The 72,089-nt window shown below is 42.6% G+C and overlaps 2 protein-coding genes and 5 pseudogenes across 2 annotated transcripts; all 7 read left to right on the top strand.

Moving 5' to 3' along the window:
* The first annotated feature begins 1,496 nt into the window (after nt 1–1,496).
* On the top strand, nt 1,497–2,937 carry LOC133048733 (interferon tau-2-like; annotated as a pseudogene).
* Nucleotides 2,938–17,649: 14,712 nt separating this feature from the next.
* Nucleotides 17,650–18,123, top strand: LOC133048920 (interferon omega-1-like). The gene has a single exon (XM_061132860.1). It carries the CDS (start codon nt 17,650–17,652, stop codon nt 18,121–18,123), a length of 474 nt encoding a protein of 157 aa, XP_060988843.1.
* An 8,835-nt stretch (nt 18,124–26,958) lies between these two features.
* Nucleotides 26,959–27,633, top strand: LOC133048732 (interferon omega-1-like; annotated as a pseudogene).
* Nucleotides 27,634–37,719: 10,086 nt separating this feature from the next.
* On the top strand, nt 37,720–38,302 carry LOC133048881 (interferon omega-1-like; annotated as a pseudogene).
* Nucleotides 38,303–52,405: 14,103 nt separating this feature from the next.
* Nucleotides 52,406–52,988, top strand: LOC133048730 (interferon omega-1-like; annotated as a pseudogene).
* An 8,540-nt stretch (nt 52,989–61,528) lies between these two features.
* Nucleotides 61,529–62,023, top strand: LOC133048729 (interferon alpha-7-like; annotated as a pseudogene).
* Nucleotides 62,024–67,572: 5,549 nt separating this feature from the next.
* LOC133048626 (interferon alpha-1-like) lies at nt 67,573–68,142 on the top strand. The gene has a single exon (XM_061132372.1). It carries the CDS (start codon nt 67,573–67,575, stop codon nt 68,140–68,142), a length of 570 nt encoding a protein of 189 aa, XP_060988355.1.
* Nucleotides 68,143–72,089: the final 3,947 nt, after the last annotated feature.

Below are 72,089 nucleotides of genomic sequence, written 5' to 3'. Positions count from 1 at the left end.
GCCTGCAGGGCTCTTAACACTGTCAAGGATCTGCATGTTGAATCCCTAAGTGTTAATTCCAGGAGAGGGACTGCCTGCAGGACTTTGAAGGGGCCCAGGAGCCCACGTTTCCTTCCTTTAATCAGTGCCTCGTACGGTATGGAGAGAAATCCCACAGTACTTTAAGTTCTTTGCAGTGAACCAGATTTTAGGCAGTTGTCTAATACAACACCATTGCTCTGTTAATAAATGAGAGAAAAGAAGCAGTCCCTTTCTTCAACCTCAGTAAGTTTTAGACCACCTCTGATACTACTTTTTAAGATACAGATTGTGTTATACTTCAAAATAATACTGAGAGAAAAAGAAACCAAATTTGTAGTTAGTTAAATGAAATTTTTTTTCTAAAAGAAAAAAAAATGACTTAAAAAAAATAAAACATGTGGAGAGAAGGAAATTGGCTAAAATGCTGTGTTTTGAGGCCCACCAAAACCAAAGTCTAGGAGAGGGGACTGCCCAAAAGATTCTGAAGGAGCAGATCCCAAGATTCCACGCTTACAGCAGTCCTGGAACATTATGAAAACAAATCTTACAGCACTTGAATCCTTTTGCTTGGGGCCAGCATCTTGAAAAATTGTCTTACAAAATAATAGCTGCTCTGTGAAGAGTACAAATGAGGTAAACATTTCCTAACATCATCCTCAGTTAGTCTTAGACCATCTCTGGTGACATTATTTTAAGACATAGATTTTTTTTTTTAATGGTTAAAGAGACCAGGAAATCGGTTATAAAATGTGACAGAGGGGAGGAGGACAAGAAATGGGACATTCGTATACTTTCCCTGCCACCAGGGAAGCTGGCAACAGTACTTCTGAAGCTATTTCTTGGGTTAGTATTGGGGAAAAGTAAGAAAGGACTTCTCTTGAGTATGAAATGTTAAAAGGCACCAAGTCTAAGACATCAAGATAAATAACATTGTAACTCAATATTAAAAAAATGAAAATACCAAAATATATGCACTAAACAAAACATCAAAATGTTCAAGAAAGACAAGAAATGCCCTTTCATTTGCAAGACCATATGTGTCTTACGAAGAAAGGCTTCTCACTGCCAATGAAATCTGGGCAATTTTCATTTCACTTACAAAATTCTTCCCAAAGAAAATGAAAAGATCAGACCTGGTAAATGCCCTCAACGCTTTGTACAGGACACTGCCTCTTCTTCCTTTCGTTCCTCTCTCTCTCTCTCTCTCTCTCTTCCATCCATCTTCCTTTCTTTTTGACTGCACAGTACTGCATGTGGGATGTTAGTTCCCAGCCACACATCAGATTTGCACCTCCTGCATTGAAAGCACAGTCTTAATCATTGGACCAGGGACATCTGCACTAATTCCTTTTGCTACACTACACTCAAGGTGGAGTGCTGGCAGCGGTGTTTCAGAAACTCGAGTTACATAATAATTATTTAAGACTGTCACAGACGCACAAGAAATTGTCAAAGAAGTGATCTGGAATATATTAATGAGTTGGCTTCCATTAAACCAATAAAGTAAAATCATATTAAATTCTTGTTTCAGTATAAACCATAGCTTAAAAAGAATTTAATAAAATACTAATAAATATTAATATCATTTAATACTCATATTTTAATATATTATCTAACAAATATTTTCGTAAATGAATAAATATTTCAATACTCACATATTTTAATATCATATATAATATTTTAAATGTTTTCATAAAATATTTCAAAAATAAAAAATGTGAAATATTTAATGAGACAAATATAATTAAATCCAAATTTAAACGCATAAAAATACAGTGCTGTGAGTTTTCGAATATTCCTACTTTTCAGTTGTTCAATACTTATTCCCCCACTTCAGGGCCAATTCCTTGAACGACACCCTGAAAGTCCCCGGTCCTCGGGTGGGGACCGCGCCCCGACACCCGCAGGGCGTCCCCAACATCGTCCCGTCGTCCCGTCGCCGCCGCCAGCTCCCCTTTCCGTGAGCGGTCCCTTCATTGCGACAGAAAGGAGCCCGAATCTGTAAAATCGGCCCCCAAGTCGCTCTGATTCTCCGCCTCAAACGCCTCCCTAAACGCATTTTCTTTCTAAAAGTGGCGTCGCTAAATCTCTGTGCGAGAAGAAAGCACGACACTCAGGGGAAAGCAGAAAACGCAAGGTTCCGGGCTTGCCACCACACAAAACGTCTCTGGCGAGGGCTCGGATTGAAGATTTCTGAGTGCACTACTCAAGGAGTACTAACCTGGCCTCTGACAGCGACGCCTTTCCTGCAGAAAAGGCTGCCAAACCCGGTGAAATGAAGTCTTAGAACTCGGAAACTCACTATAAAACCTGTAAGAAGACATCCTCCGCCCTCCTGTGAAAGCCCAGGGAAGCGCGCTGTGCCAGGACCGGGGGAAGAAACCTTTCGCTCTTTGATTAGTGGTGTCCGCGCGCCCCCTGGTGGCCGCCCAGTGACTCACGGAAACTCTGTGGCCAAGATCTATCTGCTAGTGGCAGGAGTCAAGCTCTGCTCAATCCCTGCTTGTCCCCTTGACAACATTCTTCATACATTTGAGACAGATGAAAACGATCCCCTCTCAGTCATGCCTAGAGCACAGACACGACTTCAAGTGTCCTTGGAGAAGAGAGAATATCACCCCAATCCAGATGACTCAAGGCACCTGTTATCACCAACTGATGCTCCAGCAGATCTTCAACCTCTTCACCAGGGAGAGCAGCTGAGCTGCTTGGAACAGCGCCCTCCTCAAAAACCACTCCAGCCTGGGTCAGAGCTTGGAACAGCGGGAAGAAGTGACTCTGGATTGTCCCGATTTGGGAATTGCTGTCCGGAAGTATTTCCAAGGAATCCATCTCTACTAGAAGGGAAAGGAATACAGCCCCTGTGCCTGGGAGGTTGTCAGAGTGGAAATTGAAAAGTGCCTTTCCCTCATGTAAGAATCTTCAAGAAAAGTCAACAGATAAAATGAAAATTATACTTGTGACACTCTCCACTCAATCAGACTGTTGTTTGCTTAAGCCTCCAAAGTGATCATCTGTTTGCTCACAAGCTTAAAAATGTCTGAAATGAAAATCACAATTTTACAAAAATATTTAGACAGAGAAACACAATCTCTTTTCTTAAATAAATAATATTAGAACATAATTTAGAAGATTTTTCTATGTGTTTTGACGGTATATGCTGTTTTCAACATATGAAATTTATTTGTTTGTGGAAAAGCTTTTAAGAGAGTATGGTGTTAAAGGTATTTGTCAGTTCACCTAATGCTTAGCTTCTTTAACAGGTAAACAGCAAAGTGTCAGGCATTTGATTCCAGTGGACACTTTTCTTTCCTTCTATGAAGAGCATAATGCAGGCGTTCTTGATCAGGTGAATCTTCTAGCTTGCTCTCCTCCAAAGAGTGAGTTGAGAACATTGGTGCCATTGTTTTGAGATATTTTTTTCCATCATCAACCGGAGACTTCAAATTTGACTGTAGTACTTGAGTCTATTCTCCTTGAGGCAAAGAGAAAAGTCTGGTTGATCACATGGGGTGCTTCCAGGGACCAGGACTAGATGGGGTAATAGCACTTCTTCTCACATTACTTGGCCTGGACTTATCCTCATGGGAGTCTCATGGCAAGGAAGTTGGAAAATAATTGGATGATTCAGAGAGAGGACAAGTTCAGTGCACAAGACTATTTTTTCATTTTTGCACTATTTGTCCTAATCGGCTCTGCATGGGTGTGCAAGGGGAAATCCATTGTTCTTGCTTGCACACTCTCTCAAAAAACTCTTATGTCACAGTTTCAGCTGGGGAAGATGACAGAGATGTCACTCAGAGTTCAGAGCATCATAGACAATTTGAAGGAAGTATACAGATTGACTCTCAAGGCACAGGCTAATGAGAAAATCATCTACACGTGTAGACAAAGTGTTTCCTTATTACCTGAGGGAGACAACGAAAGAATGATCAGGCAGCTCCTTGCAAGTACTTGAGAATCACTGAACTAAAAGTGGACAGTGGGCCTTCCACTCACCACACCTTCCAAATATTGAAAATGCAAACTTGAAGAAAATATTTCTGCAAATGATCTTTAAAAATCATCTCACACATTATTTCATCATAGCCTCCCTTGTAGAACCATGAAGAATATTTAAATTATTGTGTTATCACATCATATCTATTAAGAGATGTTGGTATTTTTTCTCCTATCATTACCATCCTTGTGAATTGATGTTACATGAATATTGATTGACCTCATGAAATGTTATGGCCCAGATGACATGTCTAGGTAACAGAGTTGAGGAAGTTGATTTCTCCTTTCAGGTATTTTACAGACTCCTGCAGGTATTCTTAGGATAAAACAGGGCATGATATATCTTATTGTTCAAGCTTCTTCAATAAAATAGCATAGACTGGGTAGTTTACAAAGACCAGAAATGTATTGCTGCAAGTTAGTTCTCGAGTCTGGATATCTGAGAACTGGATGTCAGCTTGTTCCAGTTGTGGTGAGAGCCTGCTTCAGGTCTGACACTGCAGAGTCCGTGTGGGACTAGTTTATATCCACCTCTTTGATAAGGGCATTATTTCCTTTTGTGAGGTCTCCATCCTGACACCCTAAGCATATCCCAAAATGTCTATCAGCTGATATCATGATTTTGGGCTTTAGGACTTCAAGATATGAATTTTGTGGGGTCCTAACCACTCAGAACATAAAGGGCTTTAAGGTCTACATGCTTCTAAGAATATAGTCTCACTGAGCAAAAAAATAAAAGAAAGAAAAAGCAGGTTAGCAGGCTGAAATAGGAGATCAGGGATTCATACCCAAACTCTAGCGTTTCAACCTGTCATAAGGCTTTAATTATTATGTGTCAAATTCTGGAAGTCATCCTGAAATGGAACTCAACAGCCGATGCAGTGGAATAAAATGGAGCATGAAAATGACCATTCATCATTCCTTGTGAGGATTCTCTGAAGTATCTGCATCAATGTAGTGGTGATTGCCATGTCGGTAAAGATCCACCAAAGAGTGTTGTGGTAAACTGCCTGGTTGCTGTGAGCTGTGAGCATCAGGGAGAGTCTGAGTTCAGATACATGGCTCTGTGTATGACACCAGCATGTTCCTTCTCTCATGACCTCAGGTGAATTCAGTCCTTCAGTCGTGTCCAACTCTTTGTGACCCCATGCAGTCAGCCTGCCAGGCTTCCCAGCCCATCACCAACTCCCAGAACTTGTTCAAACTCATGTCCATGGAGTCAGTGATGCCATGCAATCATCTCATCCTCTGTCGTCCCCTTCTTCTCCTGCTTTCAATCATTCCCAGCATCAGGGACTTTTCTAATAAGTTGGCTCTTCACATCACGTGGCCAAAGTATTGGAGTTTTAGCTTCAGCATCAGTCTTTCCAATGAATATTCAGGACTGATTTCCTTTAGGATGGACTGGTTGGATCTCCTTGCAGTCCAAGGCATTCTCAAGGGTCTTCTACAACACCACAGTTCAGAAGCATCAATTCTTAGGCGTTCAGCTTTTTTACAGTCCAAGTCTCACATCCATACATGACTACTAGAAAAACTATGGCTTTGACCAGATGGACCTTTGTCAGGAAAGTAACATCTCTGCTTTTTAATATGCTGTCTAGGTTTGTGATAACTTTTCTTTCAAGGAGCAAGTGTCTTTTAATTTCCTGGCTGCAGTCACCATCTGCAGTGATTTTGGAGCCCAAGAAAATAAAGTCTGTTTCTCTTTGCATTGTTTCCCCATGTATTTTCCATGAAGTGATGGGACCGGATACCATGATCTTTGTTTTCTGAATGTTTTAACTTTTAAACCAGCTTTTTCACTCTCCTCTTTCACTTTCATCTTTACTGAAAGTGTTCCTTTGGCTCCTCTTTGCTTTCTGCCATAAGGGTGGTGTCATTTGCATGTCTGAGGTTATTGCTATTTCTCCCAGCAATCTTGATTCCAGCTTGTGCTTCATCCAGCCTGTCATTTCACATGATGTACGCTGGATATAAGTTGAATAAGCAGGGTGACAATATACAGTCTTGATGTACCCTTTCCCCAGTTTGGAACCAGTCCATTGTTCCATGTCCAGTTCTCACTGTTGCTTCTTGACCTGCATACAGATTTCTCAGGAGGCAGGTAAGATATTCTGGTATTCCATTCTCTTGAAGCATTTTCCACAGTCTCTTGTGATCCACAAAGTCAAAGGCTTTAGCCTAGTCAATGCAGTAGAAGTAGATGTTTTCTGGAATCATGACCTAGTTGAGGACCATTAGGGGTGAGGCGTCCTCTTGAGTTTAATATAGTGCTGGGCAAAAGCTGAAAAGTGTGTTGCACTTGCTACCTGAATCCCCAGACCATGTATGCCTTTAAGGTAGGAGACACTAGTGGTTTTAGCAACAAACTCGGTATGACTGCCACCAGCAGGAATAGAGTGGAAATACCAGCCACTGTCTATTATAATTCCAGGAAATGGAGCCCAGATGAAGCAAAATCGCTTGGTCATTTGTAAATGCCTTCCAGTAGTAGGAGGAAATCTGAGAAACTGCTTTGGCTAAAATGACTTGTTGAGGACTTCCCTGGTGGTGCAGTGAATAAGAAGCTTTCCTCAGGAGAGACAGGTTTGATCCCTGGTCCAGGAAGTGTCCACCTGCCACAGAACAACTAAGACAGTGCTCCACTGTTCCTGAGACCCTGCTCTAGAGCCCACGTGCTGCAGCTGCTGAAGCCTGCATGCTGGAGCCCGAAGAAGGCTCACAGGAAGGAAACCAGGAGCTGCGAGGAAGAGTCAGCCCCACTGGCCACAACTAGAGAAAGTCCCAGCAATGCACTGAGGACCCAGGGTAGCCAAAAGTGGATAAATAAATAAATAACAAAAAATACCCAGGATCTAGTGGGGCTGCTGAAACAGGAGTCCTCTGCTTTTTTTCTTGCAGACAGGACGTAGCTAAAGGGAATGGAGAGGGACTTCTGAGGTGCCCAGTGGTTAAGACTCCACCTGCCGATGCAGGGGACATGGGTTCCATCCCTGTTCCAGAAAGTAGGATCCCACCTGCCTTGGCGCAACTAAGGCCGTGCACCATAACTACTGAAGCCCATGTGCCCTAGAGCCTGTTCTGTAACAAGAAAAGCCACCACAATGAGTAACCCATGCACCACAACTAGATAAAGACTGCACACAGCAATGAAGAGCCAAAGATAAATAAATACTTTAAAAAACAAGCAATTTAAAAAAAGAGAGAAATAAAAGGAAAGGAGAGCCCTAAAAGACCTCAGCAAAACTGCAGGGGAAGGGGAATAAAGCGTGTACCCACACTCAGGGAAGAAATCTCCACATATCTTCAAATTAACATGCACATTGCTCTCCAGTCATGAGAAGGGGACTGGATTCAAAGCCAGGGACCTGAAGATGGACCCATGAGCTGGGTCATCCCTCCTGCTGACCTCCAGGCAGCCAAGCTCTGAAGGGGTTCAGAAGCAGGAGAACTTCTCTCTTAAAAGTGGCTTTTTAAGATGTCAGAATGTTAGAAAAGTATCCACTGTGTAGTGGATGCAGAACTGAGTGAGAACTGGGTGGAGGATGGGAATGCTGCCATGCTTGGAGACTGAGATGGACGTGCTGAGGCCTAATAAAATGATACGTGCTACTTGAAGATCTACTATAGCTGCGATATTCATCTGTTTTGACAAAAACTTTGAACTCAAATAAACTCTCCCACTGGCTGGTGACCTTGCCCAAGGATTTAACGCCTCACTGAGACTGCACGTGGCCTGACTTGACAACATCAATGCAAGGCATAGGGGTCAAACAGCCATCAGTGATGGAAATGTTCACAGCGCAGCCACACAGGGCCTGCAGGAAAATGAAGAGAGAATGAGGAAAGGGTTAGGGATTGAGTGGGTGGGAAGAAGGGAAACTAACAAAGTGGGAAAGAAGATCCCTTGGGTGGGGAGGAACAGGAGTATCCCTATAACTTATCACTAATCAAGACTGGCGTGCTGCAGTCCATGGGGTCGCAAAGAGTTGGACAGGACTGAGCGACTGAACTGAACTGAATCAAATTCTCCCACTCCCTGACTCCCTTCCCAACCATCTGGTTCTGGCGCCACCTGCTCGTGACTGACTAGGACACTGACAAAGTGATGGACTTGGCGCCATCCTGACAAGTGTGTGAGTGTAGCCTGGGGACAGATAGTGGAAGAGGGAAAGCTAGCCTTTGAGCACAATCAGGGATGTTCTGAGGCATCCCAAACTCCTTTTTGGCCTTCCTTACAGCCATTCTTTCTGATATCGTGCAGGATCGTGTACTCAATGCCAACACCTGGCCGATCAGGGGTGAGGTGTCCTCTGTGGGCTTCCCAGGTGGCATTAGTGGTAAAGAACCCACCTGCCAATGCAGGAGACATAAGACACCTGGGTTCACTCCACTATTCTTGCCTTGAGAATCCCATGGCCAGAGGCGCCTGACAGGCTACAGTCCATAGGGTTGCAGAGTCAGACATGACTGAAGCGACTTAGCACGCATAGCTGGGATCGTTAGTTATAAGCTTGATACAGTCATGGGAAATCTTCTCCAGGACACAGAAAGCACATGCACCACAGGTGGTTCTGTGATTTATCACAAGAGTGCAATCTTTCTGGGCTTACCTTGGACTGCTACTCAACCAACTGAAGCCAAGGTGACCAAAGATTCTAAAGACTCTCCACATCCCTCTCTAACAATACGACCTGGGTTAACACCATTGAAGGGCAGAGTGGCGTGATGGCTGAAAAAGAAGAGCCACAAAGAAGTGGAGTCACCTCAAAGGAGGAGTCCCCATGAAATTAAAAACAGAGCCACTGAGCTACCTGTGTTGCCATTTCCACCTGGAGGAGAAAGGAGGTCGGGGTCACTGTAACCACACCAGTCTCTTCAGCTGCCTTGGTGCCCATATCTGCGCCATGAGAATCAGCCTTTATCGCCTACAGATAAGTTCATACAGAGCAAGTAAAGCCTGGGGAGAATTACTACCTGCTTTTTTATTGTACAATGAATAACTCTTCTCACTCATTCAAAAACAGTCTGATTCTTCTAACTTGAAGTTTAGACAGGATGAGTAACCACACATGCAGAAGACCCAGGACTAGGGAACCTGGAGGAGGAGTGTCTCAGGACAGTGACCTTCGTTTTGCTCCCGTTGACGAAGACTACTCACCAGGAGAGGCAGTGGCTTGGAGTGCCCATGACTGGCCATGGGTCACATGACAAGTTACACCTGACTCACAGATCTTTGCTTTTCCATAGGAGCTGGTCTACAATCTGAAGTCATACACTAATACAGCCTAGCATCCCACCCTCTAACCTCCACCTTCAATTTCTCCAAATTGTCTAAATTGCCCTCCAGCCACCAATTAGTCAAGGAATTACAGTCTGTGGGTCCTTAGTTTCTTCTTCTCCATCACTAGCCTCTGATCTGTTCTCTCTCTCCACGTAGATGTTATTGGCTGAAATGTGTACTCCATACAAATTTGTTTATTAAAATCTCAACATCCAGTACCTAAGAATGCAATGGGATTTGGAGGTAAGGCCTTTAAAGAGGTGATTAAGTTAAAATGAGACCCTTAGGGTGGGGTCCTAATCTGACTAGTATCTCCCCACCTTCCTCCCAACCCTGCTGGATCTTAGTTCCCCTACCAGGGATTGAACCCATGCCCCTTGAAGTGGATGTGCAGAGTCCTAACCACTGGGCCACCTGGCGTCTCACTGGTGTCCTCATAAAAGGAAGAGATACCAGGGATGGGCACACACAGAGAAAAGGCCGTGTGAGGACACAGCAAGAAGGCAGCCATCTGCAAGCCAAGGAGAGAGGCCTCTGGAGAAACCAAATCTGCCTACGCCTCAATCTTGGATTTCTAGCCTCCAGAACTTTGAGAAAATAATTCTCTGTTGTCTAAGCCACCCAGTCTGCGGCATTTTGTTATGGCAGCTCCTGGAAACTAACAGAGCGGACTTCCTGGTCCATCAGTTGAGCCACATTTCTCATGCCCTCCCGTCACTCTTGTGTCATCACTCCTGTCTGGCAGAAGTCAAACCCTCGGCCTCTTCCACACCTGACCTCAGGTACGTGGTGGAGACCTATTAGATAAAATCACCACAAACGGATATATCGTACTACCGTAGTTCTATGGTCTACGACTAATGGGCCTCTCCAGTACTACATGGAATTCATAATTTCATTCACCCTATATCTTTGGTAAGTTTCTTCTGTGTGCACTGAAGGCTTCCCAGGTGCTGTAGTGGTGAAGAATCCACCCGCCAATGCAGAAGATGTGGGTTCCATCCCCGGGTCGGGAAGACCCCCTGGAGAAGCAACATACTCCAGTACTCTTGCCTGCAAAATCCCATGGACAGAGGAGCCTGGTGGGCTACAGTCCACGGGGTCACAGAGAGTGAGGCACACACACACAGGTGCACCTAGGATACATAAGTGAACAAAGTCATAAAGCTCCCTGGTTTCTTGGAGCTTATATCACTGGTTCCACCATCAACTCTCTTATTCTTCACAAATGATTTCAAACATTCTCCTCTTTGACAAACTTCCGTCCCCTCAGCCTCAGATGTGCTGGATGCCACTTCATAAAGGAAGTAAAAGCCACTAGAAGAGAACTTTTTTGTCACCAAAGGATAAAACATTTTCCACCTTTCTTCTTCCTCCTTCCTGTTAGAGTGATAAGTTTCCCAGACGGTAGTCCTTCTTTGAGTTTTCCAGCTGGGAAAGGTGCTTTTATTGCCCCAGGCATGTACATTTCAGTCTATGTTGTGACTTCTGGCTGACTTCTCTATTTTCTTCCAGAACAGGCATCATGGCTCTATTACTAGTCTCAGGTGCTTAGGATTTTCTTGGTACTCAAAAGCCATTTGGGAAATGAATGAGGAATGAGGGGGCTGGCTGGAGAGAGGGCCCCCACAGCATGTCCTGGGACAGAGCCCCCAGAAAGGACCAGACTCTGAGGGATGCTCCCGCAGGCTGTCTAGCAGAGGCCACCACAGCTTTCTCCTCAGGAACTGTGCTCTGCCTCTGTGGCTTCTGGAAGACAAGTGCTGGAGACTCAGCCTTATAGACGAGGCTCGGGCACAGCTTTCTGGACTCGGGGGGAAGCCTGCGGTGCCCCCATCAGAGGGCTGCTGCTCTCAGTTCCTCTCCCAGGGTTCTGCAGCCAGGGCTCAGCTCCGTGGCCTCTGAAGCCACTCCACCCAGGGGAAGCCGTGGAACCTCAGCACCCCTGTGCTCAGCCTCAGCCTCAAGCAGCCTTCTTTAAAGGGCTGCTTGTGGTCTGGGCCTGCTGGAGCAGGCACCTCCCTTCTCTGCTGCAGGTCCACGGAGATAACCATGGTAATGATATTTAACACAGAAAACTGCATATAACCCCCAAATCTCATCTACTAACTGGAGAATATTCATATATCCTAATAATATAGTTGTGAGGAACAGAATAAATAGGCAAGCACTTTAGACAAATTTAAGGCCTGGCCTGGTTAGAGTTGCCACATAGACTTGGCAAATAACACTGTCCAGAGCCCACCCAGCCCATGCCCCCGAGTCCTAGACCCATGGCAATATCAAGACTGGCCCAGGGAGACCTCAACAAGGCCCCTAGCCACTAAAGTTGAGGGGTTGGCATCTCAAACTGTCTCTAGAGGATCAATATTCTTTTTGGGTATGCTTTTATATAATTATACCAAAGGTATCACTGTACAGTTAATTTCTATATATTTATCATGGAAATCTTTCCAGGGAAGTTCACCTAGATTGTCCTAATTTTGTGTTTGGGGTGTGATATACTTGATGTTTTTTTCAGATGTTTTTAAACTTAAGGATCAGAGAAGTTAGCATGTCCCAAATGGGGGCTCCTGGACAAAGGGATGTCTGCAGGCATGTGAAGGAGCAGTGCCCAGGCTCCGATGCTAAGACTGTGTCTAGCACAGAGGAGAAATCACACAGCATGCTTGAAGCTCTTTCTGGAGCCCCTAAATCTTAGCAAGTTGTTTGGCAGATCAAAACTACTTTGTGAAAAGTATAAATAAATGATACAAATAATCTCAATGTTCATTTCACTAATTTCAAACTACCTCTGGTGACAGTATAGGCAAAACAATGTTATAAAGACAAAGATAACTTATAAGGAAAAAAATACAGTAAGGGATGGGAGAAGGGGATGTTTCCAGATTTTCAGACATAATTTTCACAATGCTTCACGTCAAAAATTCTTCCCAGTGTTGGGATTAGGGTTAGGCAAGTTAGAAAGTTGCCTCAAATGCAGAGAGGGGGTGACAAGTGACTTAGTAATGTGGGGAAAATGTAAATTACTGCAATATTTTAAAAAAGTAAAATTAATGGTAAAAAGTCTTGATGAACAATATATAAAAATTATACAAGACAAGATCTGGCCCCACAACTTAAAAAGTCTAAGAGGTGTACAAGTTGGGGGGGCTGGGAGGGGCTTGTGGCACAAAGTTAAACTGTGACAAATTTCATGCATTCTTTATATTACTCACCGAAGAAACCTAAATGTACTTGCTTGTTAAATATCTGGACACTTCTCACATAACATTGGTAAAAAGTGGTGTGATGTGTTTACCTGAGATACTGAAGCTTTTATAATGAAAAGTTTTGGTCACTTTTCATTCTCGATACATAGAGAAGAACTTGATGAAAATTTTGATCCTGTCAAAAGAGAAAGAGCCCCATAAAGATGTGGCAACAGGATGGTTATCACTGTTGTCAAAGAAAGCTATCAAAACATTGGACTGCCATAGAATTGTAATTTCAACTAGCGGACAAGAAAAATATGTCCTATAATTTGGAAATGCATCATGGATGAGATGGAGAATAGAATTAATATGAATCAGAAATTCATATGCTGTCTCTCCAAAACTTTCAGCAAGCTAAAATTAAATTAATTCTCTCCATTGAAAATGAGATAAGCAAAGAAGTAATTCTGACAAAATTATTGTTCAATTTGTCTTCAAAATATCAGTAAATTATAAAAAATTCTGGTTTTGGTATAAATAAAATGTTTAAAGTTAAAATAATCTGAATTTTAATACACCCACGTTTCAATACTTTTTAACTACTATAAGGCTGTTGAAGGATTCTTTATGAGTTACCAGGGAAGCCTGAAAGTGAAAGTGTTAGTCTCTCAGTCCTGTCCAACTGTTTGTGACCCCGTGGACCGCAGCCCACCAGACTCCTCTGTCCATGGCATTGTCCAGTCAAGAATACTGGAGCGGGTAGCCATTCCCTCCTCCAGGGAACTTTCCAACCCAGAGATAGAACCCGGGTATTCTGCATTGCAGGCAGACTCTTAACCGCTGAGCCACCAGGGAAGCCAAATTAATCATTATTTCAGTTCAGTCGCTCAGCCGTGTCTGACTCTTTGTGACCCCATGAACCGCAGCACGCCAGGCCTCTGTCCATCACCAACTCCCGGAGTCCACCCAAACCCATGTCCATCGAGTCGATGATGCCATCCAACCATCTCATCCTCTGTCGTCCCCTTCTCCTCCTACCCTCCATCTTTCCCAGCATCAGGGTCTTTTCCAATGAGTCAGCTCTTCGCATCAGGTGACCAAAGTATTGGAGTTTCAGCTTCAACATCAGTCCTTCCAATGAACACCTAGCACTGATCTCCTTGCAGTCCAAGGGACTCTCAAGCGTCTTCTCCAACGCCACAGTTCAAAAGCATCAATTCTTCGGCGCTCAGCTTTCTTTATAGTCCAACTCTCACATCCGTAAAATTTAATAAAATCATTGTAATAATCTTCGTCTCCGGATTGGAGATGCCTTTCCCCCTTCCCCCGGAAATAATCCTGAATCTGAAAACACATCACAACATGCTCTGATTTCCAGCGGTCAATCACAGCTTAAAAGGGCACCGGTGTCAACCGCTCTGGCCAAAATCTCCTCCCAGGAAAGGGAGGGTGGACGCAGAGGCAGGTGCAGAAAATGCGAGGCTCTGAGCGAAGCCGCGGCAAGGTTCCCCTGGGCAGTCGTGTTGGAAAAGGAAGTTTACTCACGGCTCCCGCGTTCCCACGCGCTCCCTGAACCCCGGCGGCGCCTCGCCCGGGCTCCCGGGATCTCCCGGTGGATCCAGCGCTCGAGTTCGCGGCGCTGGAGGCGGGTCGCGCTGGGCGGGCGGTGTGGTCAGCGCGCTATGGCGAGTTCGGGCGCCCCCTCCCGGCCGCTGGGGCGCAGCGAGGGCAGCTTGGAGAGCCTTGAGTTGTATGCCTGAGACTCAGTCTCACTAAAGCGCTGAGTTTGGGGACTCCTGGTCTCTCAGAGGATGGCAATGGTAATCACCATTCTCCAGGACTGGAGAACATCATTCTTGTTGTCATCAGTGAAGGAGCTGGCAGGCCCCCGCCCTCCCCCCCGGGGCGGAGGGTAGTTGATTATGCTGCATATTTATCCAGCTGCTCTGAGGACCTTCCTGCAAATGAGATGCTTAATTAGGCCAGAATTGTCATTTTCAGCACTTTTCTCATTTTAGTTTCCACCTAAAAACTTTCCCTGTCTATTTCCGGCATCAGAGAATGTCACAGCTTTGATGCTTCTTTTGTGTAATTACACTGGAAATGAAATACACTCATGGAAAAGTCTCAGTCCAATAGGATGTATTCATCTAAATGAGTCACCTCAGGTTGAAATAAAACACAAAGCTCAATCTAACTCTCTTCTTTAAGTCTAATAAGAAAACTTAAGAGGTGTGACCCAATACTCTATTTTGACAGTTTTTAAACTGCACCAAAATATATCTAGCCACAACTCTCTGTATTTCCTTTTTAAGATCTAATACATAAGGTTTGAATTCTCCCACAATGATTTACAGGACCATAGCTCTCATTTTCTGATGGTCTACAGTTAATAGTAGCATAATATTGAACATGGATTAATTCATACAGTTCTCTTCATTCTGTCACCAAAGTGTGCTGACTGCATAAATAGTGACAATGTGCTTGGTGATGTGGATTCCAGGACAGTCAGGCAGGGATGGTGGCTGCCCTCCTGGGAGCAGGGGCGAGGACCTCGGAGGCAGGATGAGAGGAAGGAGGCAGCAGGAGGTCAGAGCAGCTGAGGGCCTGTACTCAGAGCTGAGGAAGAGGAGGGACTGGGAGCAGCAGAAAGCTCTACTTCCAGACAGTCTGGGGCTCCTGAGTGTAACTGACACCAGAATTTGATTTCCCTTCTAAAAAACCAAGACAACTTCAGTTGTGGTCACAGAGGATATCATGTTCATCAAATATAAAGTTTGCAAATTACAGGCTGAGAATCTGAACTTAATGAATGATAGTAGCCTTTCCTATCAATATAACCAATAGTAATGTCTTTAGTCCATTCTCAGTTCAACCAGGAGAAGCTTTGACTGTAAGGCCCTTAACACTGTCAGGGGTCTGTATGTTGAGGCCCCCAGTGCAAACTCTAGGAGAGGGGGCTGCCCATAGGATTGTGAAGAAGCAGAGCACAAGATTCCAGTCTTAGAGAAGTGCCTGGAACATTCTGGAAAAAAAAAATCTTACAGCACTTGAATCCTTTTGCAGAGAACCAGCACCTCAGAAAATTGTCCCAAAAACCAAACCAAACCAAAACAAAAACATGGCTGCTCTGTGAAAAATACAAATGAGATAAACTGTCCCTTACCTCATCCTCAGTTAGTCTCAGACCACCTCTGGTAAGATTATTTTAAGACAAAGATTTTTTTAAGGGTTAAAGAGACCAGGAAATCAGTTATACAACGAGATAGGGGAGAGGATGGCAAGAAATGGGACATTCCTATACTTTCATCCAGGGAAGATGGCAACAGTACTTCTAAAGCTATTTCTTGGGTTAGTATTGGGGTAAAATAAGAAAGGACTTTTCTTAAGTATGAAATGTAAAAGGCACCAAATCTAAGATGTCAAGATAGATAATATTGTAATTCAATGTTAAAAAAAAGAAAATGCCAAAAACACACATTGAACGAAACATCAAAATTTTAAATAAAGACAAGAAATGACTCTGCATTTGCAGGGTCATGTCTTACAAGGGACGGTTTCACGTCAATGAACTCTGGGAAATTTACGTTGAGTCTATAAAATTCTTACCAAAGAAAAGGAAAAGATGGACCGGGTAAACTTCCTCAATGCTTCGTACAAGACATTGCCTCTTTTTCCTTCCCTGCTTCCTCCCTCCCTCTCTCCCTTCCATTCTTCTTTCCTTTCTTTTTGGCTGCACAGCACTGCATGTGGGATCTTAGCTCCCTAACCAGGGATCAAACTGGCACCTTCTGCACTGAAAACTCAGTCTTAATCCTTGGACCACCAGGGATATTTCCACTAACTCTTCTTTCCATACGACACTCAGGTGGGGTCCTGGCAGTAGTGTTTCAGAAACCCAGGTTAAAAAAAAATTAAGACTGTTACAGAGTCACAAAAAATTGTCAAGCAAGAACAGAAATGATCTTGAATATATGAATGAGTTTGCTTCCACTACAGCAAAGAAAGCAAAATTAAATTCTTGTTGTAATATAAAGAACTGTAGTTTAAATAGAATTTAATAAAATGCTGTTTAATACTCATATGCATTTTAATACCATATAGCAAATAGTTAAATATTTTCATTAAAATATTTCAAAGTATAAACATTTTAAACAGGTTAAATATGATCAATATTAATTGTATTTAAATATTAATAAATTCATACATATAAAAATACAGTGCTATGAGTGTTTTAATATTCCTACTTCTCAGTTAATTAATGCTTACTCCCCCACTTCAAGGCCGATACCTTAAAAGACACCCTGAAAGTCCCAGAGCATCTCCAGGGGCGCACAGCTCCCCCGTCCTCGGCCGGGGTGGGGACCGCGCTCCGATTCACCCCCAGGAAGTCCCCAACACCGTCCAGTCGTCCCATCGCCGCGGCCAAGTTCGCTCTTCCCTGAGCTGTCCTTTCATCGCGTCAGAAACGAGCCCGAATCTGTAAAATAGGCCCCAGCTCGCTCTGATTCTCTTTCTCAAACCCCTTGGTAAACGTATTTTCTTTGTAAAGACATGCCAAGCCGCTCAGTTCTGTCCGACTTTTTGAGACCTCCATGGATTGTAGCCCACCAGGCTCCTCTGTCCATGGGATTCTCCAGGCAAGAATACTGGAGTGGGTGCTATTTCCTGCTCCAGGGGACCTTCCCAACCCAGGGGTCGAACCCAGGTCTCCCTCATGGCGGGCGAATTCTTTACCGTCTGAGTCACCATGAAAGACCTTTGTAAAAATGGCCTCGCTCAAGTTTCTGGGCGAAAAGAAAGCACCAAACTCAGGGGAAAGCAGAAAACGCAAGGTTCCGGGCTTGCCACCACACGAAAATGTCTCTGGCGAGGGCTCGGAAATGAAAGTTTCTTCGTGCACTATTAAAGCCGCACCAACTTGGTCTCTGAGCAGCGACGGTTTCCTCTCTGGCTGCCAAACCCGCTGAAACGAAGTCTCAGAACTCGCAAAGAGTCTAAGAAAACCGATAAAAAGACATCCTGAGCCTTCCTGCGGACTGCTAGAAAACCGCGCTGTGACAGGACTGGGCGGAGAAACCTTTCGCTCATTGATTAGTGGTGCCGCGCGCCCCCTAGTGGCCCTCCAGTGAATCACGGAAACTCTCTATGGCCAAGACCTATCTGCTAGTGGCAGGAGTCATGCTCTGCTCCATCCCTGCTTGTTCTCTTGACAACAAAGAAATCTCCAGACATTTGAGACAGATGAAAACGATCCCCTCTCAGTCATGCCTAGAGCACAGACACGACTTCAAGTTTCCTTGGAGAAGAGAGAATATCACCTCAATCCAGATGACTCAAGGCACCTGTTATCACCAACTGATGCTCCAGCAGATCTTCAACCTCTTCACCACGGAGAGCAGCTGGGGTGCTTGGAACAGCGCCCTCCTGGACAAACTACTCTCCAGCCTGTGTCAGAGCCTGGAAAAGCTGGGAGAAGTGACTCTGGATTGTCCCGATTTGGCAATTGCTGTCCGGAAGTATTTCCAAGGAATCCATCTCTACTTGAAGGGAAAGGCATACAGCTCCTGTGCCTGGGAGGTTGCCAGGGTGGAAATTGAAAAGTGCCTTTCCCTCATGTAAGAATCCTCAAGAAAAGTCAACAGATAAAATGAAAATTATACTTGTGTCAACTCTCTACTCAATCAGATTGTTGTTTTCTCAACTCTCCAAAGTGAGCTGGACTTCTGTTTGCTTACAAGCTGAAAAATAACTGAAATAAAAATCGTAGTTTTACAAAAAATAGAAAAACAAAGTCTCTTTTCTTAAATAAACAATTTTATAACACAATGTAAAAGATCTTTATGTATTTGGGGGTATTTACTATCTTCAACATCTGAAGTTTACTTTTTTATGGGAGTTTTTAGGAGAATATGTTGTTATTAAAGGTATTTCTCAGTTAACCTAATGTTTAACCTCTGTAACAGGTAAACAGAAAAATGTCAGGAATTTTATTCTAATGGACACTTTCCTTTCCTTCTTTGAAGAGCACAATGCAGGCCTTCTTGATCAGGTGAATCTTCTAGTTTGCTCTTCTCCAGAAAGTGAGTCAGGGAAATGGGTCCCCTTGTTTTTCAATTTTTCCATTATTAACATGTGACTTCAATTTTATCTGTAGTACTTGAGTCTATTCTCCTTGAAGGCAAAGGGAAAAGATTAGTGGATCACATGAGATGTTTCCAAGGGCCAGGACTACACGGGGGTAGTAGCACTTCTGCTCACATTACCCGGCCCGGACTTATCCCCATTGGAGTCTCATTGCAAGGAAGTTTGGAAATAATTGGATGATTAGGACAAAAGGAGACAAGTTCAGTGCACAAGACCATTTTTTCATTTTTTCACTATTTGTCCTAATGGAGCTCTGGGTGGGTGTGCAAGGGGAAAACCAATATCTTGCTTGCACACACTCTGATTTAAACTCTTATTTCATAGTTTCAGCTTGGGGAAGATGACAGAGATGTCACTCGGAGTTCAGAGCATCATAGACTATTTGAAAGAAGCACTCAGATTGACTCCAAAAGGCATAGGCTAATGAGGAAAACATCTACAAGTGTAGACAATGTGTTTCCTTACTACCTGAGGGAGGCAAGGAAAGAATGATCAGGCGGCTCCTTGCAAGAACTTGAGAATCACTGAACTAAAAGTGGACAGTGAGTCTTCCACTCACCATACATTCCAAATATTGAAAATGCAAACTTTAATAAAATATTTCTGCAGATGATCTTTAAAAAGTATCTCACACAATATTTCATCATATCTTCCCTTGTAGAAGCATGAAGAATCTTTAAATTATTGTGTTCTCACATCACACACACACACACACACACATATATATATATATATAATAGATATTGGATTATTGTTTCTCCTATCATTATCATCCTTGTGAATTGATGTTACTTGAATATTGATTGAGCTCAAGAAATGTTTCGGCCCAGACTAGATGTCTAGGAAACAGAGTTCAGTAATATAATTTCTTTCCCTTCAGAAATTTTACAGACTCCAGAGGTATTCTGAGGATAAAACAGGGCATGTAATATCTTCCTATTCAAGCTTCTTCAACAAAATAGCATAGACTGGGTAGTTTGCAAAGACCAGAAATGTATTGCTCAAAGGTAGTTCTCAAGTCTGGATATCTGAGAACTGTGTGTCAGTTTGGTCCAGTTGTGGTGAGAGCCTGCTTCAGGTCTCACACTGCAGAGTTCTCCTTGTATCATCACAGGGAAGCAGAGGGAGTGGTTTATATCCACCTCTTTTATAAGGGCATTATTTATGTGAGGAAATAATCCTCACACCCTAATCATGTCCCAAAAGGTCTGTCACCTATATCATTACTTTGGGGTTTATGACCTTGTGATACGACCTTGGTGGGGTCCTAACCATTCAGAACATAAAGGTCTTTAAAGTCTACATGCTTGACATGCAGAAGTAGGAAAATAGTCACACTGAATTAAAAAGAATGAGCAGGTTAATAGGCAAAATAAGGAAACCAGGGATTCAGATCCAAACTCTAGATTTTCAACCTGTTGTAAGGCTTTAATTATTACATGTCAAAAACTGGAAGCCAAACTAAAATAAAGCTTACCAGACATGCAATGGAATAAAATAGAGCATGGAAATGATCATTCATCATTCCTTGTGAGGAGTCTCTGAAGCATCTCAGGATCAGTGTAGTAGTAATTGCCATGTTGGTAAAGATCCACCAGAGAGTATTGTGGTAAACTGCCTGCTTCTTGCTGTGAGCTGTGAGCATCAAGGAGAGTTTGAGTTCAGATCCATAGCTCTGCCAGCTTTTTCACCATATTTCAAAAGCATCAATTCTTTGGCACTCAGCTTTATGGTCCAGCTCTCACATCCATACATGACTACTGGAAAAACCATAGCTTTGACCATACGGACCTTTGTGGCCAAAGTAATGTCTCTGCCTTTTAATATGCTGTCTAGATTGGTCATAGCTTTTCCTCCAAGGAGTAAGTGTCTTTTAATTTCATGTCTGCGGTTACCATCTGCAGTGATTTTGGAGCCCAGGAAAATAAAGTCTGTCACTCTATCCTTTGTTTCCCCATCTATTTGCCATGAAGCAATGGTACTGGAAACCATGTTCTTAATTTTTGAATGTTTTCAGTTTTCAGCCAGCTTTTTCACTCTCCTCTTTCACTTTCATCAAGAGGCTCTTTAGTTCCTCTTTCCTTTCTGCCTAAAGGGTGGTGTCATCTGCATAATTGATAATTCTCCTGGCAATCTTGACTCCAGCTTCTGCTTCATCCAGCCCAGCATCTCACATGATGCACTCTGGATATAAGTTGAATAAGCAGGGTGACAGTATACAGTCTTGATGTACTCTTTTCCCAGTTTGGAACCAGTCCACTGTTCCATGTCCAGTTTTAACTGTTGCTTCTTGACCTGCATACAGATTTCTCAGGAGGCAGGTAAGATGGTCTGGTATTTCTTTCTCTTGAAGCATTTTCCACAGTCTGTTGTGATCCACAAAGTCAAAGGCTTTAGCCTAGTCAATGCAGTATAAGCAGATGTTTTCTGGAATCATGACCTAGATGAGGACAATTAGGGGTGAGGCATCCTCTTGAGTTTAATATAGTGCTGGGCAGAGGCTGAAAAGTGTGTTGCACTTGCTACTTGAATCCCCAGACCACGTGTGCCTTCAAGGAAGGAGACTCCTAGTGGTTTTAGCAACAAACTCAGTATGACTGGCACCAGCAAGAATAGAGTAGAAATACCAGCCACTGTCTATTATAATTCCGGGAAATGGGGCCCAGATGAAGCAAAATCGCTTGGTCATTTGTAAATGCCTTCCAGTAGTAGGAGGAAATCTGAGAAACTGCTTTAGCCAAAATGACTTGTTGAAGACTTCTCTGGTGGTGAAGTGAATAAGAATCTTTCCTCAGGAGAGACAGGTTCGATCCCTGGTCCAGGAAGTGTCCACCTGCCACAGAACAACTAAGACAGCGCTCCACTGATCCTGAGACCCTGCTCTAGAGTCCACGTGCTGCAGCTGCTGAAGCCTGCATGCTGGAGCCCGAAGAAGGCTCACAGGAAGGAAACCAGGAGGTGTGAGGAAGAGTGAGCCCCACTGGCCACAACTAGAGAAAGCCCAGGGCTCCCCTGCTCAAGGGGGACTCCAGCCTGGCTCTGAGGAAATACTTCCACAGAGTCACTCTCTATCTGCAAGAGAACGGACACAGCCCTTGTGCCTGGGAGGTTGTCAGAGCAGAAGTCATGAGAGCTTTCTCTTCCTCAACAAACTTGCAGGAGATTCCGGAGGAAGGACTGACACACACCTGGTTCAACACGGAAATGATCCTCACAGACCAACAAGACCACATGCCTCCTGCGCGGCCTCGGGGAAGACTCTCATTTCTGCTGTCATTGAGCCCTGAAATGAATCAGGTTGTCAAGTGTTTTCTGGAATATTAAGTAACATCATGTTCTACTCTATACACACTGGTTCCTCACAGATGCCAAAGCTGATCTATCTATGTATTTAACTACCTGGACATTTGTTTATCTATTTTAATATTTATTTAACTATTTATAAATATTTACATTATTTTGTTGATAAAATACTAGGTATGTATACTTATGGGAAAATGGATATTTTGTATTTAGTCTGTTTATGATTTTTCTTCCTTTATTAAATTCTTACTCTAAAAGACTTAATTTTTTTTCATTAAAACAGATACACGAATCCTGAATGGCAACCTGATTAAAAAAATGCATTTTACAATTCCTTGAGCCCTCTTTAGGATTTGCACGCTAGAAGTGAAAATATTCTACCTTTAGCTATGTTGTTTGTTGCCCTGAGGAACTTGAAGTGAACATAACCACTCCAATGCTTTTTGTAACTCTGATTTTTTTTAAAAATAAGTAACCTAAAAGCAGTGATGCAAAAAAAATCCATGCTTCAGGATTTCATGAATTCTTGGGAAGGATTTTCTGCCTGTTGTTGGTTGTGGAATTTTTCCCCCCGGAAAACAATTGGAGAGATGCTTGAAGACGTGATATTCCGTTGGCGAGAGGTCAGGTGAATATCTTATCCTCACACTCAAATATCACAATCATTCACTTCCTCCCAGTGTAGAAATCCCTATTTCTCTCCTCATTCACTCTGCATGAAGGTGTCCTCTCCATTCAGACAGCTGTGTCCTTCTCCATTATGGTTTCTGGTTGTCAATTTCCCCTTAAGCCTGCAAACCACCAACTAAAAGCAGAACCTGAGAGAAAGTTCTAGATCTGTCAGAGACTCTCCTATGACTTCACCTGCTCTGCCTGCCAAGCACTGCAGGTCCAGACTGCCCAGGCTCCCAGGGAAACACAGTACATAGAGGGAACCCCGCCCCCCAGTGAACAATGGTGGAGACTCCAGGGGCTCCTCTGAGCCTCTACCTGGGCGAGATTGCACTAGGAGGAGCTCACCTCATTCAGGAATCTCACTTGCTCAAAAGCCCAAAGCACCAGAAACTTGGAGTTGAAAGTCAGCAGCAGCTTGAGAACTTGGAAGGAGAACAAAGATGTTTAATTGTTCACTGGAGCAGCAGTGGGTCCTCAGGACACGGAACAACACAGATGAAACACACTGAGGCAAGTGCTTCTCCACAGCACTCCTTTTCAGAGAATGAGAAGACTGACGTGGACGCTGAGGGCACGGAGACAGAGCACGATGCCTGGCCTCTAGCTGTGTCCCCAGCACGGGTGACGTTCACACCACAGCAGCCTGCAGAGTCCTGGAAGGCACGAGGGTCACTCCCTCATGCAGATTGCTTCTTCCTTAGGATCCAGCAAGTTATCACAGAGCAGGGCAAGAGGCGCCTGGGGACAGTGCAATCCAAGGAAGTTCTTAAATTCCATCATGGTGTCTTTGCATCTTTGAGAGACAAAATCAAACAAGACTGAATAGAAGGGACACAGGCAGGACTTTTAATACATTTAGCAACAGTGGGTCAAAGTTTTCCTTTCAGGACATATGTCAGTAACGTGCACACTGGAAGAATACAATTTCTCAAAGAAACAAAGATCTTTGTGGAAATTCATGTATTTAATGTAGGCAATCTACATTAATGTAGAATCTATATGATTCTCAGGACATTGATGGATCAATCAGCTTTCTCTTCTTTCTGGTTGGGACATGTAGCATTCAGGAGCTATATGTAAAGTCAGAGGGACTTCTAAAATAATTTTATTTATTTATTCATTATTCACTGTGCTGGGTCTTCATTGCTGCACGGCCTTTTCTCTAGTTGTGGCTAAGGTGGGTCCTCTCTAGTTGGGGTGCACAGGCTCCTCACTCTGGTAGCTTCTCTCGTTGGGGAGCACAGATTCTAGTGCACTTGGCTTTGGTAGTGGTGGTCCCAGGGTCTAGAGCACAGGCTCAATAGTTGTGGCACCCGGGCTCAGCTGTTTTGCAGCACGTGGCATCCTCTAGGACCACATGTGGTCACATTGGCGGGTGGACTCCTTACCACTGAGCCCCCATGGAAGCCCCTCAAAGAACATTTAAAGTACATTGAGAGGTTTGGAAACCTTCTTGAGGATTAGGGTGCTAAACAAGTAAAAAACATGCTGATATTACTGCTAAAAATATCATTTCATTGACAAATCATTTTCTAAATAAGCTTTTCATCTCTATTCTATAGTATTACGTAATGATGTTTGATAGGTTGACCAAGAAATTTAAAAATAAAGATAACTCTACAAGACTTTGAGGCTTATTTCACAATTCAAGCCAGTCTCTCCCTGCTAAGGAGAACATTGTTTGCTGCTTCTATCTAGGAAGCACACGTGCTCCTCCATCTTGGTCTCACACAGGCTTCCTCATCACCCACATCTTGAACAGAATTAGGAAAACAGTAGATGTTCTTCACTGGACTCCATCAGGAGACAACAGGATGACCGTCTGGACTGGAGGTGAGAAATGCAGGTGATTTCCTTTAGAATAAGAACAGCAGGTTACCTGAGGAGGTTTCCTGGAAGGGGACCGTCAACCACTAAAAAACAACAACCCAAAAACATGATTCCTGAGAGTGTATTTTATTGGGAGTACTTGCTGAGGACTGCAGGCTGGAGGTCAGCCTCTCCTCAGCTCTGAGAAACTGCCCCACGGACGTAGAGGAGGTCAGTATGCATGTGACTATGGTGAAGGAATGAGGTGCCGATCAACTCACATCTTGGGAGAAAGCGGCTGAGAATCAGGAGGAACAGATGTCTTTCTGAAAGATTTTAGAGCATTTCTATCCATGACAAGTTGTAACAATTGGGTTCATAAATTTCCTCTGGAAATTATCTAACTCTCTGCTGACCTGCTGTTTCAGTTTTCCCAGAGCAGAGAGTGCCTCGTTCCTGATCTCCATTCTGAACTCCTGTCAGGGCGTGTTGGAGGTCAGGGACTGCAGTGGGTAGTGACTTCATTCTGCAGAACCTGATGCTGAAAGATGTTTTCATTGTCATTCTGAAGGAGAAACATCAGAGCTCATGTGGCGAGGAACTGTTAGCTGGTTTTTCTTTGTTCTTAAACTCACAAGAAAGGTCAAGAGGTTTAAATACATAGAAAGTAGGGCTCACCTCTCATAGGGTTAATAAAACTATTTTACTATATTTCATTGAAGAAAACACTCATAAAAGCTGAGACTTCTGCGAGGTTTGTGTGATCGGACATCCCCAAACAGGGATTAAAATCAGGTCACAGCAGTGAAAGTGCTGGATCCTAACCACTAGACAATGAGCAAACTCCTGCTTTTCTTTTAGGTGGCAGAACAATCTATTCCCTTCCAACTACTTAATAGTGATTTTGTCTATTTATGATTATATCTTACTTTTGTGGACTTCAGATCACACATTGTGGCCTACAAAACAATAGATAGTGACTCTTTGCATTTGAAATGGATTAAGGGATTTTTGTCAACTCTTTCTCCTCCTGTCACTTATTTCATTGCTTCCTTAATGTCATGTTCATTTGCACCCTTCCTTTTTTTTTTTAATGGGATCTTTCAGACAAATCAAAACCCCCAAGGTTTGCTCCTGAATCTTTGCTATGGTTGGAATAGTTCATTTGTCTAGATTTATATTTTTCTCCAGGAGTGTGACCCTAAGAGTTAATGAGAAGATTCAGTTAAAATTCTAAAGAACTTGGAAAGTGACTAGTCCATTAGTAGCAGGAAATAAAATTCAGGTATTATTTTTAATATCATAATTACTATTATCCAGATTAAGATCAAGATGTTTTGGAATCATTTAATTCCATTTCATTCCAGTTTTTTTCAAAGCAGCTTCTCATTGCCTGAGTGGATTTATTACCTAGACAGATGCTCAGCAAAGCTGGCTCCAAGACACTGACAGAGAGGGTTAGTATTCCAGCAATTGGCATTCCAGTTGTCCATCTCTTATTAGGTGATGGGTTGGACTTGTTCCTTCTCTCCTGAAATGAATCCTACGTGCATTAATTGAAAGAAAAATGAGGTAGCTGTTCTTGCAAAGCAAAGGACAGTCACTTGACCGGGACTTAACCTTCGTTGAGCTTCTGTCAGAAGCAGCAATGTCCCAGCCTTTCTGCTGTTCACACTGGCCTCATGCTTCCCCTCTGCCACAGCCTCATCGCCAGCTGTGCTGAACTGAACTTTGTTAATTCAGAATACATCATTCTGCCATGGAAAACCACTTCCCTTCTTTCATGTTCAGACATTCAGACTTAGATTAGTTTTCTTTTTTGCCCACAAAAAAACTGTGGAATTTTACTTTCTAGGAACATGGCAAAGGGAAACAACAACAACAAAAAAAACCCTAAAGTATTAAATGTGATAGAGATACAGCCCCTCTGTCTTCTTTACTTCACTTTATTGTTCTTACCTCAACATGAATTAGATCTGGAGCAGGAGCAGCAAGACAAATCCTGGCCAACATGTCACTAAATGAATGGAGAAACTAAGTGAAAAATTATAGTCAAGTGAAGGAAAGAAGGTGATTTTTCCCTGAAGGAGTAGCCTGGTTCTCACCGTCCTTTGTTCTCAGAGGGAGAAAGAGACAGAGGACCAAGAAGTGCAGTGGAATCAACTGCCTGAATGAATGACTGAAACTCACTAGATTCAGTGACATAAGCTTCCAGTGAGAGCCAACAGCATCACTAAATCTCCTTCCTCCAGCTCAGAAACTCTGAGGAGAAAAGTGTTGAACAGTTTAAGTAAAAGTGTTGAATAATAAAATCTTTCTAATTTGATTAACAAATATCCAATTGGATGGATCCATTTGAAGTTATTGGGAAATAGGTAAAATTAATACTTTAAATTGATGACATTTTCTTTTAACATATTGTGAATACATAAACGAAAATCAAAGAAGGAAGTAAAACTATATAGAAACAAATAGAAAATGAAAATTACCATGTTCCCTATTTAATGGCCTTGCTTAGAAAGCATGACATCAGAGAACCTACCTCAAGATTCCACCAGACGCTGTCTCCGCCAGCCCAGCAGCAGCTTCATCTTTCCCAAGGCATTCGTGCTCTCTCCACTGATGGCCCTGGTGCTGGTCAGCTACGGCCCAGAGGATCCCTGGGCTGTGACCTGTCTCAGAACCACGTCTGGCTGGCAGAAAGACCCTGAGGCTCCTGGGCCAAATGAGGAGGCTCTCCCCTCGCTTCTGTCTGCAGGACAGAAAAGACTTCGCTTCCCCCAAGAGATGGTGGAGGGTGGCCAGCTGCAGGAGGCCCAGGCCATCTCTGTGCTCCACGAGATGCTCCAGCAGAGCTTCAACCTTTTCCACACAGAGCGCTCCTCTGCTGCCTGGGACACCACCCTCCTGGAGCAGCTCCGCACTGGACTCCTTCAGCAGCTGGACGACCTGGATGCCTGCCTGGGGCAGGTGATGGGAGAGGAAGACTCTGCCCTGGGAAGGACGGGCCCCACGCTGGCCGTGAGGAGGTACTTCCAGGGCATCCATGTCTACCTGCGAGAGAAGGGATACAGCGACTGTGCCTGGGAAATCGTCAGACTGGAAATCATGAGAGCCTTGTCTTCATCAACCAACTTGCAAGAAAGGTTAAGAATGATGGATGGAGACCAGAACTCACCTTCACATAACTCTCACTGACTAAGATGCCACATAACCCTCGTATACTCACCTGTGTTCATTTCAGAAGACTCGGATTTCTGCTTTAGCCACAATGTTTCCTGAATTCAATCAGCAGTACTTTCTCTGTAGCAATAAGCAAGTAGATATAAAATGTATTCAACTGCACAGGGATCAGTGCATAATGGATGACTGCTCTGATGTTATTTATGTTTATTTATGTATTTATTTTCTTTTATCTCATCATATTTATATTTTCATATAAAAAGTCTGTCTGCATTGTAATAAAGTTTGGAAAATATGTTCATTTACTTAATCTTGTAAGTTGTTTTACTTATTAAATTCTTATGAAAGTAAATTTGTTATTTCATTCAGTTCAGTTCGATTCAGTCACTTAGTCATGTGCAACTCTTGTGAACCCATGAACCGCAGCATGCCAGGCCTCTCAGTCCATCACCAACTGCCGGAGTCCACCGAAATCCATGTCCATTGAGTTGGTGATGCCATCCAACCATCTCATCCTCTGTCGCACCGTTCTCCTCCTGCCCTCAATCTTTCCCAGCATCAGGGTCTTTGGAAATGTGTCAGCTCTTCGCATCAGGTGGCCAAAGTATTGCAGTTTCAGTTTCAGCCTCAGTCCTTCCAATGAACACCCAGGACTGATCTCCTTTAGGATGGACTGCTTGGACCTCCTTTCAGTCCAAAGGACTCTCAAGAGTCTTCTCCAACACCATAGTTCAAAACCATCCATTCATCAAGAGGTTCTTTAGTTCCTCTTCACTTTGTGCCATAAGGGTGGTGTCATCTGCATATCTGAGGTTATTGATATTTCTCCCAGCAATCTTGATTCCAGCTTGTGCTTCCTCCAGCCCAGCATTTCTCATGATGTACTCTGCATATAAGTTAAATAAGCAGGGTGACAATATACAGCCTCGATGTACTCCTTTCCCTGTTTGGAACCAGTCTGTTCTTCCATGTCCAATTCTAACTGTTGCTTCCTGACCTGCATACAGGTTTCTGAAGAGGCAGGTCAGGTTGTCTGGTATGCCCATCTCTTGAAGAATTTTCCACAGTTTATTGTGCTGCACACAGTCAAAGGCTTTGGCATAGTCAATAAAGCAGAAATAGGTGTTTTTCTGGAACACTGTTGCTTTTTCGATGGTCCAGCGGATGTTGGCAATTTGATATCTGGTTCCTGTGCCTTTTCTAAAACCAGTTTGAACATTTGGAAGTTCATGGTTCACATATTGCTGAAGCCTGGCTTGGAGATTTTTGAGCATCATTTACAAGCATGTGAGATGAGTGCAATTGTGCGGTAGTTTGAGCATTTTTTGGCATTGCCTTTCTTTGGGATTGGAATGAAAACTGAACTTTTCCAGTCCTGTGGCCACTGCTGAGTTTTCCAAATTTGCTGACATATTGAGTGCAGCACTTTCACAGCATCATCTTTCAGGATTTGAAATAGCTCAACTGGAATTCCATCACCTCCACTAGCTTTCTCGTGATGCTTCCTAAGGCCCACTTGACTTCACATTGCAGGATGTCTGGCTCTAGCTGAGTGTGAGTGATCACACCATCATGATTCTCTGGGTCATGAAGATCTTTTTTGTACAGTTCTTCTGTGTATTCTTGCCACCCCTTCTTAATATCTTCTGCTTCTGTTAGGTCCATACCATTTCAGTCCCTTATTGAGCCCATCTTTGCATAAAATGTTCCCTTGGTAGCTCTAATTTTCTTGAAGAGATCTCTAGTCTTTCCTGGTCTATTGTTTTCCTCTATTTCTTTGCACTGATCGTTGAGGAAGGCTTCTTATCTCTCCTTGCTATTCTTTGGAACTCTGCATTCAAATGAGTATATCTTTCCTTTTCTCCTTTGCTTTTCACTTCTCTTCTTTTCACAGCTATTTGTAAGGCCTCCTCAGACAGCCATTTTGCTTTTTTGTATTTCTTTCGCTTGGGTATGTTCTTGATTCCTGTCTCCTGTACAATGTCACGAACATCCGTCCGTAGTTCATCAGGCTCTCTATCAGATCTAGTCCCTTAAATCTATTTCTCACTTCCACTGTATGGTCATAAGGGATTTGATTTAGGTCATACGTGATTGGTCTAGTGGCTTTCCCCACTTTGTTCAATTTAAGTCTGAATTTGGCAATAAGGAGTTCATGATCTGAGCCACAGTCAGCTCCCAGTCTTGTTTTTGTTGACTGCTTAAAAGCTTCTCCATCTTTGGCTGCATAGAATATAATCAATCTGATTTTGGTGTTGACCATCTGGTGATGTCCATATGTAGAGACTTCTCTTGTGTTGTTGGAAGAGGGTGTTTGCGATGGCCAGTGCGTTCTTTTGGCAGAACTCTATCAGCCTTTGCCCTGCTTCATTCTGTACTCCAAGGCCAAATTTGCCTGTTACTCCAGGTGTTTCTTGACTTCCTACTTTTGCATTCCAGTCCTCTATAATGAAAAGAACATCTTTTTTGGGTGTTAGTTCTAGATGAACTTGTAGGTCTTCATAGAACCATTCAACTTCAGCTTCTTCAGCATTACTTGTCGGGGTATATAGACTTGGATTACCATGATATTGAATGCTTTGCCTTGGAAAACATTGCCTTTTTCATTATGAAGACATAAATACTTATTTTGTCTACATAAACGTATCATGGAATAGCATTTGTCCATTTATACTACAGAAGAGTCCTAACACTTTTCAGGAAATGATTGTCAAAAGGTGGAATTCCCTGGCAGTCCAGTGGTTAGGACTCCATGCTTCCATGTAAGAAGCTCAGGTACCAGGATTATCTGTCCAGGGAACTAAGATTCTGCAAGCTGTGGAGTGCAGCCACCCCTCAACCAACCCCCCTGCAAAAAACAAACAAACAAACAAACAGGTAGAAAGGAGTCTCTGAAACTGTGGTAAATGATTAGTCCTGAAGTCACAAGTATAGCTAGTTTATACCCAGTCAGCAAAGAACGGTTGGTGTCAGTAGTGGGAGAGGACTCACTTCCTCCAGGGAAGTTGCCAACATGAGGTGCCGAGTGGCTGATCCTGACCCCTGTTACTCTTCCTCCCACCTCCTCCTCAGCCCTGCTTTACTGAACAATCCACTCTCTTACGCAATATCTTCACTGCCTCCAACACAGGACCTGTGTTCTGTGATGGTCTAGCTTCAAATGTTCTCTCAGTGGAAATCACTGGAAGACAGCACAAGTGAAGGGAGAGTTCTCCAAGTTTCAAAACCTTTGAATTGCAGCTCTGCTATTTCACAGCAGGGTGACCCTGAAAAATATCACAAACACTAAGGAGAAGGACATGGCAACCCACTCCAGTATTCTTTCTTGAAAATCCCATGAACAGAGGAGCCTCGTGAGCTACAGTCCGTGGGTCACAAATCAGACAGGACTGAACCAACTTAGCATGTGCCCAGGCATGCATGCTGTCTTGATCTTCTTCTCTAATACGGGGAAAATTACAGCAGTTTTTCATAGGACTACTGTTTGGATCAATGAGTCCATATTACAAGAGGCATAAAATATGCCTGGCAGAAATAATCAGGACAGTGAGAGTCCAGAGTAGCTGCCCACAGGGAGGAGACAGGACAGCTGGCCTGAGGCAGTGACAGAAAGGCAACACTAGAAAGATGCTAGGTCTTCGGTAAAAATATTTAACTTGGGTGCTAGTTTCACAGTATATTCAGTGTGTGAACTCTCCTGTGCTCAGTGCTGAAGACAGTTCCAATTTCTGTGCTTCAGACTTCTAGAAGTATTCTTAGGAAGTCATAGAAATTCTTTGAGAAAAAAGGATTAGTAGAAAATGCTTTGATCTACTATAAAAATGAATAATAGGGAAATCATAGAGATCTGATATAAATGCAGAATATCACACATATTACTCATTAATAATGTTTCTTGCTTCTTTAGTATGAGTACTACTCTACTACTCCTTTAAGAAACTTCTACAATTACCTTCTCTACTCTGTTGGGCTTCAGACTTTCAGCAGCAAAGCAGAGTCAGGACGAAAGGAGCAAGGGCCATGAAGTGTGAGGTTCTGCTCTCCAGGCCTGGGCTGTCCTGGGTTTGATCCTACCTGTTTTCCATAAAAACTTCAGTCCCTAACTGCTGGCAGTGTCACCCCCGAGAGTCAGTCTTTCTCAGAAATTAGTGCTTTTAGAGGAGAGATTGCTACAAGTATATGCAGCTGTCTTATAATGCAAGTGAGTGTCTTTCTCTGAACAAGTGTCCATGAAGTCAGTTTTATTGGTCAAAATACGTAAACCACGCACATGCATATTGCCAACTGTTCACAATAACAATGGCTACATTAACCTATACTCAAGACCATTTAAGTCCTTATATGTGCTCACACATTGACCAAAATAGGATCTTATCATCCTTTTTAGTTTTTGCCAATCTGACTGGTAACACAGAGCATCTAGCAGCAACCATTAGTTTTCCTGTTCCTAATGGATGGTGGTTGTCATCCGTCATACTCCAGCCTTCTAGTCCACCTCTTGGAATTGGTTCGGGAGAACTCTGAAAGAAAAACAATCTGCAGCCAAAGGAGAAATGTACTGGAAGGAACTGGAGCCCCAGCATCACAGAGTAGAGCTGAGAAGAAGAGCTGTGGAGTTGAGACTTTAGTTTTAAGACCAGTATGCTAGAATAGGTGACAACCTTTCCCCATCATATCCACTGGAAATGCAGGTTTCTTCTATGAATTTCGGATTCATACACAATGTACCCATTGCTCTTCCTTGTCACTTTACCCATGGAAACAAGTTCATTATTCATTTTTGTTCAAACTCCATGATCTCCAGCTAGAAGACACACAGATTTCAAGGTCCTCCACTGGATCCCAGGCTCCACACTCACACTGCCCTCCTGCCATCTGGCTGGTATCCAGTCCGAGTTTCATTTGTGACAAAGACACTTGTGGTTTTGCTGTGTTCAGGGCCCAGAAATGTTTTCTTTTCAAACTCATGAGCTACGTCATGAGCTGCTCTAGTTTTCAGGGCTTTAGAAATCAGTCTTGATGGTGATGCCTTCCGAAGATGCATGCTGGAATCATATACCCAACTGTCTATTTCACAGTTGATACCTACTGAGCACACATGATGCTGAAATCAAAAGCATTTTGATTGCAGCTTTTTAAGCAACTTATCCATATGATTTGACATTTTGAAAAGGTAATGCACCTCTCCAATGAAAAACTGACTACATAAAAAATGACTGTTTAATAGATGATGCTTGGTTAAAAGACATGAGATGGAAAAGCACATTGAGATTGGTTAAGTTGAGATTGGTTATTTAAGATAGTTACTGGGTCATAATTTATCAAATATGGCATTCCATCAGTGAAGAGAGATATATACAAAGTAGCAGTTTTGAAACCATTACTGCTGATTTTGCTTCCATTAAAGCCAGGAACATAAAAGTACTGTTGGGGCATAAGGAAAATATTTCAACTTGATGTGAGTTTAAGACTTACCTATTTTAAAAGATTTTTCAAACAATTAATATTACAAGAGAAATTTACCTTTTATATTACTATTGAATGAAATAATTTTCTCAACCCTGGGAGCTCCTTTAAGTCTCAGTCTTGTCCCCAGTCTTCCTTCCCACTGGAGGATCCCAATATCTAGTAGATTTCTGTCCGGATTGTAGATGCCTTTCCCATTGTCCCTGAATTAGTCCTTTTCCCCAGAAACAGCCCTGAATCTGAAAACATACCACAACATGCTCTGATTTTCAGCCATCTGCTGCTGCTACTGCTAAGTCGCTTCAGTCGTGTCCGACTCTTCGCGATCCCGTGGACTGCAGCCTACCAGGCTCCTCTGTCCATGGGATTTTCCAGGCAAGAGTACTGGAGTGGGGTGCCATTGGATTTCCAGCCATCAATCACAGCATAAACAGGCACCGCTGTAAATCGCTCTGGGTAAAATCTCCTCCCAGGAAGGGGAGGGTGGATACAAGGGCAGGTGCAGACATCAAAGGCTCTGACAGAAGCAGCGGCAAAGCTGCCCTGGGCAGTCGGGCCCGAAAAAGAACTTTCCTCTCTGCTCGCGCGGCCCCAGGCGCTCCCTGGGCTCCGGCGGCTCCCTCCGAGGGCGACCCCCGAGTTCTCCCCGTGGATCCGCCGCCCGAGTTGGCCGCTCTGTACCTGGAGGCGGGTCCAGCTGGGTTTGCGGCGCCGGTCTGTCAGTTCCTGAGAGATCGGGCGCCCCCTCCCGGCCGTTGGGGCGCAGCGAAAGGAGCTTGGAGGGCGGCTTAGCTCAGGGCAGGACCTGAGCTGTTTCCCTGAGGCCCAGGGCAAGTGCTGACTTTCTGGACTCCTGGTTTCCCTGCTGATGGCCATGGGGATGCTCTGCTCCATCCCTCACATTTCACCTGTTAGCATGCGTCGTCTTGTATTCTTCCAGTAGTTTCCCTCATTCATGTAATTTGGTAGCATTAAGTATGCTTTACCTATATCCACAAGTACCGTCAGCTTGGGGTTTTCTACACTGGATTCACCGAAATGTTTGTAATCCAAATCTCGCGCAGGGGTCATAACTCTCAAGGACCTTGTCCGTCATGTATCTCAATTTTATGGTGAGGATCACTTAACAATCTATGAGTCATCTTGGACAGTTAACTATGATCATTTCATAATTATTAGAATTATTAATTATGTGAAGCACAGTTAGACTCTCAGTAATAACTACCACTTGATAATTTCATTTTGCTTCTTATAAAAAATAATCAGGATACTTTGTAAATCGCTCAGCTTATCTAGAATTTGGAGGGAGGCGTTAAATGATGGAAATAAGAGATTTGTAACATCAAGGTATGAAACAAAAAGGAACATCTTGTGTTAGAAGTAAAATAGGGAAATAAGTGAGAGTTCAGTACATGCAGTTTGCTCAGGTGTTTATGCTGTGGATAGGGAGTTTGGAATCTGACATATTAGGTTTTGAAACCTGGAGTTGCAAATTCACTCTTAGATTATTTTATTCAAATAAAGTCTTAGCAGGGGGCTCTTGGAAAGGAGAATATTAACTCAGTTTCAACTATGTTGGAAGGACTAAGTGAGTCCCTTACAGAGCCTAAGGAATTTGTCGTTGTTGTCACTGTCATTTTTGATGAACACTGAGAGTCTGTGGAATTTGTCTGGCAAAAGTGTTAGTTGCTCAGTTGAGTATGACTCTTTGTGACCCCATAAACTGTACCTGTCAGGCTCCTGTGCCCAAGGAATTCTCCAAGCAAGAATCCTGGAGTGGGTTACCATTTCCTTCTCCAGGGGATCTTCCCAACTCAGGGATTGAACCTTGGTCTCCTGCATTGCAGGCGGATTCTTTACCATCTGAGCCACCAGGGAAGCCTGGTAGATCCTTGGTAATTAGGTTCACAGTACAACATGAAAACATTTAATTAGTAAACAATTCAGGGTGGACGTGCCATAAAAAGTGAGGGTAGCATCAGGCAATGTGTTCTTTCTCCACAAATAAATACCAAGAAGGAAACATAGCCTAATGAATCCTTACCATAAACACAATACCTTGCTATCTTATTACTATGATACGGACTGAATGTGTGTGTGTTCCCCAAATTCATATATTGAAACCCTACCCCTTAAGATTTCCCTGATGGTCCAGTGGTCAGGATTCCATGCTCCGAAAGCACGGAGCCTGAGTTGGATCTCTGTTCAGGGAAGTAGATCCTGCATGAGGCAGGCAAGTCTTCCCATGGCCCAAGTAAAGATCCTGCATGAAGCAAAGAAGATGCAATATCCAGCATGCTTCAACTAAGACCTAGCCCAGTCAAATAAGCACATAAATATTTTTAACATTCTTCAAAAAGCTGCAGAAACCCAACCCATGAATGTGATCATATCACAAACTGGAATATTAAAGAAATCATTAGGGTTAGCAATCAATAAAATGCAGCTCTTACTTTTAATACCATAATTTTACTGTTAACCAGATTAAGATTAGGATCTTTTGGAATCATTTCATTTTCTATCATTCTAGTTTTTTCAAAGCATCTTCTCATTGCCCAAGTGGATTTATCAACTACACAGATGCTAGGCAAGGCTGGTCTCCTCAACCCTGCCAGAAAGGGTTTGTGTTCTAGAAACTGGGGTTCTGATTGCCCGTCTCTCTTCCATCTCCCCTTATGCTGATCACATGTGGATTAAAGGAAAGGAAAATCAGATAGCTGGTCTTCCAAAGCTGAAGGCAGTCAACTGACTCAGGACTTGGCCTTCATTGAGCTTCTGTAAGAAGCAGCCCTGTCCCAGGCTTTCTGTTGTTCATATTGGCCTCATCCTTCCCCTCTGCCACATCCTACTGCCCAGGCATGCCTCACTGCAGTTTGCTAACTCAGAATACCTCATGACACCAGGGTAAAACCACTTTCATTCTTCACGACGTTGAGACTTACCCTTGTTTTCTTGTTGTCCACAAAACAACTATGCAATCTTATTTTCTAGGAAAATTGCAAACAGAAACAAAAAAATCTAATGCCTTGAAAGTGATAGAGATGCAGCCGCTCTGGCTTTCTTTACTTCCCTTTATTGTTCTTGTCTCATCATGAAATAGAACCAGAGCAGAAGAGGAATACCAACATGGTCCAATAAGTCACTAAGTGTATATAAACAGTTTAAATGAAAAATTATGCTCTGGTAAAGGAAAGAAGGCTGTTTGTCCTAATCTAGTAACCTGGGTCTCACTGCCTTGCAATCTCAGAAGAGACAGAAATAGAGGAACAGAGATGCCCAGTAGAATCAACTGCCCGAATAAATGACTGAAACTCATTAGATTCTGTGACATAAGCTTCCAATGAGGGACAACACCATCACTGAATCTCCTTCCTCCAGCTCAGTAGCTCTGAGCAGAACAAGTGTTGAAGAGTTTAAGTAAAAGGGTTGAATAATAAAACCTATATTGGGCAAAGTAAGTATTATTCACCTATGAAAAAGTAAAATAATTGCAGTTGGAAACTCCTCCACCAACTTGCGCAAACACAGTTTTGCTCTCAGCTTCTGAGCAGTGCTGACAATTTGGACACCTGCCAAATGGGTCAGGAGAAGAAGAGGTCACCACCGAGAACTAGAGTCCTTCACACAACCACTCCAGGGGACCGGGTGGGGTTTCAGGAAGACTATCTTCCCAATAAGTAAACAAGCCCTCCACAGAAAGGAGATTCTTGTCCACAGGATGTGGTGGGCCTGTCCTCAGGGAGGGAGTCCAGCAGGTGAGGAAGGGACTCACTCACTCCAGAGGACAGGCTGTGACTCTGTGTGATCTCTCCCTTGTGAGTGAGGGGCTGCTGGGGAAATACAATTATCTTGGAATTAGAATCTCCTCACCCATGTTCCCTGAGAAGAACTAGGATTCTGGTGGGTGTATTGGCCCAGTCTGTGGAGGACCACAGGTGTCCAATAAGAAAATGGTGGAAAGAAAGGGTGATGTCTCTAATAGACCTGCCCTCGTGGTTCCCTGAAGGGCAGGGATCTGCAGGAATGTGTTCCAGAAGGAAGAGAAATGTGGAAGGGGTTCAAAACTGATAATAATCAGCTTCTTCTCTAAATCAAACACTAAGGAAAACTCATCCTTTGTTTCCAAGAGCTTTACTGTCAGAGTGATCTCGTAAATCCCTTACAAATAAGGAAACAAACAAATAGGGCTGACAGAGCCTGGCTTCCTATGGAAACTAAGAGAGAAAAACGGAGCCTAAGAGCAGCCAACAATGTGTTCATGGATGAGAGGACAGCAACACTTATGAATGAGAGATAAAGGGCAATGACGTGTGTAATTACACATGTCCATCAATACAGACTTAAGACAAAGACCCTTCCGATTTGATTGAATAATATTAATTTGGATGGGCACTTCTGAAGTCACTAGGAAAAGGCAAAATTAACAGTCGAGAAGGAAGAAATTTACTTTGACTGTATTTAGAATACATAACAGAAAACCAAAAAAAGAAGTAAAAGTGTATAGAATGATTAGAAAATGAAAACTACTGTGTTCCCTATTTAATGGTCTTGTTTAGAAAGCATGGCATCAGAGAACCTATCTCAAGGTTCAGCAGACGCCGTCTCCATCAGCCCAGCAGCAGCCTCATCTTCCCCATGGCCCTTGTGCTCTCTCTACTGATGGCCCTGGTGCTGCTCAGCTATGGCCCTGGAGGATCCCTGGGCTGTGACCTGTCTCAGAACCACGTGTTGGCTGGCACTGAGAAGACCCTCACTCTCCTGCACCAAATGAGGAGGCTCTCCCCTCGCTTCTGTCTGCAGGACAGAAAAGACTTTGCTTTTCCCCAGGAGATGGTGGAGGGCGGCCAGCTCCAGGATGCCCAGGCCATCTCTGTGCTTCACAAGATGCTCCAGCAGAGCTTCAACCTCTTCGACACAAAGCGCTCCTCTGCTGCCTGGGACACCACCTTCCTGCAGCAGCTCCGCACTGGACTGCTTGAGCAGCTGGCCGATCTGGACGACTGCCAGTGGCAGGTGATGGGAGAGGAAGACTCTGCCCTGGGAAGGACGGACCCCACACAGGCCGTGACAACATACTTCCAGGGAATCCACGTCTACCTCAAAGAGAAGGAATACAGCGACTGTGCCTGGGAAATCGTCAGAATGGATATAAGGAGAGCCTTCTCTCTCTTCATCAACCAGCTTGCAGGAAAGGTTAAGAATGTAGGATGGAGACTGATCTGACCTTGACATGACTCTCACTGACTAAGATGCCATGTCACCCTTGTATACTCACCTGGGGTCATTTCAGAAGACTCTGAATTCTGCTTCAGCCACCAAATTTATTGAATTAACTCAGCCAATACTTGTCAGTGATAATAAGCAAGTAGATATCAATGTATTCAAGTGCAGGGGTATCAGTTCATAAGCGATGACTGCCCTGATGTTATTTATTTATTCTTTATTTAGTTCATGTAATATTTTATCTCATCATATTTATATTTTCATATAAAAGACGTGTATGTTTACATTGTATTAAAATTTAGAAAATATATTTCCCTCTTTCATTAAAATTGTTATTTGCTTTGTTTATTAAATAGTTATCAAGATAAATTTCTTGAGTTTTTAATTTGAAAACAGAAATCCTTATGTTGCCTACATACACCTATCATAAAATAGTATTTGTTCACTTTATACTGTGGAACAGTTCTATCATTTTCTAGGAAATGTTTGTCAAAAGGTGGAATTCTGAGAATTTTCTGTGGGTGTGGTTGTTAGGACTCTTTTTTCCTTCAGGTAGCCTTGGTTGAGGAACTAAGATCCTATAAGCTGTGGAGGGTGCCAAATAGAAAAAAGAAGAAGGGAAATTATGAAATTGTAGAAAATGGTTAATCTTGATGTCATAGGCATCACTAATTTATACCCACTCATTACCGAATGGTTGATATAAGTATATGAGGGATGCAGTCTCCTCCTCCTGGAAAGCATACGGTTTTCACAGGCCTCTCCTGATTCCTACTACTCTGTCTCCCACCTTCTCCTCAGTCCTGCCTGACTGAGCAGTTTACGCCCTTACATAGTACCTTCACTGCCTCCAACACAGGAGCTCTGTTCTGTTTTGGTTTCTAGCTGCACGGTGTAGTCAGAGTGGAAGCCACAGGAAGAGAGCCCAAGTGAGAGGAGTTCTAGAAATGTCAAAACCTCTGGCTCCCAGCTCTGCTATTTACCCACAGTGTGCCCCTGAAACATATCACAAACACTACAGGTCAGTTTCCTCATCTTTAATATGGCAACAATAAGAGTGGTTTTCATATAATTACTGTTTGGATTCAATGACGGCATATATCACAAGAGGCATCAAACGCTCCTGGCAGAAATCATCAGGACTGTGAGGATCACAGAGTGACTGCCCTCAGGGAGGAGACAGGACAGCTGGCCTGAGACAGTGACTGGAAGTTGACACTGGAAAGGTGCTAGGGCCCTGGCAAAGGTGTTTTCTTTTCAGCTTGGGTGCTAGTTCCAAAGTGCTTTCAGTGTGAGAACTTTCCTTTGCTGTATGCTGAAGAGCATTCCAAGTTTGGGGTTTCATACTTCTAAAAGCATTCTTATGAGTTCATAAAAAACTCTTTGAGAAAGATGAATTAGTCAAAAATGTTTGATCTCACATAGGTACGATAACAGGGAAAGAATAGAGATTGCGGATCAGTGCAGATAATCAAAGACAATCAGAGACAGCAAAGAAACAGCACGGGCTGTGAAGTGTATGTTTCTGATCTCCAGTTCTGGGCTGTCCGAGGTTCAATCCTACTTCTCATTTCCATAGAATCCCTTGTCCATACTTGCTGGCAATGTCACCTCCTGGAGCCTCTGTTTTGCTACTGAAGGAACAAAACCCAACAAGTGGTTCAGAAGCCAGTTTTACCTCTTCGCATACTAAAGAAGTGAGAAACATTACTAATGAATGAAGTGCTTGATTTTCGGCAACCTCCAAGGGGCTTAGACCAAGGGCCACCTTCCAGGATTGCTGCTGCTAGTACCCTTGTCCCCAGGGCAAGCCACTTCTGAACCACACTTCCATAGGAGACTCCAACTTTAGGACCTAGGTCTGGTTCAGTCTCCTGTGGGGTCACTGCTCCATTCCCCTGAGTCTTGGTGCATGCAAGACTTTGTCTGGCCCCTGCAAGGAGAGTCTCTCCCACATTCCTGTGGAAGTCCTGGAATCAAATCCTACTGGCCTTCAGAGTCAGATTCCCTGGGGATTCCCCGTCACTTTGCAGGCTTGGAAGCATGCCATGAGCTTCAGAACCTTCACACCAGTGGGAGAACTTTTTTAGTATTACTGTTTTCCGGTTTGTTGGTTTCCCATCTGACAGGTATGGAATTTATTTTTATTGTGCTTGAGCACCTCCTACATCTCATTGTAGTTTCTTCTTTGTGTTTGGACCTGGGGCATCCTTTTCTAGTGGGCTCCAGGGTCCTCCTCTGAATGGTTGTTCATCAGCTAGTTGCGAATTCGTTGCTCTTGCGTGAGGAGATATGTGCATGTCCTTCTACTCTGCCATCTTGAACCAGAAGCTAAGCCAAAACTTTGATATTTGACCATTTGCAATATGCTGAACTATCTCATGCACAACCACCATATCTTTTATTCACCACCATGGAAATACGTGTGGCTGAATTTTGAACAGGAGGTTCATTACTGGAAATACATATGTTGTCTGTCTTGAAATAGTACGAATTTCTTTGTTTTTTCCTTATGTCCTTTTTAAAAATTAATTAATTAATTAATTTTACTTTACAGCATTGTATTGGTTTTGCCACACATTGACTTGAATCTGCCATGAGTGTACATGTGTTCCCCATCCTGAACTGCCCTCCCACCTACCTCCCTATCCCATCCCTCTGGGTCATCCCAGTGCACCAGCCCCAAGCATCCTGTCTCATGCATCAAACCTGGACTGGTAATTCATTTCACATATGATAATTTACATGTTTCAGTGCCATTTTTCCATATCATGCCACCCTCTCCCTTTCCCACAGAGTCTAAAAGACCATTCAATAAATCTGTGTTTCTTTTGCTGTCTCACATAAAGGGTTATCGTTACCATCTTCCTAAATTCCATATATATGCTTTAGTATACTGTACTGTGTTTTTTATTCTGGCTTACTTCACTCTGTATAATAGGCTCCAGTTTTATCCACTTCATTAGAACTGATTCAAATTTATTCTTTTTAATGGCTGAGTAATATTCCATTGTGTATATGTACCACAGCTTTCTTATCCATTCATCTGTTGATGGGCATCTAGGTTGCTTCCATGTCCTGGCTATTATGAACAGTGCTGCGATGAACATTGGGGTACACGTGTCTCTTTCAGTTCTGGTTTCCTCAGTGTGTATGCCCAGCAGTGGGATTGCTGGGTCATATGGCAGTTCTATTTCCAGTTTTTGAAGGAATCTCCACACTGTTCTCCATAGTGGCTGCACTAGTTTGCATTCTCACCAACAATTTAAGAGTGTTCCCTTTTCTCCACACCCTCTCCAGCATTTATTGCTTGTAGACTTTTGGATAGCATCCATTCTAACTGGCATGTAATGGTACCTCATTGTGGTTTTGATTTGCATTTCTCTGATAATGAGTGATGTTGAGCATCTTTTCATGTGTTTGTTAGCTATCTGTATGTCTTCCTTGGAGAAATGTCTGTTTAATTGTTTGGCCCACTTTTTGATTGGGTCTTTCATTTCTCTGGAATTGAGGTGCAGGAGTTGCGTGTTTCTTTTTGAGATTAATTCTTTGTCAGTTGCTCTATTTGCTATTATTATCTCTCACTCTGAAGGCTGTCTTTTCACCTTGCTTATAGTTTCCTTTGTTGTGCAGAAACTTTTAATTTTAATAAGGTCCCATTTGTTTATTTTTGCTTTTATTTCCAATATTCTGGGAGGTGGGTCATAGAGGATCCTGCTGTGGTTTATGCTGGAGAGTGTTTTGCCTATGTTTTCCTCTAGGAGTTTCATAGTGTCTGGTCTTACACTTAGATCTCTAATCCATTTTTAGTTTATTTTTGTGTATGGTGTTAGTGTTCTAGTTTCATTCTTTTACAAGTGGTTGACCAGTTTTCCTAGCACCACTTGTTAAAGAGATTGTCTTCTCTCCATTGTCTATTCTTGCCTCCTTTGTCAAACATAAGTTGTCCATAGGTGTGCGGACTTATCTCTGGACTTTCTATTTTGTTCCATTGATCTATATTTCTGTCTTTGTGCCAGTACCACACTGTCTTGCTGACTGTGGTTTTGTAGTAGAGACTGAAGTCAGGCAGGTTGATTCCTCCAGTTCCATTCTTCTTTCTCAAGATTGCTTTGGCTCTTCGAGGGTTTTTGTATTTCCATACAAATTGTGAAATTATTTGTTCTAGTTCTCTGAAAAATACCATTGGTAGCTTGATAGGGATTGCATTGAATCTATAGATTGCTGTAGGTGGTATATTCATTTTCACTATATTGCTTCTTCCAATTGATGAACATGGTATATTTCTCCATCTATTTGTGTCCTCTTTGATTTCTGTCATCAGTGGTTTATAGTTTTCTATATATAGGTCTTTTGTTTCTTTAGGTAGATTTATTCCTAAGTATTTTATTCTTTCTGTTGCAAAGGTGAATGAAATTGTATCCTTAATTTGTCTTTCTGTTTTCTCATTGTTAGTGTATAGGAATGCAAGGGATTTCTGTGTGTTAATTTTATATCCTGCAACTTTACTGTATTCTTTGATTAGCTCTAGTAATTTTCTGGTGGAGTCTTTAGGGTTTTCATTGTAGAGGATCATGTCATCTGCAAACAGTGAGAGTTTTACTTCTTCTTTTCCAATATGGATTCCTTTTGTTTCTTTTTCTGCTCTGATTGCTGTGGCCAAAGCTTCCAAAACTATATTGAATCATAGTGGTGAGAGTGCGCACCCTTCTCCTGTTCCTGACTTTAGGGGAAATGCTTTCAATTTTTCACCATTGAGGATAATGTTTGCTGAGGGTTTCTCATATATAGCTTTTATTATGTTGAGGTATGTTCCTTCTATTGCTGCTTTCTGGAGGGTTTTTATCATAAATGGATGTTGAATTTTCTCAAAGGCTTTCTCTGCATCTATTGAGATAATCATATGGTTTTTAATATTTCAATTTGTTAATGTGGTGTATTACATTGATTGATTTGCAGATATTGAAGACTGCTTGCATCTCTGGGATAAAGTCCACTTGGTCATGATGTATGATCTCTTTAATATGTTGTTGGATTCTGTTTGCTAGAATATTTTTTAGCATTTTGCACATCTGTTCTTCGGTGATATTGGCCTATAGTTTTCTTTTTTTGTGACATCTTTGTCAGGTTTTGGTATTAAGGTGATGGTGGCCTCATAGAAAGAGTTGGGAAGTTTACCTTCCTCTGCAATTTTCTGGAAGAGTTTGAGTAGGATAGGTGTTAGTTCTTCTCTAAATATTTGATTGAATTCAGCTGTGAAGCCGTCTAGTCCTGGGCTTTGGTTTGTTGAAAGATTTCTGATTACAGTTTCAATTTTCGTGCTTGTGATGGGTCTGTTGAGATCTTCTATTTCTTCCTTGTTCAATTTTTGAAAGTTGTACTTTTCTAAGAATTTGTTCGTTTCTTCCAAGTTGTCCCTTTTATTAGCATACAGTTGCTGATAACAATCTCTTAGGATCCTTTCTACTTCTGTGTTATCTCTTGTGATCTCTCCATTTTCATTTCTAATTTTGTTGATTTGATTTTTCTCCCTTTGTTTGTTGATGAGTTTGACTAATGGTTTGTCAATTTTATTTACCTTCTCAAAGAACCAGCTTTTGGTTTTATTGATTTTTGCTATGGTCTCTTTTGCTTCTTTTGCATTTTTTTCTGCCCTAACTTTTAAGATTTTTTCCCTTCTACTAACCCTGGGGTTTGTAATTTTCTTCCTTTTCAAGTTGCTTTAGGTGTAGAGTTAGGTTATTTATTTGACTTTTGTCTTGTTTCTAGAGGTAAGCCTGTTTTGCTTTGAACCTTCCCCTTAGCACTGCTTTTACAGTGTCCCATAGGTTTTGGGTTGTTGTGTTTTCATTTTCATTCATTTCTATGCATATTTTGATTTCTTTTTTGATTTCTTCTGTGATTTCTTGGTTGTTGAGTAGCGTGTTGTGCAGCCTCCATATGTTGGCATTTTTAATAGTTTTTCTCCTGTAATTGACATCTAATCTTGCTGCATTGTGGTCAGAAAAGATGCTTGTAGTAATTTCAATTTTTTTGAATTTACCAAGGCTAGATTTATGGCCCAGGATGTGATCTATCCTGGAGAAGGTTGCCTGTGAGCTTGAGAAAAAGGTGAAATTCATTATTTTGGGGTGAAATGTCCTATAGATATCAATTAGGCCTAACTGGCCTATTGTATCATTTAAAGTTTGTGTTTCCTCATTAATTTTCTGTTTAGTTGATCTATCCGTAGTTGTGAGTGGAGTATTAAAGTCTCCCACTATTATTGTGTTATTGTTAATTTCCCCTTTCATATTTGTTAGCATTTGTCTTACATACTGTGGTGCTCCTATGTTGGGTGCATATATATTTATGATTGTTATATCTTCTTCTTGGATTGACCTTTGATCATTATGTCATGTCTATCTTTGTCTCTTTTCACAGCCTTTGTTTTAAAGTCTATTTTATCTGATGTGAGTATTGGTACTCCTGCTCTCTTTTGGACTCTGTTTGCATGGAATATCTTTTTCCAGCCCTTCACTTTCAGTCTGCATGTGTCCCTTGTTTCAAGGTGGGTCTCTTTTAGACAGCATATATAGGGGTCTTGTTTTTGTATACATTCAGCCAGTCTTTGTCTTTTGGTTGGGGCATTCAACCCATTTACATTTAAGGTAATTATTGATAAGTATGACCCCATTGCCATTTACTTTATTGATTTGGGTTCAAGTTTCTACAACTTTTCTGTGTTTCCTGTCTAGAGAAGATCCTTTAGCATTTGTTGGAGAGCTGGTTTGGTGGTGCTGAATTCCCTCAGGTTTTGCTTGTCTGTAAAGCTTTTGATTTCTCCTTCATATTTGAATGAGATCCTTGCTCGGTACAGTAATCTGGACTGTATGTTATTTTCTTTCATCACTTTAAGTACGTCCTGTCTTTCCCTTCTGGCCTGAAGAGTTTCTATTGAAAGTTCAGCTGTTATCCTTATGGGAATCCCCTTGTGTGTTATTTGTTGTTTTTCCCTTGCTGCTTTTAATATTTGTTGTTTGTGTTTGATCTTTGTTAATTTGATTAATATCTGTCCTGGAGTGTTTTGCCTTGGGTTTATCCTGTGTGGGGCTCTCTGGGTTTCTTGGACTTGGGTGATTATTTCCTTCCCCATTTTAGGGGAGTTTTCAACTATTATCTCCTCAAGTATTTTCTCATGGTCTTTCTTTTTATCTTCTTCTTCTGGGACTCCTATGATTCAAATGTTGGGGCACTACACATTTTCCCAGTGGTCTCTGAGGTTGTTCTCATTTCTTTGAATTCTTTTTTCTTTTTTCCTCTCTGTTTCATTTATTTCTAGCATTCTATCTTCTACCTCACTTATGCTATCTTCTGCCTCCTTTATTCTACTCTTGGTTCCCTCCAGAGTGCTTTTGATCTCATTTATTGCATTATTCATTATATATCGACTCTTTTTTGTTTCTTCTAGGTATTTGCTAAACCTTTCTTGCATCTTTGATCCTTCTCTGCAGGCTATTGATCTGTAACTCCAATTTGCTTACAAGATTTTGGGTCATTTTCACTATCATTATTTGGAATTTTTTATCAGGTTGATTCCCTATCTCTCCCTCTTTTGTTTGGTTTGGTGGGCATATAACCTTTTCTTTACCTGCTGGGTATTTCTCTGCCTTTTCATCTTGTTTATATTGCTGTGTTTGGGGTGGCCTTTCTGTATTCTGGCAGTTGGTGGTTCCTGTTTATTGTGGAGCTTCCTCGCTGTGGGTGGGGTTGGACGGGTCGCTTGTCAAGGTTTTCTGGTTAGGGAAGCTTGTGTTGGTGTTCCAGTGGGTGGAGCTGGGTTTCTTCTCTCTGGAGTGCAATGAAGTGTCCAGTAATAAGTTTTGAGATGTCAGTGGGCTTGGTGTGACTTTGGTCAGCCTCCTGTGTTGCCGGAGAATTTGCATAGTATGTCTTGCTCTGGAACTTGTTGGCCCTTGGGTGGTGCTAGGTTTCAGTGTAGGTATGGAGGCATTTGATGAGCTCCTATCATTTAATGCTCCCTGGATTCAGGAGTTCTCTGGTGTTCTCAGGATTTGGACTTAAGCCTGCCTCTGGACATTAACCTGCCTCTGGTTTTCAGTCTTATTCTTACAATAGCCTCAAGACTTCTCCATCTATACAGCACTGATGACAAAATATCTAGGTTAATGATGAAAAGTTTCTCTGCAGTGAGGGACACCCGGAGAGGCACACAGAGTTACATGGAGGAGAGAAGAGGGAAGAGGGAGTTAGAGGTGACCAGGAGGATCAGAGGGTGTATCAAAAGGGGAAAGAGCAAGGTAGCGAGTAATCACTTCCCTATGTGCTCTCCACAGTCTGGACCCCTCAGAGATGTTCACGGGGTTACACAGAGAGGAGAAGAGGGAGGAAGGAGACAGCGGTGGCCAGGAGGGTATAAGGGGGTGTAAGGGGGAATCAAAAGGAGGGGGACAGATCCAGCCAGTAATCAGTTCCCTAAGTGTTCTCCATAGCCCGGAACACACAAAGAGATTCACCGAGTTGGGTAGAGAAGAAAAGGAGGTGGGGGGAGATAGAGGCGACCTGGTGAAGAAAAAGGAGAGTCCAAAGGTATAGACAGCAATCAGGCTAGTGATGCGGCTCCCAAGTAATAATGGCTACTGACGTTTGGGTTCTTAAAGGTACAAAGTTGATAACAAATACCAAAAAGCAAAGATTAAAAATCTTGAGTAGAGTTTAGATTCCCAAAAATACAATATTAAAAAAAAATGAAAACAAACAAAAATTAGTCACAGAGATTATAATATGTGAAGTTTTTATTACAATTATAATGTTATATGAAAATATTAATATATCAATATAAATATATTCATATAAAATATAATTATAAAAATATAATTATAATATATGAAGTTTGCTTTATAAATAAGATCTTTTTTTTGCAAGGTAATAGTAGGTTATAAAAAATGAAAATTAAAGGAGTAATGGGGACTTAAAAAAATAAAGTAAAAAAATTTTTAATGTTTTTTAAATTTAAAAAATGATAGTAGTAAAGGTATATCTAAGACTTTCTCTGGAGCTGTTGCAGACAGTGTGGGGTCAGTTCATCTTCAGATAGTTCCTTGGTCTGGCTTGTACTTCTCAAGGTCTATAGGCCCCTTCCTATGTAGTCGGTGCTAGCTACAGGGTTTTAATCTATTGCACCTGTCACTTCCACAGCGGTTCCCTCTGTTTATTTAGCTTCTGTTTGCTGGTCTCTTCAGTGTCTAATTTCCGCCCTGACACAAGGGGCGGGTGGTGGTCACTTTTTTTAGGCTCGCTTGTTCAGTCGTGCTTTGGGGAGGGAGGAACACTGCGAACAAATCTCACTGGCGTGTGCTCACAGTGTCTCAGCCACACTGGTTTGCCCCCGCTCACGGCGTGTGTGCTTTCCCCGTCCACACTGCTCAGACTCTCGGTTGCTCTGCCGGGAACTGTCTGAGGCGGGCCCTGGTTTACATGCACTTCCCAGGTCTAAGCCGCTCAGGTCCAGGTTCTCGGGTACTCCACAAAGGCACAGACTTGGTTGGGCCAGTGTTTTGCGCCCTCCCCAGGGCCGAGCCGCTCAGGTGACCAGGTGCTAGGCACGCGTATTCACCCCCAGGTGGAGGCTGTGGCTTACCCCCTCCCCGCTTCCAGCCGCTTGGTTTTATGGCCTTCTTACGTGTGCCCCGTGTCTATTCTAGGGAGCTGGTCTCTGCCTGTGACCCTCCCGGCGGATGTCGACCGTCCAGAACCCCAAGAAGTCTTGGTTAGCAGAGAAGTCTGCTTGCAGTTCGGTGGATGCCTCTCTGGGGCCAATTGCCCCCTTCCTGCTCTGGCTGCCCTCCTCTGCCCGACTCTGGTGGGGAATGGGCCGGTCCGCAGCCAGCTGGCTCTGCTCAGTCCTCTGTCCTCTGAGCCTGCCTGGCTGTGTCTTAGGTTGGGGCTTTTCGCGGGGCTCGCGGGATAATTATCCCACAGTCTGGGTTGCTATCTCAACCTAGTTCCCTCAGATTGCCCTCAGGGTATTCAGGCCCAGCCCTTACCCTAAGCAATGCACCTGCTCCTCCCTGTCCCTCCCCTGCTTGCAAGTGGGGGATGCCAGTGTCTGGGCTGCTGCTGCACTGGGAGTTGCTGTTAGGCACTTAATCTGTGGGATTTCACTATGTATTTATTTTTCCTTCCAGTTATTTTGCCCTCTGAGATTCCAAGGCTTGCCACAGACCCGCCAGAGAGAGTGTTTCCTGCTGTCTGGAAAATTCTCTTTTTTAAGACCCCCTTCCCTGGACGGATCTCCATCCCTATCTCTTTTGTCTCTCTTTTTATCTTTTATATTTTGTCCTATCTCCTCTCAAAGACAATGGGCTGTCTTTTTGGGTGTCTGATGTACTCTGCCAGCATTCAGAAGTTGTTCTGTGGAATTTGCTCGGTGTTCAAATGTTCTTTCCACGAATTTGTGGGGGAGAAAGTGGTCTCCCCTTCCTATTCTTCCACCATCTTCCAAAGCATTCTAGTAAGATTTTCTAAGAAAGATTTTGAAAATCAATATGTCAACATGTTGTACAGAAAAGATTTTTATTGAAGTATATCCAAGTTCCTGCAGTAACAAGCCAGGATTCATTCATCAAAATTGATCAACAAAGATCCCACCAATTGCTACATTTCATTCACCATATGTCAACTTTTATTATTTTAAGAATTTCCCATAATCTGTACTTTTCAAGATCAAAGCCTTTCTTTACATTTTAAACTCCCCTCCCCCACACACATCCTCCATCAGGACCTTCTAACTGACAGTCCCTTAAATGGGGAGGAACTGACTCCCCAGAGCAGGAGCAAGGCTCCATTTCTTATCACCCCCCCCCCCCCCCGCATCCTGCACAACGGTAGGATACTGCTGGTCCTCAGGGGTGTCAATAAAAGTGTAAGTGTAATAATGATAATAATCATAATGATAAGCTTAAAATAGTTTTACCAGTTAAACTGTTTGAAAACGCCAATCTTGCTACATTTTTTGTTTTTATTTTTGTGGGTTACTCTTGTCTTCTCAGGTGACCAGTATATTTCTTATCTGGGCATCGCTTTCCTTGTCCCACAATTCCCTGCATCATTTAGTCCAGTCGATTCTTCTATCCAATGCTACTGTTTTCTCAGCTTTAAAATAAGGACTTGGCAGTGGATATATGTGTACTTATAGCTATTTTATGTTGTTGTACAGCAGAAACCAACACAACAATGTAAAGCAATTATTCTCCAAATAAAATCAAAATAGGGGTAATGAGACTACTGTACTCCATTCAATATACCATCTCATGTTATGTACTCTATATGATGTTAATATACCAACCTGCAAAATTATCTTAAATGAGTACATTATACAAAGCATCATGGACACATTAAAGAGCTGTGAGCGTTATTACTGTGACAGGTGTATACAACGGTTTCACCATTATTTCATGTCTACCCTAAAGATGACTATGCCTTATCTGTGCCTTGCTCAACTCTAATCTTTAATGCAAAAATTCTACCTGTGCAAATTAGAATAGGTAAATCTTTTCTAGCATTCCAAAGCATATCTACACATTTAAAAATTTTACTAGCAAATAAAATAATCCCATGACTGTACCAAGCACACCGAGACGTTTAGTGGGCATCAGGTCACCATGCAGTCAGGGCACTAGGCATACGAGATGCTTCTTAGGTAGGAAATGGTGTATTAAGTGAAAATCTACATTATGCCAAAATAAAAAATATCTTGACCTAAGACCTAGCACAGACAAATAAATACATGAAATAAATACATTTCAAATTCTTAAAAACCCGAAGAAACCCAACCCGTCAATGGGATCATATCACAAGGTGGGATATTAGGGAGATTAGGGTTAGCAATCAATAAATAAAATTCAGTTATCATTTTTCATATCATAATTCTTGTTACCCAGATTAAGATCAGGATCTTTTGGAATCGTTTCATTCCCTTTCATTCTAATTTTTTTCAATGCAAATTCTCATTGCCCAGGTGGATTTTCACAGATGCACAGCAAGGCTGGTCTCCTTGACCCTGTGAGAGAGGGTTAGTGTTCGAGCAACTGGGGTTCTGATTGCCCATCTCCCATGAACTGGTGCGTGTGACTTCTTCCTTCGTCCCTTACACTGACCACATATGGATTAAAGGAAAGAAAACTCAGGTGGCTGGTCTTACAAAGCTGAGGGCAGTCCACAGACTCAGGACTTGTCCTTCCTTGAGCTTTTATCAGAAGCAGCCATGTCTCAGCCTTTCTGTTGTTCATATTGACCTGATCCTTCCCTTCTGCCACAGCCTAGGCCCCAGCTATGCTGCCCTGAAGTTGGCTAACCGAGACACATCACTGTGTCAGGGAAAGCAACTTCATTTCTTTCATATTCATGACATTGAGACTTACCCTTGTTTTCTAGTTGCCCACAGAACAACTATGGAATTTTACTTTCTAGCATAACTGCAAAGAGAAACAAAAAAATCTAACCTCTTGAAAGTGATGCAGCCCCTCGGCTTTCTATACTTCCCTTTCTTATTCTCACCTGATCATGAATTACAGCCAGAGAAGGAGCAGTGAAACAAATCTTGTCCAATACGTCACTAAGTGTATATAAAACGTTTCAATGAAAAACCACACTCAAGGAAAGAAGGCTATTTCTCCTGATCTCATAGACTGGGTCTCACTGCCCTACATTCTCAGAGGAAACAGAAAAAGAGGAACAGAGATGCCAGTTGGAAACAACTGCCTGAGTAAACGACTGAAACTCACTAGATTCTGTGACATAAGCTTCCATCAAGAGACAACACCATCACTGAATCTCCTTCATCCAGCTCAGAAACACTGAGCAGAACAAGTGTTGAAGTGTTTAAGTAAAGAGTTGAAAAATAAAAACTATACTTGGCAAAGTAAATATAATTTATCTACTAAAAGCAAAATGATTGCAGTTGGAAATTGTCTTCACCAACTTACACACACTTTTGCTCTCAGCATCTGAGCACTGCTGATATTTTGGACACCTGCGAAATGGGTCAGGAGAAGAGGAGGTCACCACCAAGACTAGGGTCCTTCACAGAAACACTCCAGGGGAGAAGATGGGGTTTAGGAAGAGAATTTATTTTCCCAACAAATAAATAATCCCTCCACAGAAAGGGGATGTTGAGGCCACAGATGTGGTGAGCCTGCCCTCATGGAGGGAGTCCAGCAGGTGAGGAAGGGACTCACTCACTCCAGAGGACAGGCTGTGGCTCCATGTGATCTCTCCCTTGTGAGTGGGGTGCTGATGGGAAACTACAATTATCCTGGAATTAGAGTCTCCTCACTCATGATCCCTGAGACGAACTAGGATTCTGGTGGGTGTATTGGCCCTGTCTGTGGAGGACCACAGGTGTCCAATAAGAAAATGGTGGAAAGAAAGGGTGATGTCTATAATAGACCTGCCCTCATGGTTCCCTGAAGGGCAGGGATCTGCAGGAATGTGTTCCAGAAGGAAGAGAAAAGTGGGAGGATTTCAAGGACTGATAATAATCAGCTTCTTCTCTAAGTCAAACACTAAGGAAAACTCATCCTTTGTTTCCAAGAGCTTAACTGCCAGAGTGATCTGGTAAATCTCTTACAAATAGGGAAACAATAGGGCTGGCAGAGCCTGGCTTCCTACGGAAACTAAGAGGGAAAAAAGGAGCCTAAGAGCAAGCCAACAATGTGTTCATGGATTAGAGGACAGCAACACTTATGAACGAGAGAAAAGGGCAATAACGTGTGTAATTACACATGTCCATCAATACAGACTTAAGACAAAGACCTTTCCGATTTGATTGAGTAATATCCATTTGGATGGGCACTTCTGAAGTCACTAGGAAAAGGCAAAATTAACAGCCTAGAAGGAAGAAAATGTCTTTGACTGTAATGAAAATACAAAACAGAAAACCAAAAAAGGAAGTAAAAGTGTATAGAAATGATTAGAAAATGAAAACTACCGTGTTCCCTATTTAATGGCCTTGCTTAGAAAGCATGGCATCAGAGAACATACCTCAAGGTTCAGCAGACGCCGTCTCCACCAGCCCAGCAGCAGCCTCATCTTCCCCATGGCCTTCGTGCTTTCTCTACTGATGGCCCTGGTGCTGGTCAGCTATGGCCCAGGAGGATCCCTGGGCTGTGACCTGTCTCTGAACCACGTGCTGGCTGCCACTGAGAAGAACCTCACTCTCCTGGACCAAATGAGGAGACTCTCCCCTCACCTCTGTCTGAAGGACAGAAAAGACTTCGCTTTTCCCGAGGAGATGGTGGAGGGCGGCCAGCTGCAGGAGGCCCAGGCCATGGCTGTGCTCCACAAGATGCTCCAGCAGAGCTTCAATGTCTTCAATACAACACGCTCCTCTGCTACCTGGGACACCACCCTCCTGAAGCAGCTCTGCACTGGACTCCTTCAGCAGCTGGCAGACCTGGATGACTGTTGGCAACAGGTGACGGGAGAGGAAGACTCTGCCCTGGGAAGGACGGGCCCCACAGATGCCGTGACAACGTACTTCCAGGGAATCCATGTCTACCTGAATGAGAAGGAATACAGCGACTGTGCCTGGGAAATCGTCAGAATGGATATAAGGAGAGCCTTCTCTCTCTTCATCAACCAGCTTGCAAGAAAGGTTAAGAATGTTGGATGGAGACTGATCTCACCCTGACATGACTCTCACTGACTAAGATGCCACATCACCCACGTATACCCACCTGGGGTCATTTCAGAAGACTCTGAATTCTGCTTCAGCCACCAAATTTATTGAATTAACTCAGCCAATACTTGTCAGTGGTAATAAGCAAGGAGATATAAAAGTACCCAGGTGCAGGAGTATCAGTCTATAAGCAACAACTGCTTTGATGTTATTTATATTTTATTTATTTAATGTTATTGTGTCTCAATATTTTATATTTTCATATAAAAGATGTATGTGCTTACATTGTATTGAAATTTAGAAAATATATTCCCCTTTCTATGATTCAAATTGTAATTTGATTTATTTATTAAATACTTATCAAGGTCAACTTCTTGAGTTTTTTATTTTAAAAAACTAAGTCCTTATTTTGTCTATAGATAGCTATCACAAAACTGTATTTGTTCATTTTATACTGTGGAACAGTTCTATGACTTTCTAACAAATGTCTGTCAAAAGGTGGAATTCTTCAAGCTTTCTGGTGGTGCAGTTTTTAGCACTCTGAGTTTTCCCTCCAGGGAGCCTTGGTTGAGAACTAAGATCTTCTAAGCTGTCGAGGGTGCCAAGAAAAAAACAGGTAGAAAGGAGATTATGAAATTGTACAAAATGTTTAATCTTGATATGATAGGCATACCTAATCTATACCCACTCATTACAGAATGGTTGATATAAATGTCTGAGGGAAGCAGTCCCCTCCTGCTGGAAAGCTGAGGACATGCGGTGTTGATGGCCGCTCCTGACTCCTATTACTCTGTCTCCCACCTTCTCCTCAGCCCTGCCTCCTCAGGACTGAGCAGTTCACCCCCTCACACAGCGCCTTCACTCCCTCCGTCTCAGGAGCTCCGTTCTGTGCTGGTTTCTTCTAGCTGCACGGTGTAGTCAGAGTGGAAGCCACAGGAAGAGAGCCCAAGGGAAAGGAGAGTTCTAGAAATTCCAAAACCTCTGAATCCCAGCCCTGCTATTTACCAACAGTGTGACCCTGAAAAGTCTCACAAACACAACAGGTCCGTTTCCTCATCTTTAGTACGCAGACAATAAGAGTAGTTTTCACAGGATTACTGTTTGGATACAATGAGTTCAGTCACACAAGAATCATCTAGCGCTCCTGGCAGAAATCATCAGGACTGTGAGGATCACAGAGTGGCTGCCCGCAGGGAGGAGACAGGAGAGCTGGCCTGAGACAGTGACCGGAAGGCAACACTGGAAAGGTGCTAGGTCCCTGGCAAAGGTATTTTCTTTTCACCTTGGGTGCTAGTTCCATAGTGCTTTCAATGTGAGAACTACCTTTGCTGTATGCTGAAGAGAATTCCTATTTCTGGGTTTCATATCTCCAGAAAGCACTTCTATGAGTTCATCAAAAACTCTTTGAGAATGATGAATTAGTAGAAAATGCTTTGATGTAATACAAAGATGAATAATAGGGAAAGAATAGAGATCTCATATCAATGCAGAAAATCAAACACATGCACAGGCAGGAAGGAAAGAGCAGGTACTGTGAAATGGATTTCTGCCCTCCAGTCCTACGGTGTCCCGGGTTGGATCCTAGTTCTCTTTTCAATAAAGCCCCTTGTCTATACTTGCTGGCAATGTCACCTCCTGGAGCTTCTGCATTGCTACTGAAAGACCAAAACCCAACAAAGCGTCCAGAAACCAACTGTTACCCTCCTCATACTAAAGACATCAGAAACATTATTCGTGAACGAAGTGTGATTTTCTGCAAACTCCAAGGGCACTCAGCCAAGGGGCACCTTCCAGGATTGTTGCTGCCTGTGCCCTTGTCCCCACGGCAAGCCACTGCTGACACATACTTCCATAGGAGACTCCAACCTTAGCAGGTAGGTCTGGTTCAGCCTCCGGTGGGGTCACTGCTGCTCAGTTCCCTTGGGTCTTGGTGCTCGCAAGTTTTTGTTTGTCCCCTTTGAGAATGGAGTCTTTCCCCCACAGTCCTGTGGAAGTCTTGTAATCAAATATCACTTGCCTTTAGAGTCAGATTTCCTGGGCATTCCCAGGCCCTTTGCTGGATTCGCAGACCTGGAAGCCTGACATGAGTCTTAGATCCTTCACAACAGGGAGAGAACATTGTCGTTGTATTGTTTTCCAGTTTGTTGGTTTCCCAACTGGCAGGTATGGAATTTATTTTTATTGTGCTTGAGCGCCTCCTACCATCTCATTATAACTTCTTTTTTGTCTTTGGACATGGAGTGTCTTTTTGGGTGGGCTCCAGAGACCTCCTGTGGATGGTTTTCAACAGCATTTGCGGTTTCAGTGCTCTTGCAGGAGGGGAGTGCATGTCCTTCTACTCTGCCATCTTGGACCAGAAGCTAAGACAAAACTTTGACATTTGAAATACGGTGAAGCATCTCATGCACCCCCACCATATCTTGGCTGAGGTTTGAACAGGAGGTTCATTACTGCAAACATGTATGTTCTTTATCTTCAAATAGTATTATTTTCTAAGAAGGAGTTTGATAATTGATATGTCAATGTGCTGCACAGAAAATACTGTTATTGAGCTATATCCAAGTTCCCGCAGTAACAAGCTCCCACAGTAACACGTGCCCACAGTAACAAGTTCCACAGGGTTCATTGATAAAAATTGATCAACAAAAATCCCACAAATTTATACATTTCATTCACTTTTTTTCAACTTTTATTATTTTAAGAATTTCTTATAGCCTGTAGTTTTCAAGATCAAAGTCTTGCTTTTCATTTTGAACTCCCCTTCCCCACACAATCCTCCATGAGGACCTTCTAACTGACAGTCCCTTAAATGGGGAGGAATTGACTCCCCAGAGCAGGAGCAAGTCTCCATTTCTTCTTCCCACCCAGCATCCTGCACAATGGTAGGAATCTGCTGGTCCTCAGGGGTATCAATAAAAGTGTAACTCTAATAATGATAATAATCCTAACGATAAGCTTAAAATAGTTTTACCAGTTAAACTGTTTGAAAACAACAATCTTGCTGCGTATTTTGTTTCTATTTTTTGCGGGTTACTCTTGTCTTCTCAGGTGACCAGTATATTTGTTATCTGGGCATCTCTTTACTTTTCCCTCAGTTCTCTGCATCATTTAGTCCAGTTGATTTTTCTGTCCTATCCTACAGTTTTCTCAGCTTTAAAATAGGGAGGAGTGGATATATGTGTACTCAGAGCTGGTTTACATGGCTGTACAGCAGAAACCAACACAACATTGTAAAGCAATTATTCTCCAATTAAAATCAAAATAGGGATAATGAGAATACTGTACTCCATTCAATATACCGTCTCATGTTATTTAATCTATATGATGTTAATATAACAACTTACAAAATTATCATATATGAGTAAATTACATAAAGCATCAGGAACACATTAAACATAGCTGTGAGAGTTGTTACTGTGACAGGTGTATACAGAGCTCTGACCATTATTTCATATCTACCTTAGAGAGGATTATGCTATATCTGTGCCTTGCTCAACTCTAATTTTTAATGCAAAACTTCTACCTCTGCAAGTTAGAATAGGTTAGTCTTCTCTAGGATTGTACAAAGAATATCTACACATTTTTAAATTTTACTAGCAAATGAAATAATCTCACAGCTGTAGCAAGCACGCCGAGATATTTACTGGGCATCAAGTCACCATACAATCAGTTCATTTAGCATACAAGCTGCCTATGAAGTAGCAAATGGTATATTAAGTGGAAACCTACATTATGCTGAACACAAAAACATCTTGATTGTGAATTTTAAAGCAACTTATCTGTATGAAATGACATTTTTAAAAGTTCGTAAAACTCTCCAATGCCAAATCATGTATAAATGTGAAAGCTTAACATAAGATCCTAGGCTAAAAGAGAAGAAAAGAAAGAAAGATTTTGAAAATTGAGATTAATAATTTTAGGTAGTTACTGGGTCATAAGTTTGTCAACTACAGGTTTTGCTCAACTGAACTGAGATGAACAAAGAAGTCATTTTGAAAACATTTGCATTTGATCTTGTTTTGGCATAAGGAAACTATGTAAACTTGGTGTGAGTTTGACTTATTTATACATTTTAAAATATTTTTCAACGAGTTGAACATTGAAGGAGAAATTAACCATTTATATTAAATGAAATCATTTTCCCTTTCCTGTAAGTCTCAGTCTTGTCCTCAAGTCTTCCCACAAGAGGGCCCCAATATCTAAAGATGCCAGTCCAGACTGTAGGTGCCTTATCCCCTTTCCCCGAATCAGTCCTTTCCCCAGAAACAACCCTGAATCTGAAAACACACCCCAACATGCTCTGATCTCCAGCCATGAATCACTGCATAAACGGGCACTGGGGTAAAGCGCCCTGGCTAAAATCTCCTCCCAGGAAGGGGAGGAAGGACACAGAGGCAGGTGCAGAAATCACAGGCTCCAAGCAAAGTGACTGCAAAGCTGCCCTGGGCTGTTGGCCGGAAAAAGGGAGTTTCCTCAGTGCTCCCGTGGTTCCATGTGTTCCCGGGGCCCCAGCAGCGCCTTGCCCAGGCCTGGGGCTCCTGCCCACTGGGACTCCCCTGTTCTCCTTGGTGGATCTCGCGCATGAGCTCAAGGCGCTTGACCCGCAGGTGGTGCCCGCTGCGCGGGCAGGGCCAGTTGGTCTGTTACAGGGAGATCTGCGGTGCCCATCCCAGCCGCAGAGGCAGGGGGAAGGCAGCTTTGAGCTCCTTGTAGAGCTGGAGCCCTGGGACTCAGTTACACTGAAGTGCTGAGTTTGGCGATTCCTGGTTTCTCAGAGGGTGGCAATGGTGATGATCACCATTCTCCAGGGCTGGAGAACATCACCCTCCATGTCATCAGGGAAGGGGTTGGCATCTGGTGAGCTTGGTAATCCTGCAGATGTTGGGCTCTGCCAGCCTTTATCCAGCTGTTCCCAGCAACTTCCCGCATATAAGATCTTTAAATAGGCCAGAATTGTCATTTTCTGCACTTTTCTCAATTTTGTTTTCATGGAGAAACTTTTTCCTTCCATCCTGGCCATCAGAGAATGTCACAGTCTTGATGCTTCTTTTGTGTTTTTACAATGGAAATGAAATATACTCACGGAAAAGTCTTAATCCAAAAGGAGCTATTCATCTATATGAGTCAACTCAGCTTGAAATAAAAACCTGAAGCTCTATCTAACTCACTTCTTTAGTCTAAAAGAGAACTCAAAGGTGTGACTACATAGTCTATTGTGACAGTTTAAATTGCACCAAAATATATCTAACCACTACTCTCTGCATTTCTGTTTAAGGTCTAATACATAAGGTTTGAATTTTTCCACAATGATTTTCAGGACCATAGTTCTTGCTTTCTGATGGTCTACAGATAACTGTGACATAATACAGAACATGGGTTAATTCATACAGTTTCTTTATTCTGTCACCAAAGTGTGCTGACCACACACACATAGGTGACAATGTGCTTGGAGATGTGCATTCCAGAAGAGTCAGGCATGAATGGTGACTGGCCTCCTGGGAGCAGGGAAGAGGTCATCGAGGCAGGATGAGGAGGAAGGAGGCAGCAGGAGCTCAGAGCAGCTGAGGGCAGGATCTCAGAGCTGATGAAGAGGAGGGCCTGGGGGCGGCAGGAAGTCTACTCTCGCACTATCTGGGGCTCCTGAGTGTAGCCAACACCAGACGTTCATTTCCTCTTCTAAAACATCAGTACCACTTTAGTGGCAGCCACAGAGGACATCCTTCACTTCAAATAATACAAAGTTTGCAAATAGGCTGAGAATGTGAAACGTAGTGAATGATAGCAGTCTTTCATATCAATATGACCAATAGGAACCTCTTTACTCCACCCTCAGTCCAACCAAGAGAAACTCTGCCTGAAGAGCTCTTAACACTGTCAAGGATCTGCATGTTGAATCCCTAAGTGTTAATTCCAGGAGAGGGACTGCCTTGCAGGACTTTGAAGGGGCCCAGGAGCCCACGTTTCCTTCCTTTGATCAGTGCCTGGTACAGTATGGAGAGAAATCCCACAGTACTTTAAGTTCTTTGCAGAGAAACAGATTCTAGGCAGTTGTCTAATACAACATCATTGCTCTGTTAATAAATGAGATAAAAGGAGCAGTCCCTTTCTTCAACCTCAGTAAGTTTTAGACCACCTCTGATACTACTTTTTAAGATACAGATTGTGTTATACTTCAAAATCATACTGAGAGAAAAAGAAACCAAATAAGTGCTTGGGCCTGGTGCACTGGGAAGACCCAGAGGAATAGGGTGGAGAGGGAGGTGGGAGGGGGGATCGGGATGGGGAATACATGTAACTCCATGGCTAATTCATGTCAAAGTATGACAAAACCCACTGCAATGTTGTGAAATAATTAGCCTCCAACTAATAAAAATAAATGGAAAAAAAAAAGATACAGATTGTGTTAAACTTCAAAATCATACTGAGAGAAAAAGAAGTCAGATTTGTACTTAGTTAAACGAATTTTTTTTTCTAAAAGAGAAAAAGCGACTTAAAAAAAAATAAAAGATGTGGATAGAAGGAAATTGGCTAAAATGCTGTGTTTTGAGGCCCACCAAAACCAAAGTCTAGGAGAGGGGACTGCCAAAAGATTCTGAAGGAGCAGATCCCAAGATTCCACACTTACAGCAGTCCTGGAACATTATGAAAAGAAATCTTACAGCACTTGAATCCTTTTGCTTGGGGCCAGCATCTTGAAAAATTGTCTTACAAAATAATAGCTGCTCTGTGAAGAGTACAAATGAAGTAACCATTCCCTAACATCATCCTCAGTTGGTCTTAGACCACCTCTGGTGATGTTATTTTAAGACACAGACTTCTTTTTTAATGGTTAAGGAGACCAGGAAATCGGTTATAAAATATGATAGAGGGGAGGAGGACAAGAAATGGGACAATCGTATACTTTCCCTGCCACCAGGGAAGCTGGCAACAGTACTTCTGAAGCTATTTCTTGGGTTAGTATTGGGGAATAGTAAGAAAGGACTTCTCTTGAGTATGAAATGTTAAAAGGCACCAAGTCTAAGACATCAAGATAAATAACATTGTAACTCAATATTAAAAAATTGAATATACCAAAATATATGCACTAAACAAAACATCAAAATTTTCAAGAAAGACAAGAAATGCCCTTTCATTTGCAAGGCCATATGTGTCTTACGAAGAAAGGCTTCTCATTGCCATTGAAATTTGGGCAATTTTCATTTCACTTACAAAATTCTTCCCAAAGAAAATGAAAAGATCAGACCTGGTAAATGCCCTCAATGCTTTGTACAGGACACTGCCTCTTCTTCCTTTGGTTCCTCTCTCTGTCTCTCTCTTCCATCCATCTTCCTTTCTTTTTGACTGCACAGCACTGCATGTGGGATGTTAGTTCCCAGCCACACATCAGATTCGCACCTCCTGCATTGAAAGCATAGTCTTAATCATTGGACCAGGGACATCTGCACTAATTCCTTTTGCTACACTACACTCAAGGTGGAGTGCTGGCAGAGGTGTTTCAGAAACTCGAGTTAAATGATAATTATTTAAGACTTCACAGAGTCACAACAAATTGTCAAACAAATAAAGAAGTGATCTTGAATATATTGAGTTGGCTTCCATTAAAGTCAGTAAAGTAAAATTATATTAAATTCTTGTTTCAGTATAAACCATAGCTTAAAAAGAATTTAATAAAATACTAATAAATATTAATATCATCTAATACTCATATTTTAATATATTATCTAACAATTAAATATTTTCATAAATGAATAAACATTTCAATACTCACATATTTTAATATCATATATATAATATTTTAAATGGTTTCATAAAATATTTCAAAAATAAAAAATGTGAACTATTTAATGTGACAAATATAATTAAATCCAAATTTAAACGCATAAAAATACAGTGCTGTGAGTTTTTGAATATCCCTACTTTTCAGTTGTTCAATACTTATTCCCCCACTTCAGGGCCAATTCCTTGAACGACACCCTGAAAGTCCCCCGTCCTCGGGTGGGGACCGCGCCCGGACACCCCCAGGGCGTCCCCAACACCGTCCCGTCGCCCCGTCGCCGCCGCCAGCTCCCCTTTCCATGAACGGTCCCTTCATTGCGACAGAAAGGAGCCCGAATCTGTAAAATCGGCCCCCAAGTCGCTCTGATTCTCCGGTTCAAACACCTCCCTAAACGCATTTTCTTTGTAAAAGTGGCGTCGCTCAAGTTTCCGTGTGAGAAGAAAGCACGACACTCAGGGGAAAGCAGAAAACGCAAGGTTCCGGGCTTGCCACCACACAAAACGTCTCTGGCGAGGGCTCGGATTGAAGATTTCTGAGTGCACTACTCAAGGAGTACTAACCTGGTCTCTGACAGCGACGCCTTTCCTGCTGAAAAGGCTGCCAAACCCGCTGAAACGAACTCTCAGAACTCGGAAACTCACTATAAAACCTGTAAGAAGACATCCTCCGCCCTCCTGTGAAAGCCCAGAGAAGCGCGCTGTGCCAGGACCTGATGAAGAAACCTTTCGCTCATTGACTAGTGGTGTCCGCGCGCCCCCTGGTGGCCTCCCAGTGACTCACGGAAACTCTCTGTGGCCAAGATCTATCTGCTAGTGGCAGGAGTCAAGCTCTGCTCCATCCCTGCTTGTCCCCTTGACAACAAATTCTTCATACATTTGATACAGATGAAAACGATCCCCTCTCAGTCATGCCTAGAGCACAGACACGACTTCAAGTTTCCTTGGAGAAGAGAGACTATCACCCCAATCCAGATGACTCAAGGCACCTGTTATCACCAACTGATGCTCCAGCAGATCTTCAACCTCTTCACCAGGGAGAGCAGCTGAGCTGCTTGGAACAGCGCCCTCCTCAAAAACCACTCCAGCCTGGATCAGAGCTTGGAACAGCGGGAAGAAGTGACTCTGGATTGTCCCGATTTGGGAATTGCTGTCCGGAAGTATTTCCAAAGAATCCATCTCTACTAGAAGGGAAAGGAATACAGCCCCTGTGCCTGGGAGGTTGTCAGAGTGGAAATTGAAAATTGCCTTTTCTTCATGTAAGAATCCTCAAGAAAAGTCAACAAATAAAATGAAAATTATACTTGTGACACTCTCCACTCAATCAGACTGTTGTTTGCTTAAGCCTCCAAAGTGATCATCTGTTTGCTCACAAGCTTAAAAATGTCTGAAATGAAAATCACAATTTTACAAAAATATTTAGACAGAGAAACACAATCTTTTTTCTTAAATAAATAATATTATAACATAATTTAGAAGATTTTTGTATGTGTTTTGAGGGTATTTGCTGTTTTCCACATATGAAATTATTCGTTTGTGGAAAAGGTTTAAAGAGAGTATGTTGTTAAAGGTATTTGTCAGTTCACATAATGCTTAGCTTCTTTAACAGGTAAACAGCAAAGTGTCAGATATTTGATTCTAATGGACACTTTTCTTTCCTTCTTTGAAGAGCATAATGCAGGCGTTCTTGATCAGGTGAATCTTCTAGCTTGCGCTCCTCCAAAGAGTGAGTTGAGAACATTGGTGCCATTGTTTTGAGACTTTTTTTCCATCATCAACCTGAGGCTCCAAATTTGCCTGTAGTACTTGAGTCTATTCTCCCTGAGGCAAAGAGAAAAGTCTGGTGGATCACATGGGATGCTTCCAGGGACCAGGACTAGATGGGGTAATAGCACTTCTTCTCACATTACTTGGCCTGGACTTACCCTCATGGGAGTCTCATGGCAAGGAAGCTGGAAAATAATTGGATGATTCAGAGAGAAGACAAGTTCAGTGCACAAGACTATTTTTTCATTTTTGCACTATTTGTCCTAATGGGCTCTTCGTGGGTGTGCAAGGGGAAATCCATTGTTCTTGCTTGCACACTCTCTGACAATCTCTTATGTCACAGTTTCAGCTTGGGGAAGATGACAGTGATGTCACTCAGAATTCAGAGCATCATAGACTATTTGAAGGAAGCATACGGATTGACTCCCAAGGCATAGGCTAATGAGAAAATCATCTACACGTGTAGACAAAGTGTTTCCTTATTACCTGAGGGAGACAACGAAAGAATGATCAGGCAGCTCCTTGCAAGTACTTGAGAATCACTGAACTAAAAGTGGACAGTGGGCCTTCTACTCACCACACCTTCCAAATATTGAAAATGCAAACTTGAAGAAAATATTTCTGCAAATGATCTTTAAAAATCATCTCACACATTATGTCATCATAGCCTCCCTTGTAGAACCATGAAGAATATTTAAATTATTGTGTTATCACATCATATCTATTAAGAGATGTTGGTATTATTTTTTCTCCTATCATTACCATCCTTGTGAATTGATGTTACATGAATATTGATTGAGCTCATGAAATGTTATGGCCCAGATGACATGTCTAGGAAACGGAGTTGAGGAAGTTGATTTCTCCTTTCAGGTATTTTACAGACTCCTGCAGGTATTCTTAGGATAAAACAGGGCATGATATATCTTATTGTTCAAGCTTCTTCAACAAAATAGCATAGACTGGGTAGTTTACAAAGACCAGAAATGTATTGCTGCAAGTTAGTTCTCGAGTCTGGATATCTGAGAACTGGATGTCAGCTTGTTCCAGTTGTGGTGAGAGCCTGCTTCAGGTCTGACACTGCAGAGTCCGTGTGGGACTAGTTTATATCCACCTCTTTGATAAGGGCATTATTTCCTTTTGTGAGGTCTCCATCCTGACACCCTAAGCATATCCCAAAAGGTCTATCACCTGATATCGTGATTTTGGGCTTTAGGACTTCAAGATATGAATTTTGTGGGGTCCTAACCATTCAGAACATAAAGGGCTTTAAAGTCTACATGCTTCTAAGAATATAGTCTCACTGAACAACAACAACAAAAACAAACAAACAAACAGACAAAAAACGCAGGTTAGTAGGCTGAAATAGGAGATCAGGGATTCATACCCAAACTCTAGAGTTTCAACCTGTCATAAGCCTTTAATTATTATGTGTCAAATACTGGAAGTCATCCTGAAATGGAACTCAACAGCCGATGCAGTGGAATAAAATGGAGCATGAAAATGATCATTCATCATTCCTTGTGAGGATTCTCTGAAGTATCTGCATCAATGTAGTAGTGATTGCCATGTCGGTAAAGATCCACCAAAGAGTGTTGTGGTAAACTGCCTGGTTGCTGTGAGCTGTGAGCATCAGGGAGAGTCTGAGTTCAGATACATGGCTCTGTGTATGACACCAGCATGTTCTCTCTCTCATGACTTCAGTTGAATTCAGTCCCTCAGTCGTGTCCATCTCTTTGTGACCCCATGCACTCAGCATGCCAGGCTTCCCAGCCCATCACCAACTCCCAGAGCTTGTTCAAACTCATGTCCATGGAGTCAGTGATGCCATGCAATCATCTCATCCTCTGTCGTCCTCTTCTCCTCCTGCTTTCAATCATTCCCAGCATCAGGGGCTTTTCTAATAAGTTGGCTCTTCACATCAGGTTGCTAAAGTATTGGAGTTTTAGCTTCAGCATCAGTCCTTCCAATGAATATTCAGGACTGATTTCCTTTAAGATGGACTGGTTGGATCTCCTTGCAGTCCAAGGCATTCTCAAGGGTCTTCTGCAACACCACAGTTCAAAAGCATCAATTCTTCAGCATTCAGCTTTTTTATAGTCCAACTCTCACATCCATACATGACTACTAGAAAAACTATGGCTTTGACCAGATGGACCTTTGTCAGAAAAGTAACGTCTCTGATTTTTAATATGCTGTCTAGGTTTGTGATAACTTTTCTTTCAAGGAGCAAGTGTCTTTTAATTTCCTGGCTGCAGTCACCATCTGCAGTGATTTTGGAGCCCAAGAAAATAAAGTCTGTTTCTCTTTGCATTGTTTCCCCATGTATTTTCCATGAAGTGATGGGACCGGATGCCATGGTCTTCGTTTTCTGAATGTTTTAAGTTTTAAACCAGCTTTTTCACTCTCCTCTTTCACTTTCATCTTTACTGAAAGTGTTCCTTTGGTTCCGCTTTGCTTTCTGCCATAAGGGTGGTGTCATTTGCATGTCTGAGGTTATTGCTATTTCTCCCAGCAATCTTGATTCCAGCTTGTGCTTCATCCAGCCTGTCATTTCACATGATGTACTCTGGATATAAGTTGAATAAGCAGGGTGACAGTATACAGTCTTGATGTACCCTTTCCCCAGTTTAGAACCAGTCATTTGTCCCATGTCCAGTTCTAACTGTTGCTAATCTAACAGATTTCTCAGGAGGCAGGTAAGATATTCTGGTATTCCTATCTCTTGAAGCATTTTCCACAGTCTGTTGTGCCAAAGTCAAAGGCTTTAGCCTAGTCAATGCAGTAGAAGTAGATGTTTTCTGGAATCATGATCTAGTTGAGGACCATTAGGGGTGAGGCGTCCTCTTGAGTTTAATATAGTGCTGGGCAAAAGCTGAAAAGTGTGTTGGACTTGCTATTGAATCCCAGACCACGTGTGCCTTCAAGGTAGGAGACACTAGTGGTTTTAGCAACAAACTCGGCATGACCGGCACCAGCAAGAATAGAATGGAAATACCAGCCACTGCCTATTATAATTCCGGGAAATAGGGCCCAGATGAGGCAAAATAGCTTGGTCATTTGTAAATGCCTTCCAGTAGTAGGAGGAAATCTGAGAAACTGCTTTGGCTAAAATGACTTGTTGAGGACTTCCCTGGTGGTGCAGTGAATAAGAATCTTTCCTCAGGAGAGACAGGTTCGATCCCTGGTGCAGGAAGTGTCCACCTGCCACAGAACAACTAAGACAGCGCTCCACTGATCCTGAGACCCTGCTCTAGAGCCCACGTGCTGCAGCTGCTGAAGCCCGAAGAAGACTCACAGGAAGGAAACCAGGAGCTGCGGGGAAGAGTGAGCCCCACTGGCCACAACTAGAGAAAGCCCCGGCAAGCAGTGAAGACCCAGGGTAGCCAAAAGTGGATAAATACATAAATAACCAAAAAACAACTTGTTGAGCGATTACACTGGGCCTGGTTACAGAGGACACCACAGAGAAGAAATCAGGGTTCAGTTACTACAGAGCTGATTTGCCAAAGATAATCACATCCTTATTATCTGAAGTTTAGAATATAGGGGGCTTTGACAGCATAAAATTCAATGTAAAATCAAAAGAATTCAGGAGCAGAGCCAAAAGTTAAATCTTCCCATGAAATAAACAATATTTGTCCTATTCTGAATTCATTACAAAGATGGCTTCCTTTATTTGAAAATAATAGGCTCATACTGGAACTTGAAAGTCTTTGGGAAATCTGAAATTTAATGCAAAGGAACAGAGAGAAAGATCCAAATGGATGGTGATTCCTAAATCATGCTTTCTCACTGGGGATAATACTGCTTCCACGCATGCAGACATTAGTTCTCTGGAATTGAACAAATATTGTCATTACAATGATTAGTTATTACATGTCAAAGCTCAACCTGATACAACAAAATCTAACCCCTTAGTATTTATTTCTGTCTTTGGCCTTTCTTGTGTATCATACATAAGAGAAGCATTGAGATTGAGTTTATGGAATATAAACAAATTGTATACAAGATCAGTGGTACACCTAAGATGACTAGATGGTTCACTGGAGGACTTTCCACCTTTTGCTTTATCTCAAAGTCATATTGTGAGAGGTGGCCTTTCTGTACTTCTGAGAAACCACTGTCTGTCTTGTGCATGTTGCTTATGTCTGAACCTCGGTGTGATTTGGCCTCCAGATTAAATAAAAATGGAAACTTGTTTTTGCAAATAAAATACAAAAAATATTATATTTTCTTACAGAATTCGACAAAGGTGGTTCAACATGTCAAAGTACTAAAGAGAAAAAATGTTGATAATATCCAGATGAATATCTAGTAGGCAGTAAAACTAAAAATTATTTTCTGACATGAAGAAAATTCAATGATAAATACTGAAAATAAATACTAAAGAACTATTTTTAAGTTATTCAATGATTTGAGCAGCTTTGAATGACTTTTAAGTATGTCTATATCTTGGTATTATTATCAAGTATTTATGTAAATTTTATTGCAATATGTAATTGGATACATACCTACTTATATAAGTAAACATATGACATTAAAGTCACTCTGAAAACTGAGCTTATAAGGAAACAATAAAATTCAGTAGCTTTTACATTTAAATTATAGCTTAAAACTTTCTGTCATTCTTAACTACACTGGATACAAAGAGTAAGATTTACACTTCCTTTTTCTATGTACAAAGAAAAGATATTCATAGAGTACATAACTACATACACAGTATATCTATGCTATCAAAATTTCACAGTGCAGGGCAATTAAGAAAAAATATCTAAATATCTAAAAAATATCTAAAAAGTCTCTGTGGGCAGAAGAAAGAAGGGCAACATGAAAAAAAAAAGACTGAGAAGTGCTGCCCTAACACACTGGAGAGTGCAAATTGAAAAGCAAAAACAAAAGTAGAAAGCAAGAGGGAACTCTCAGAAAATGGAAACCATGGGCTCCTATTTAAGACACAGGCCTGAAGGAAGGTCTTCAGGGAACCTAAAGAGCAAGTTCACAGAGTCACCCACCTCCCCAGGCCAGCAGCATCTGCAAGGTCCCCGATGGCCCCAGCCTGGTCCTTACTCCTGGCCCTGCTGCTGCTCAGCTGCAACTCCATCTGCTCTCTGGGCTGCCACCTGCCTCACACCCACAGCCTGGCCAACAGGAGGGTCCTGACGCTCCTGCGACAACTGAGGAGGGTCTCCCCTTCCTCCTGCCTGCAGGACAGGAATGACTTCGCATTCCCCCAGGAGGCGCTGGGTGGCAGCCAGTTGCAGAGGGCTCAAGCCATCTCTGTGCTCCACGAGGTGACCCAACACACCTTCCAGCTCTTCAGCACCGAGGGCTCGGCCGCTGCGTGGGACCAGAGCCTCCTGGACAAGCTCCGCACTGCACTGGATCAGCAGCTCACTGACCTGCAAGCCTGTCTGAGGCAGGAGCAGGGGCTGCAAGGGGCTCCCCTGCTCAAGGGGGACTCCAGCCTGGCTCTGAGGAAATACTTCCACAGAGTCACTCTCTATCTGCAAGAGAAGGGACACAGCCCTTGTGCCTGGGAGGTTGTCAGAGCAGAAGTCATGAGAGCCTTCTCTTCCTCAACAAACTTGCAGGAGAAATTCCGGAGGAAGGACTGACACACACCTGGTTCAACACGGAAATGATCCTCACAGACCAACAAGACCACATGCCTCCTGCGCGGCCACGGGGAAGACTCTCATTTCTGCTGTCATTGAGCCCTGAAATGAATCAGGTTGTCAAATGTTTTCTGGAATATTAAGTAACATCATGTTCTACTCTATAGACACTGGTTCCTCACAGATGCCAAAGCTGATCTATCTACGTATTTAACTACCTGGACATTTATTTATCTATTTTAATATTTATTTAACTATTTATAAATATTTACATTATTTTGTTGATAAAATATTATGTATGTATACTGATGGGAAAATGGATATTTTGTATTTAGTCCGTTCATGATTTTTCTTCCTTTATTAAATTCTTACCCTAAAAGACTTACTTTGTTTTTTCATTAAAACAGAAACACCAATCCTGAATGGCAACCTGATTAAAAAATGCATTTTACAATTCTTTGAGCTCTCATTAGGATTTACAAGTTAGAAGCAAAAATATTCTAGCTCTAGCTATGTTGTTTCTTACTCTGAGGAACTTGAAGTGAACATAACCACTCCAATGCTTTTTGTAACTCTGATTTTTTTCAAAATAAGTAACCTAAAAACAATGATGAAAAAAAAATCCATTCTTCAGGATTTCATGAATTCTTGGGAAGGATTTTCTGCCTCTTGTTGGTTGTGGAACTTTTTCCCCCGGAAAACAATTGGAGAGCTGCTTGAATTCGTGGTATTCAGTTGGCGAGAGGTCAGGTGAATATCTTATCCTCACACTCAAATATCACAATCATTCACTTCCTCCCAGTGTAGAAATCCCTATTTCTCTCCTCATTCACTCTGCATGAAGGTGTCCTCTCCATTCAGACAGCTGTGTCTTTCTCCATTACAGTTTCTGGTTGTCAATTTCCCCTTAAGCCTGCAAACCACCAACTAAAAGCAGAACCTGAGAGAAAGTTCTAGATCTGTCAGAGACTCTCCTATGACTTCACCTGCTCTGCCTGCCAAGCACTGCAGGTCCAGACTGTCCAGGCTCCCAGGGAAACACAGTACATAGAGGGAACCCCGCCCCCCAGTGAACAAGGGTGGCGACTCCAGGGGCTCCTCTGAGCCTCTACCTGGGCTCTCGCCCATGCTGATTGCACTAGGAGGAGCTCACCTCATTCAGGAATCTCACTTGCTCAAAAAGCCCAAAGCACCGGAAACTTGGAGTTGAAAGTCAGCAGCAGCTTGAGAACTTGGAAGGAGAACAAAGATGTTTAATTGTTCACTGGAGCAGCAGCGGGTCCTCAGGACACGGAACAACACCTGAAATACCCTGAGGCAAGTGCTTCTCCACAACACTCCTTTTCAGAGAATGAGAAGACTGACGTGGACACTGAGGACGGAGACAGAGCACGATGCCTGGCCTCTAGCTGTGTCCCCAGCACGGGTGACGTTCACACCACAGCAGCCTGCAGAGTCCTGGAAGGGGCGAGGGTCACTCCCTCATGCAGATTGCTTCTTCCCTAGGACCCAGCAAGTTATCACAGAGCAGGGCAAGAGGTGCCTGGGGACAGTGCAATCCAAGGAAGTTCTTAAATTCCATCATGGTGTCTTTGCATCTTTGAGAGACAAAATCAAACAAGACTGAATAGAAGGGACACAGGCAGGACTTTTAATACATTTAGCAACAGTGGGTCAGAGCTTTCTTCTCAGGACATATGTTAGTAACGTGCACACTGGAAGATCACAATTTCTCAAAGTAACAAAGATCTTTGTGGAAATTCATGTATTTAATGTAGGCAACCTTCAGGACATTGACGGATCAATCATCTTTCTCTTCTTTCTGGTTGGGACATATAGCACTCAGGAGCTATATGTAAAGTCAGAGGGACTTTTAAAATAATTTTATTTATTTATTCATTTTTCACTGTGCTGGGTCTTCATTGCAGCACGGCCTTTTCTCCAGTTGTGGCAAAGGTGGGTCCTCTCTAGTTGGGGCGCACAGGCTCCTCACTCTGGTAGCTTCTCTCATTGGGGAGCACAGATTCTAGTGCACTTGGCTTTGGTAGTGGTGGTCCCAGGGTCTAGAGCACAGGCTCAGTAGTTGCGGCACACGGGCTCAGCTGTTCTGCAGCACGTGGCTTCCTCTAGGACCACATGTGGTCCCAATGGCAGGTGGACTCCTTACCACTGAGCCACCATGGAAGCCCCTCAGAGAACATTTAAAGTACATTGAGAGGTTTGGAAACCTTCTTGAGGATTAGGGTCCGAAACAAGTAAAAAACATTCCTATATTAGTGCTAAAAATATCATTTCACTGAAAAATTATTTTCTAAATAAACTTTTCATCTCAATTCTACAGTATTACTTAATGATGTTTAATAGGTTGAGCTAGAGATATTTTAAAAAAGATAACTCTACAAGACTTTGAGGCTTATTTCACAATTTGAGCCAGTCTATCCCTGCTAAGAAGAACATTTTCACTGCTTCTGTCTAGGAAGCACACGTGTTCCTCCATCTTGGTCTCACACAGGCCTCCTCAACACACACATCTTGACCAGAATTTGGAAGATGGAGTAGTGGTTCCTCACTGGACTCCATCAGGAGACAACAGGATGACCCGTCTGGACTGGAGGTGAGAAATGCAGGTGAGAACAGCAGGTTACGTCAGGAGGTCTACTGGAAGGGGTCCTGGTCAACCAAAAAAAAAAAAAACCTCAAAAACCCAAAACCAGACTCCCGAGAATTCATTTAATTGGGAGTACTTGCTGAGGACTACAGGCTGGAGGTCAGCCTCTTCTCAGCTCTGAGAAACTGCCCCACAAACGTAGAGGAGGTCAGTATGCATGTGATTGTGGTGTCATCTGCAAATCTGAGGTTACTGATATTTCTCCCAGAAATCTTGATTCCAGCTTGTGCTTCCTCCAGCCCAGCATTTCTCATGATGTACTCTGCATATAAGTTAAATAAGCAGGGTGACAATATATAGCCTCGATGTACTCCTTGGCCTATTTGGAACAAGTCTCTTCTTCCATGTCCAGTTCTAACTGTTGCTTCCTGACCTGCATACAGATTTCTCAAGAGGCAGGTCAGGTCGTCTTGTATGCCCATCTCTTGAAGAATTTCCCACAGTTTATTGTGATGCACATAGTCAAAGATTTTGGCATAGTCAGTGAAGCAGAAATAGGTGTTTTTCTGGAACTCTGTTGCTTTTTTGATGATCCAGCGGATGTTGGCAATTTGATCTCTGGTTCCTCTGCCTTTTCTAAAACCATCTTGAACATCTGGAAGTTCATGGTTCACGTATTACTGAAGTCTGGCTTGGGGAATTTTAGCATTACTTTACTAGCATGTGAGATGAGTGCAATTGTGCGGTAGTTGGAACATTCTTTGGCATTGCCTTTCTTTGGGATTGGAATGAAAACTGACCTTTTCCAGTCCTGTGGCCACTGCTGAGTTTTCCAAATTTGCTGACATATTGAGTGCAGCACTTTCACAGCATCATCTTTCAGGATTTGAAATAGCTCAACTGGAATTCCATCACCTCCACTAGCTTTGTAGTCATGCTTCCTAAGGCCCACTTGACTTCACATTGCAGGATGTCTGGCTCTAGCTGAGTGTGAGTGATCACACCATCATGATTCTCTGGGTCATGAAGATCCTTTTTGTACAGTTCTTCTGTGTATTCTTGCCACCCCTTCTTAATATCTTCTGCTTCTGTTAGGTCCATACCATTTCAGTCCCTTATTGAGCCCATCTTTGCATAAAATGTTCCCTTGGTATCTCTAATTTTCTTGAAGAGATCTCTAGTCTTTCCTGTTCTGTTATTTTCCTCTATTTCTTTGCACTGATCATTGAGGAAGGCTTCTTATCTCTCCTTGCTATTCTTTGGAACTCTGCATTCAAATGAGTATATCTTTCCTTTTCTCCTTTGCTTTTCACTTCTCTTCTTTTCACAGCTATTTGTA

The sequence above is a fragment of the Dama dama genome, chromosome 29, assembly GCF_033118175.1.
Source record: "Dama dama isolate Ldn47 chromosome 29, ASM3311817v1, whole genome shotgun sequence".
NCBI lineage: Eukaryota > Metazoa > Chordata > Mammalia > Artiodactyla > Cervidae > Dama > Dama dama.
This window is presented reverse-complemented; position numbering and strand designations above follow the sequence as displayed.

Coding starts and splice junctions, on each gene's coding strand:
- LOC133048920 (XM_061132860.1), top strand. CDS start 17,650: ATGGCCAAGACCTATCTGCTAGTGGCAGGAGTCATGCTCTGCTCCATC.
- LOC133048626 (XM_061132372.1), top strand. CDS start 67,573: ATGGCCCCAGCCTGGTCCTTACTCCTGGCCCTGCTGCTGCTCAGCTGC.